Genomic DNA, 70,611 nt, shown 5'->3' on the forward strand with positions numbered 1-70,611 from the left:
AGCCCTACATATAGCCAATCACTGCTGCTCAGAGCCACTCACTCTTCAGAAGAGGCCTTGAGATTCTTACATATTCTTGGTGCTTATTAACTATCTTCCTGAATCCCTCCAGAGCTCATGGCAAATGTTGTTGTCTACAACAGGGCCTTTATGCCCATCTTTTATGAAATCATTCTCTTTTTAAGATCTTCTTTGCAGAAAGAGTAGTTACAGAAAAACACCAAATACAGAAAAACAGAGTCGGAGTAAAGTGCCAGTAAGAAGCAGCTGAGCAACACCCAAAGCTCTGGCTTCCTGGCAAGGAGTCTCTCCTGTTTGTCACCTCTTCTCATGAAAGGAACAGGAAAACTGTCCATCTCACAGAGCTCTGCAGAAGGAAGTTGGAGCTGTGCGTTGTGTGAGATGATACAAGGAGGATCAGCAGGTAGAGAAGACTTTTGTAGGGAAGGCTTTATGAGGGAGCACCCTGACTTCACCCAGGTAAAAAAGAGACCAAGTAGTCCGCTGACATGATGGTTAGAAGTGTCCTGGGATAAAAGAGTGTGGATGAAAGAAGGTGGGAGAGATTTGGTTTGCAGAGCTTTGAGGTAGTACTTTCCGTGTCTGAGCAGCCTGAGGTTTGGAACCAAGGAAAAATATCAAAGCTCTCAAGGACATTTTGGAATTAGTGGAACTATCACTACTACCATTAACAAGACAGTGCTGAAAGAGAACTCCTTTGAATTCTCAAAGATGAACTAAAACTTTATAATTTTCTTTTTACTTGACAAAATAGCTATAAGTTCTCAGTGATGAGCCTCTGGTATGCAACTGTGAGAACAAGTGTCCATGATGGCACCTCCTGGCAGCTGCTTCATGGCCCCTGTCAGCGCTCTGTCCCTGTATTGGACCAGCCCTGCTGCCCATACATGGTCCCACAGCCCCACTCTGCAGGCACAGCATGGGCAAGGGTAGAGTCAGGGGCAGGGAAAGTTCCCCCATTTGTGATCCCAATTGTTGAGGATTTCTTGGCTGGGCAAAGGCATGTGAGCAATCCAGCCTTTAGCTGGGAACGAAGCATAAGTTTACAAAGTGCTGAAGCAGACAAGGACGCTGTGCCCTTGTACACTGGGAAAAAGGAAGATAAGAAGAGCCTGACAAACAACACCTGGATGCTGAAGAATGAGATAAGTAACTGCTGGACACCTTGTGAAGAAGCTTGCACAGCCAATAGAGAATAAGGTAGTGTCACGTGAAATGGGGTATTGTACCAATTAGAGTATTGTATAAGGCGCGTGGACAAGTCAGTCTTGTCAAGACATCTGAACAGTAAACGAGCAAGATGTTAACTCATACTGAGTGTGATTCTTGACTCCCGCTGTTCTTCCCGACATTTGGCACCCGAACAGGGACCCTCAAATCTGTTATAACTGGGCCAAGATCAGACGGAGGGCTTCTCAAATCTTCTCACAAGACTCGGCGGAGCAGACGGAGGCGGGAGGAGTGGAGCAGGAGGCATCTGCGAGAATTTGGCCAGAAAGCTGGATCCAACTGCATGCACCAGTTTGGACCTGCATCGGTAAGACCGCTTTTATTTACTTTGGATCGAGAAGTGGCACTCACACTGTTAATGGAAATTCTCGCAAAGCGAGAGGCCAGTGTGAGCACACGAAAGCTCCAAGAGCTCTGTCATTGGGGAAAAGAGAGAGGATGTTTTAAGACTCCTGAGACTATGTTCAGTGTCACAGAGTGGCGTGAACTGGGAGATAAATTGTGGGATGAGACGATTAAGGGGAGTCGTACCACAAAAGCTTTCGGACAGACTTGGCGAGAAGTAATGAATCACCTTCTACAAATGGTAGCAGAAAAAAAAATGGCCTAGGCTGCCTCCACAATGTTGGGCACTGAGACTACTATTCCTGAGTCCACACGTATTTTCAACTTGGAAACCACGAAAACCGCTAGAGGGGTTGTTGTCCCTATGAAAGCGTCAGCTACTGAGCTTTTAAGTAATTCACCTGGCGACCCGGAAACAGGACAGTGCGATCCTAAACAAGGGAGTGCCAATTGCGGCCCGAGGGAATCTCAGCCCCGATCAGTATCGGCAATAGACACTGAGCCTTCCTCCTCTGAGTACGAGGGAAGCCCGGGAGACGATCAAGAACCGCCGCGTTTCTCCCCTCCCTCCTCCCCCCTCTTTCCGCCCCCCCGCCTCCTTGCAGCGGCGCATGTCAGCTGGCCATGGAATGGCCACCGCCAGCTGCGGCCACGGCCAGCCCTGGGCAGAACCACCTGCGCCCCCGCCACCGCCCTTTAATCCATCCTGCCTCTCGGAACCACAGATGGTGAAACCAACAGCACCAGCTGCGCAGAAGGATGACTCATACTCCTGACTTGCACGATCACTTCAGAAACTGCAGATATCTGACTCCGTCCCTGTGAGAGATGTACAAATCACGGCTGCTGGGGGGGTAACAATGCGACCCGCTGCTCCACAAAGCCGATGGCATGCACTTCTCCAAGATGATATCTTAGAAGGGGATTGGGAAGCTGCCTCTGCAGTAGCATGCCCCGTTGTGGTAACACGATTGCCAAATGGCCGGCCAGGGGCAGAATGGAAGCCATTTGATTGGAAACTCATGCAGCAAGTTTGGGCTACAGTTACTCAATATGGGTTATTCTCCGAAGCATCTAGACATTTGATAACATACGTGTTTGGGGCCAATGTAATGACCCCTAGCGATTGTATGTCTGTGGTGAGATTGATTTTATCCCCATCCCAGTATTTGTTGTGGGAAAAGGAGCGGGAACAACAATGCCAGCGAGTCGTGGCGATACTGCGAGCCGCCGGAGATCCCCTTCACGGGGTACAAATAGATATGCTTCTAGGCCAAGGGCCGTATGCGGACCCGAACATACAACTCACTTTTCTGACAGAAATGCATAACACTGCAGCAGATGCTGCCCGACAGGCATTGTTCCTCGTTCCCTATGAAAAGAGACCACCTTCTTTTACGAGCATTAAGCAAGGGGTGCAAGATCCCTATGGGAATTTTGTTAATTGTTTGGTGCAGGCATTAGAACGGGCTCCTGATTTAACCGATGAGATGAGGGCACAATTATTGCACATGTTAGCACATGAAAATGCCAACTCAAAGGCAAAATTTTTTTATCAACCTTACCTAAGGCTGCGCCGATAGAAGAGATGTTAGAGAGAGTATCCAATAGTGAGGTAGGGCAACAGGCTGCCTTTGCCACTGAAGCATTAAAGGAAACAGTGCAAGCACAAACCAAAAGCCTTGGCAGCCACATTAAAACCTGTTTTAGGGAGTTCAAAGCCCTGTAGTCGAAATGGGAATGCACGACCACCAAACAATAATTGGGGGGGGTGTTACCGATGCAGACAGTCAGGACACATGCGTCGTGCCTGTCGCGCATCCATATGGTGTAAACGTAGCCAATCTGGAACACACTCTAGTATTGTTTGTAAGCAGTCGGGAAACGGGAAAATGAGCGTGGAGGGGAGCTGCGTGCAGACAACAATGGCAGCCCCACAAAGCTTGAACAATCAGACACAAGGGGGAGCCTGGGTGTTGACTTGGCAACAGCAATAGACGTTACATTAGTTAATAATCGGCCAGTCAAGATCCCTACGACCACTCATGGTCCTTTACATAGCTCGCATTACAAGCTAGGAGCCCTGTTAGTAGGGCGCTCATCCTCGGGGCTAAAAGGTATCCTAGTACTCCCAGGTATTATTGATGCAGATTTTACAGGCATAGTACAAATAGTTGCCTATACCTTATATCCACCATTGTTTATCCCTAGTGGTAGTAAAATTGCACAGCTTGTACCCTTGGCTAATCTCACCCAACAAATTACAGGAGAGACACAGATATTCCAGCCACTCAGAAGTAACTCTGGCTTTGGCTCAACGGGAGATATTGTATGTCTTACATTAAACATGTCACAATGGCCTGTCACGACGGTTACCTTATCAAGCAGCTCAGACACTCTTAGATTAAAAGCCTTGCTAGACACAGGAGCCGATGTTACTATTGTTTCTATTAGAGTATGGCCTTCACACTGGCCAATGAAACCGAGCCTTAGCGGAGTGGATGGAATAGGAGGAACATCAACGGCAATGGTCAGTGCACAACCTGTCAAAATTAGTTCGGAAAAAAGGACAGCCACCCTGTCAGTAATGATTTTACCTCTTCCTGACGGCGTAAATATGTTGATTGGCAGAGAGTGTATGACCCAGTGGGGGGTGATACTTACTACCCCCGATACGGTTGTCTGGCAGCGGCCCCTGCACGGCAGCCCCCCACCCTGAAATTGGCCTGGATTACGGATGAGCCTGTATGGGTGGAGCAGTGGCCGCTAAGCCAGGAATGGCTGCTTATAGCACATCAATTAATACAAGAGCAGTTAGCTGCACATCATATCAAACCCTCTACCAGCCCCTGGAATACTCCCGTTTTTGTCATACCAAAAAAATCGGGCAAGTATCGGCTGTTACATGATTTGCGCAAGGTTAATGAAAAGATGCAAGCCATGGGTGCCTTGCAACCAGGTTTGCCGTCTCCCTCGACGTTACCGGAACATTGGCCACTGTTAATAGTAGATTTGAAAGACTGTTTTTTCACCATACTCCTGCACCCGTCTGACACACAACGCTTTGCTTTTACATTACCTGCCACCAATAAGGATAGACCAGCCAAGCGCTATGAATGGGTTGTGCTCCCCCAGGGCATGAAAAATAGTCCAACAATGTGTCAACTTTTTGTTGCCTCAGCACTACTACCGTTAAGACAATTATGGCCTGCTGCGATGATTTATCATTACATGGACTGTCGTGGTTTCAGCCCGGCCGGTAACAAAGGACCACGCAGCTGCTCGCTCACTCCTCCGCCCCCCTCCGGTGGGATGGGGAGGAGACGGAGGAGAGAAAAGGAAAAGAAACTGGAACCTCGAGGGTTGAGATAAAGGCAGTTTACTGGGACAAACACAAAAGAGATTACAACAACAACAACGGCACTAATGAAAAAAAGTATACAAAAAGAGTGATGCACAGTGCAACTGCTCACCACCCGGGACCCGACGCTCCGCCACTTCCCCCACCGAAAAAAAAAAACAGAGACCACCCCCCGGCCCGCTCCCCATTTATATACTGGGCAGGATGTCACATGGTATGGAATAGCTCCTTGGCTAGTTCAGGTCAGCTGCCCCGGCTATGCCCCCACCTCCCAGGTTCCTGTAAAAATTAACTCTATCCCAGCTGAACCCAGGACATTATCCACCCCTTATTCTATACCATCTACATCATGCCCAGATCTTACTTTTTAAATTTTTTTCCAATCAACCACTACAACTTTCCTTGTCTTATATATAAGTATATGGACTCCACCCCCTGACCTCGCACACACACACACGGTGTTCCTTTAGCCTATGGGCTATCCCTCTAATGTGTCCATCAATTTTGGGGCTCTATCTGTTGTAACAGTTCTTCAGGATAAGAGAGAGATGGTGTGAGATGTTGGGTTGTTGTACGCTGCCTCTGGAACTTGTGGCTAGTACATTTGGTGCAACTCATGCCCCTGGTCTGCAGGTCGAAGATGTTGATCTTGAGGAAGTTGGTGGGTGCCAGTTCAAGTTCTATCGCTGTTGTACTTGGCTCAGTTTCAAAAGTCCATCCTGTAGTCATTTGGATAATTCTCACAATAATACCCTTGATATGGCATATAGACACTATAGATACAATGACATGCATTGGCAGGTTATTTAGCAGTTAAATATCATACAGCCCAATTCACTGGCTATTCTCTCCCAAAATCAAATCTCCCTGAGGTACACATCGAACCTCCCCATCCTTCTGCATCACCCACCAGGTGTACCCAGGTCCTTGAGCAAAAACAACCCCTTGAATGGGTTTGCTTCTGCTTGAGGGAGGACTAACCCAGACTGTCTTTCCTAACATACTCCTCATGCGCACTACAGGGACTTTATCCCCTTCTACAGTATGTGGATCTCTTGGTTGGGCGGGGCCAGCCCGATTGGCGGATCCTCTAGTATTAACTAACCAGGTGGCTTTTGTTAAATGTGTATCCCAATGCTTGAAAGTTCCACCCCCCATCGCTCTCAATGTAGTTTTCAGCAGTCCATTGTACCGTTCAATTTTTCCGGAGGCTGGTGCGTGATAAGGGATGTGATACACCCACTCAATGCCATGTTCTTTGGCCCAGGTGTCTACGAGGTTGTTTCGGAAGTGAGTCCCGTTGTCCGACTCGATTCTTTCTGGGGTGCCGTGTTGCCATAAAATTTTCTCTTCAAGGCCCAGGATAGTGTTCTGGGCAGTGGCATGGGACACAGGGTATGTTTCCAGCCACCCAGTGGTTGCTTCCACCATTGTAAGCACATGGCACTTGCCTTGGCGTGTTCGTGGGAGTGTGATATAGTCAATCTGCCAGGCCTCCCACTGTTTATATTTCAGCCATCGTCCTCCATGCGACAGGGGTTTTTGCCGCTTGGCTTGCTTAATTGCAGCACATGTTTCACATTCATGGATGACCTGTGAGATAGTGTCCATGGTCAAGTCCACCCCTCGATCTCGAGCCCATCTATATGTTGCATCTCTTCCCTGATGGCCTGAGGTATCGTGGGCCCACTGAGCCATAAATAGCTCACCCCTACGTTGCCAGTCCAGGTCCACCTGAGACACTTCAATCTTGGCGGCCTGATCTGCCTGGTGGTTGTTTTGATGTTCTTCAGTGGCTCGACTCTTGGGTACGTGAGCATCTACGTGACGTACTTTTACCACTAGCTTCTCTATCCGAACAGCGATATCTTGCCACAGTGCGGCAGCCCAGATGGGTTTACCTCTGCGCTGCCAATTGCCCTTCTTCCATTGCTGTAGCCACCCCCATAGGGCATTTGCCACCATCCACGAGTCAGTATAGAGATAGAGCACTGGCCACTTTTCTCTTTCAGCAATGTCTAACGCTAGCTGGATGGCTTTCACCTCTGCAAACTGACTCGATTCACCTTCTCCTTCAGCAGTTTCTGCGACTAGTCGTGTAGGACTCCATACAGCAGCCTTCCACCTTCGATGTTTTCCCACAATGCGACAGGACCCATCAGTGAACAGGGCATATTGCCTCTCATTTTCTGGCAGTTTATTATACAGCGGGGCTTCTTCGGCCCGTGTCACCTCTTTCTCTGGCGACATTCCAAAATCTTTGCCTTCTGGCCAGTCCGTGATCACTTCTAACATTCCTGGGCGACCGGGGTTTCCTATGCGAGCTCGCTGTGTGATCAGTGCGATCCACTTACTCCACGTGGCGTCAGTCGCGTGATGCGTAGAGGAAACTTTCCCTTTGAACATCCAGCCCAGCACTGGCAGTCGAGGTGCTAAGAAGAGCTGTGTTTCAGTACCAACCACTTCTGAGGCGGCTCGAACTCCTTCATATGCTGCCAAGATCTCTTTTTCAGTTGGAGTATAGCGAGCCTCGGATCCTCGATATCCCCGACTCCAAAACCCCAGAGGTCGGCCACGGGTCTCCCCAGGTGCTTTCTGCCAAAGGCTCCAGGTAGGGCCATTCTCCCCAGCTGCAGTGTAGAGCATATTTTTAATATCTTGTCCTGTCCGGACTGGCCCAAGAGCTACTGCGTGAACAATCTCCTGCTTAATCTGTTCAAAGGCTTGTCGTTGCTCAGGCCCCCATTTAAAATCGTTCTTCTTCCGAGTAACTTGGTAGAGAGGGCTTACAATTTGACTGTAATTTGGAATATGCATTCTCCAAAAACCCACAACACCTAAGAAAGCCTGTGTTTCCTTTTTATTAGTCGGTGAGGACATAGCTGCTATTTTGTTGATGACGTCCACAGGGATCTGACGACGCCCATCTTGCCATTTTACTCCTAAGAACTGGATCTCCTGCGCAGGTCCCTTGACCTTACTTTCTTTTATGGCAAAACCAGCCTTCAAAAGGATTTGGATTATTTTCTTCCCTTTCTCAAAAACTTCTTCTGCCGTGTTGCCCCATACGATGATGTCATCAATATATTGCAGGTGCTCTGGAGCTTCACCTTTTTCTAGTGCAGCCTGGATCAGTCCATGGCAAATGGTGGGGCTGTGTTTCCACCCCTGGGGCAGTCGATTCCAGGTGTACTGGACGCCCCTCCAAGTGAAAGCAAACTGAGGCCTGCACTCCGCTGCCAAGGGAATGGAGAAAAATGCATTAGCAATGTCAATTGTGGCATACCACTTAGCTGCCTTTGATTCCAGTTCATATTGAAGCTCTAACATATCTGGCACAGCAGCGCTTAGCGGTGGCGTGACTTCATTCAGCCCACGATAATCTACTGTTAGTCGCCATTCCCCATTGGATTTCTGCACGGGCCATATGGGACTATTAAAGGGTGAGTGAGTCTTGCTGATCACTCCTTGGCTCTCCAGTTGGCAAATCAGCTTATGGATTGGGATCAGGGAGTCTCGGTTGGTGCGATATTGTCGCCGGTGCACCGTCGTGGTAGCAATTGGCACCTGTTGTTCTTCAACCTTCAGCAACCCCACAACCGAAGGGTCTTGGGAGAGACCCGGCAGGGTAGACAGCTGTTCAATCTCCTTCGTCTCCAATGCAGCTATACCAAAGGCCCAACGGTACCCTTTTGGGTCCTTGAAATACCCCCTCCTGAGATAATCTATACCAAGGATGCACGGGGCCTCTGGGCCAGTCGCAATGGGGTGTTTATGCCACTCATTCCCGGTTAGACTCATTTCAGCTTCCAATACAGTTAGCTCTTGGGATCCCCCTGTCACACCAGAGATACAGATGGGTTCTGCCCCTTTATAACTTGATGGCATTAGGGTGCATTGTGCACCAGTGTCCACTAGAGCCTTATATTCCTGTGGGTCTGATGTGCCAGGCCATCGAATCCACACTGTCCAGTAGACTCGGTTGTCCCTCTCCTCCATCTGGCTGGAGGCAGGGCCCCTCTAATCCTGGTTAGAATATCCATTACTCACTTTTTGCACACGTGAATCAGAAGTCCCTTCAAGGGGATCAGAAATGAGATCAGCCCATCTACTGCGTCTGGGGGACTGCTCACGGGAAACTGGAGCAGCAGTTTTCCAAGAAGAATTCTCTTTTCTGGTTGCTTTTTCTCGCAACTCCTCTACCCGTGCATCCAAGACTGAGGTAGGTTTTCCATCCCACTTCCTCATGTCCTCTCCATGGTCATGCAGGTAAAACCACAGGTTAGCCCGTCGTGTGTACTTTCTTTCTCCTCTGTCTTGGGCAGAGGAACGCTTACTCCCAATAACTGCGATGCGGGCCTGTACAGGTGAGGAGGAGGACAGATCTACTTTGAATTGCTGGAACTCTCGGGACAACTCCTCTACAGCTGAGACACAGGCCCGTAGGGAGGAAGAGAGACTTTCTTCATATTGCCGGAGTTGGACAGCCAATTCATCCACCGTTTGTCCATAGCCTTCTCTCCAGGACGTTACTGCCCATGAGTTGGCATAGGTTGGTGGTGCACTTCGTAGAAACGTCCACCACATGGGTTGTGTGCACTGGACCTCATCTGGATCTGTGGGTGACTGCGCATTTTCTGGATCATTATAAATCACCTCCAGCACGGCCAATTCTCTCAGGTACTGGATACCTCTCTCCATGGTGGTCCACTTGCCTTGGTGACATGTAACTTCATCCCTGAAGGGGTGTCTTTCCTTTACGCCTAACAGAAGTCGCCTCCAGAGGCTGAGGACTTGTGTTTTTCTCCCAATCACCTTGTCAATGCCCCCTTCCCTAGACAGAGATCCCAACTGCTTCGCTTCCTTACCCTCTAATTCCACACTACTAGCCCCACTATCCTAGCATCGGAGCAGCCAGGTAACAATGTGCTCACCTGGGTGGCGGCTAAAATCTTTTCGCTTGTCACGCAACTCAGTCATGGATAGGGATCGGGTAAATATTTCAGGTTCTGGCTCTTCCTCCTGTTCTCGCGATGACCCTGGTTCATCCTCATCTCTCACTAAGCGAACTGATTTCTTTGTGTGTTTCTTTTTCTGTACAGGGGCGATTGATACTGGCACAGGTTGGTTCTCTGGTTTAGCTGCAGTGTCTGTCACTGGGGTAGGGATAGTCATGGTACCTGTTGTCGTGGTAGGGGCAGCCACGGTGCATGTTGTCCTGTTTTCCATCTTTTCCCCCTTTTCCCTCTGAGGGTGCTGCATAATATCGAGCAGTGATTGGTAGATACTGGCCAGGGCCCAGCACAGTGCAGCGAGTTGTACATCTTTGGAATAACCACAGCATTTGTCTTTCAAATATTCTACCACTTCATGAGGGTTCTGTAGTTGTTTGGGAGTGAACTTCCAAGCCACTGGAGGTGAGAAGTTCTCTAGATACCTGCCCATATCGTCCCACATGCCGTGCCACCCATGAATATCCAGCTTTGGGGCAGATCTCTGGGTGGTCCTCTTCAAGAGCCTTTTTGTAGCCCTAAACAAGACCTGAAAAATATTCAGGAGGCATAGCACTAACAGCACACTGGCTTGCGCATCCCAAGGATATTCAAAATTCTCAAAAGCTGTTGTAATTAGTTGGAAGGAGGAAAGGGAGGTGAACGGACGGGGGGAAGTATCCCCCCCTAACTTCCCCATGGATGGGGTGTCATTACCAATAAAATCTGACAGAAGGTGCCCAAAGTATGGAAATGATATCACTGCCTCATACAGATACCAGCTTAACCTCATGACCAGTGATGTAATCATTTCACAAGTCGACATTGCCCAGTACAGCAAAATGATAATCCCAATCACTCTCCCAGAGATGAGATACGCAACTACAGGCAATACATAGAGCATATAAAAGCTTACAAAACGCCACCATGTAAACAAATGAAACAACATTGTGTCTAACATCTATTTATCCAAGAAATGAGTTTGACAAATTTGTTTCAACATGCTCTGGCCAGATCTATCGTTATCTCAACCCTTCTGCCCCACGTTGGGGACCAAAAAGGACTGTCGTGGTTTCAGCCCAGCCGGTAACAAAGGACCACGCAGCCGCTCGCTCACTCCTCCACCCCCCTCCGGTGGGATGGGGAGGAGACGGAGGAGAGAAAAGAAAAAGAAACTGGAACCTCGAGGGGTGAGATAAAGGCAGTTTACTGGGACAAACACAAAAGAGATTACAACAACAACAACGGCACTAATGAAAAGAAGTATACAAAAAGAGTGATGCACAGTGCAACTGCTCACCACCCGGGACCCGACGCTCCGCCACTTCCCCCACCGAAAACAGAGACCACCCCCCGGCCTGCTCCCCATTTATATACTGGGCAGGATGTCACATGGTATGGAAGAGCTCCTTGGCTAGTTCAGGTCAGCTGCCCCGGCTATGCCCCCACCTCCCAGGTTCCTGTAAAAATTAACTCTATCCCAGCTGAACCCAGGACAGTAGGGAAACAGGGGGAGGCAGCTAGATTCTACAGGGAAACTGGCACAGGCATAGGACAGTGTAGGACTCTCTGTGGTGCAAACAGGGCCTTTGTGCGCTGCCCCCCCTGCAGAAGTCCTTGTCATCAACAGAACTGAAGTCCTTGTCATCTCCACAGTGGCTGCTGTCTCTTCCACTGAAGCCCTTGCAAGGACACTGGTTCCTTACAGCCCTAGACCCTTGTTCCCTCATCACTGACCCCCAAAAGAGCCTGGGAGGTGTCCTACCACTGGCCTTCACTTGGCATCACACCCCTCCGCATCAAACTGCTCCCAGGAAGAGCTGTTAGCACCCCATGAAGGAAAGGATCCCCCTTCCCAGGGGGGTGGGCCTCAGGGCTTGGCCATCCTGCTTGGTGAAACACATTTAGGGCTTTCACAGCCACCTCCACAATTGATCTTCCACCTGTAACCAGTGTCTCTGACATCCTGTTTCACCAGCCCCCAGGTGAAACCTCCTTGTCTGGGCATTCCCTCCACGGTCTCTGCAGTGATGTTCCTCAGTGGAGCCCACTAACACCCTCAGAATCTTGGATGTCTGATGCTGACTTTTACTTCTTGGGAGGCTTGTTCAATCTTTCAGGATCTGCAGTTCAGGAACTTGGCACCAGAGGGCTCATTAACATGAAAACGCCCTAACGAGCCAAGGCTCTGTGCATTGTTTTCCTTTAGGTCTTCAATTCTTATGTGGTTAATTAGAGAGATTTCAGGAGTGAAGTCAAAGTGGAAAGATTTCAATACTAAACAATGAGAAAGAATTCTTTTTTTTCCCCCCCACTTTTCTTTATTTTTCTGCTCATGCACAATGTGGTATCAGAAATCCTCAATTCATGTTGATTCCTAATGGAGTTTGAATGATTGCAAAAAGCAAGACCCTTCCCGTCTGAACAATCTATGGACATTCTTCATCCCTACCCCCAGCCCCACCTTTTCTCTCAGCCACCTGGCACTTACAGCAGCCTTGTTCAAATCTGAGCTTTCTTCACTGAAGGCTGTAGCTGCGTGTTTCAGCCCATGGGCACCAACTCCCTCCTGCTTGGAGAACGAGCTGCACACAGGCATGCAGTGATGCAATACACTCAGCGGCTGTATATTAAGTCCACATTACCTCCTCTGAAGTCCACTTCCCACAGCGGATAGCCTTAGATGTACAAACCCCACATTTTTGTGTAAGCAGAGATCCCAGGCCCCCCCCAAACACTCCCTGCCCTGCACTCTGTCTGTCCATATCCGCTCTTTGCACACAGCAAGTCACGCATTGAAGTCATGAGCTCCCCTGATTCACAGAGGGGAACAAAGAGACAAAGTGCATGAAATGCTCTCTTTTGAGTAGCCAAACGGGCACTAAGCCCAATATATCTGGGACACAGTAGCATCTTCAAGCAGACTCTGCAATACCTAAACCCACGCATTTTTCATTCCCTGCAGGGTAAAGTACCTGTGACTCTGTTGTCAGTGAAGGCAGGAATGAGAGTGATCCCCTCTAATGTTGGGCACCTTGGGTGCTTTTGCCCAGTCTTCATTTTCTACCCATATTAGGTAGTCATTCATTACGATCCAAAAACCCCCATGGCACTATGTCTACTTGAGGCTTGACTATCTCCATTGTGGGCATCCTGGAGCCTTTCTGGGTGCATGTTCCCAGTGCCTGACAAACCTTATAGTGCAGATGCCTTTCTCTTAAGCCTATTCAGAATATCCCATGGCCCAAGTTTTCCCATGGCTGCTCATCTTTCCACTGTGCCCACCTGGGAAGACTCTAACTCGCTCTCCTCTGCACCATCCCATAAGCTAGCTGTGGACAATGACAGTATCTCCCCTAGGCCAGCCTTGAATTTCTGACATCCTTCTCTTTGGCCCAATGCTATCGACCGATCTTCAGCAGACTCCCCTTTTCCAGCAGTTGGTGGACGTTGGACATTGTGAGCCTAAACCTATGTCTATAACCGCCGTGCTGATCCCCACCAGCTCCCACTCCAGCTTCAGGAGATAACTAGGGATGTGAAGTCACGGGTCACCCACCCATCATTCGATGAGACGGACTCTGACCTTGTTATGGATGCACAACTAACCAAATCCAACAGGTGTTAAAACTCAGATTTATTCTTCAGCAAAAGTTCATCAAAAGTCCAGTAACATTTTATAAAACCCCAGGCTCAATGATGTAAAGAGAGTTAATACTACACGGCCAACTTCAGAAGCCCCAAGATTTAAAGTGTTGGCTAAAAACACGCGTATCACTTACCTAAAAGCTGAGGGCTCGCTCTCTCTCGGAGTTACATTGGGTGGTGCCATGACCAGAGGGGGAGTCGCCAACTGCAGACCGACTGCTGTGAGGAGGACTGACAACGTGTCCTCCAGCAGGACCCTTTTTATACCCCTGTCGAATCTGACCTGTGATCATTCAATTCTATTGGCTAGGAGGGTCACCTCGGTGTACCTGGCGCATCTCGACTAACCAGTTCAAATTTCAACCTGCAGCCTCCAGGGTTTCCTTCCCCTTCTCCCTTCCTGGAGAAGTTCTGTTTCCTGCTGGGAGGATGGGGATGGGGGTGGAATGTACTGCCACAAATCCCAACAGATTTGGCTTACAGGAAAGTCTTTGGTAGATTCTGTACCAGCTAGACCCATGTGACTTGACTGGCAAAGCCACCCGCAGCAGGGGGAAACCCCATCTCCCTGGCTGAGACATGTGGTCAAGATGCAAACATCTGCAGTGCCCACTTGTACTCGCCTCCAAGCAGTGTATGACCCATTTTTCATGACCCTCTGAGCCTGACTATCAATCCCAGCTCCTGCCCATCTCTATATCCATCCATCTATCCATCTGCCCAACCCTCCCTCCCTTCCTCCAAATGTCCTGGACACAACAATAAAGACATCCACTGATCTCTCCTCATACAGACATACAGCCCTTTCATCCTGGAAAGCAATGAGTTTGATCTACCATGATCCACCCTGGATAAATCTATGCTGGCCATACCCAGTTGCCTTCCTCTTCATCTTCCCAGAAATATGATCCAGGAGGACATGTTCAGGGGCACATTGCTCTCCAATAGGAGGTCAAACATCCTGTTGTTCCCCTGGTCATCCACTGGCCTGTGTTGGAAGAGAACTGTCAACTTCTTGGGAAGCCATCAGGGGCTTGTCCTGATCTCCAGGATCTGTCAAAAGTGATGCAGAGTGAGCCTCGCTACAAAACTGGCTTCCTCTCTCCCCAGCCTTGGATGATTCCCCTCTGCTCCCAGGGGCTGTTCAAGGCTCACGTTGCTCAAGTAATCCGTGACTTGGTCCGTACTCACTGCTGGTTGTATTCCTCCAGGGTGCTGTTGCCAGTCGCAAAGGCCTGGCAGAAGTCACAGCCAAAGAAGTCATTCAGTTCCTCAGCCTTACCTGCTCCTACACTTAGGAAGTTCAGCAGCAGGCCCACATGATCCCCGTCTGTTCTTTCACTGTTCATGAACTAGCATCAGCTCATCTTGCTGCCTCTATCCTGCCCTGCATCTCTCAGACAATGGAACCTTTACTTTGTCATCATCCCTACATCGCGGGACAAGGTTTGTACATTCCGTCTGCAGCTTTCCCTGCTTCCACCTCCTGCCTGCTGCCTTTTTGCCCTGGAGATCAGTCAGTTCACACAAGCAGCCTTCTGAGAAGGTTGCTTCTCTTCAAAGTTATTTGAGGAGATCATTCTTGTGCTTGGAAGAGGCTGTCCTGTAAGGCCTATCAGATTTCCCATGCTCCTTTACCCAACAGATCTGCTCCACATGGCACCGCTTGTCTCAGTCTCCTGAGTGTGTCAAGGTCTTCTCCTCTGGAGTCCAAGGTCTGTGCCCTGATGCTAGCCTTACTCACTACCCTTTGGTGTCTGATCCCCCACTAATTCATGACCATGACAGCCAAGACTCACACTGAATATCATCATATCTCTATTCCTTGTTGTGCAGGATCAGGTCTAGGTGAGAATCACCCTTGGTGGCCCACCTGGCAGCTGTCTGAAGAAGTTGTCCCAATAGCCAACTTCAGGCTGTTGGCACCCTGTTACTTTGCCTTGCCAGGGAATGCCAGGGCACTTGAACTTGTTCACCACAGGATCCTGCTTATGAACCTGGAGACTTCCTGGGGTTGCTGACAAAAGACCTGTTCTGTTTCCTCTTCCTGAGCAAGCAGTCTGTAACTGAAAACACAAGGTCACTCCTGCTGACTCCTGCTCTGATCCTAAATGACAAAAGCTAGTCCAACCCGTTGTCTGTCACATAAAGGACCTCCACAAATACAGGCTTCCCCTTCATACAGGGGGCATAGTCCTCGTCCTCCCTGCTGCTCCCTGCACAGAGCTTGTATCCCTCCATTGCAGCACCATATCTCAGCAAGCTATCTCACCACAAGTAATTTAATCCAAAACCATCACAGTTCTGTGACAAGCCATGGGTCTCCAGCTCCTCCTGGCAGTGCACATTTGGGCTACGACATGTCAGCTGTGGCAGCGTACTAGACCACAGACTTCTCACAGGGAATCACTGGTCCTGACCAGAAAAATATTGAACATCGAGTTCTTAGGGCTGTGCTGGGCTGCACCCTGCTGCACGTACAGCACAGCCATCAAACCTGTGTTACGCTGCACAGATCCCTTGCCCGCAGGACAACCTTAGAGGCATATTGTTGCACAAGAGCCTGCAGGCAGGTCCCACTCTGTACTGGACATCATGCCTCCTGCGTAGTCTTGCCTGTATCTAACAGTGCAGCAAAACATACTCAGGAAAGCATCATTTCTGTTTGACTGTTGAGACGACGAGTAAAGTTGTTCCTTGTAAGAAAATCCTACAGTAGTTTGAATGACCAGAACAGGAGACTGTCTTCTGTGGGTGGGGTCTGCATGGTTTGCTGAATTCAGGTAGAAGGCCCATTTAATGCTACACCACCTGGGGTTCCCACCATCTAAAGAGGCCTGAGATTATCTGCATGGTTCTCTATTTATACTGTTAGCACTAATGCACAGAATGATAAAAGGTACCTCCCAGGGTCCAAGTGTCTTTCTTACTGGGGTCATAACAGGTCAGCACCTCCTCGAGAAAAAAACACTCCCTCAGCACCCTTGGATGCAGCTCGCTCTCATTCCTATGGACTGGTAAGGGTGTAGTTTGCTTGAGTAACCCCGCGCTTGATCCCCATCCACTGCTGGTTGTTATTCTCCAGAGTCCTGCCTCACAGCTCAAAGGCCTGGGAGACAAGGCTGGTATTGACGGAGGCTGTGACGTAGAGTACCTCAGATCTATCTAGAGCTACTCTTCCTCATGTCAGCAGTGGTCCTACCTTACCACTTTTTCTTCTTTAACTGTTCCTGAAGTATCAAAAGTTCATCTTGGTGCCCTTGAAATCCTTTTTGATTTTACACTAAAATTTGATGTGGACCATTGCTGTGCTTGGAGTATGCTCTTCTTGAAGACATGATGTATCCAGGCACACTCTGAAAATTCTTGGTCTTTTCATTGATTGGATCATCAAGGGAGTGAGTAAAAACCCCTGTGTGGCATGCCTCCTGCTCATGCAATGCCTGCAGCTCTTGGGTGGAGAAGGAGCAGACCTTGCCTCTCTGTTGGCATCTGATGACTGATGCCTCTGACTGATGGCTTTAGTGTATGGAAAACAGGCACTAAATCGCACTCTATGTCATGCCATCTGGGACGTCTAGGACACACACTGTGAGTGGGAATTGCTTTCCTCTAGCTCCTGTGAGGTCCCTGCCAGCCTTGGCATCTCGTGTAGCTCTGTGGCCCTGCATTTGGACAGTAAATAGAAGACCTGCCCTTTATTCTATTAGGAAGTGTGGGGACGAAACTGGGACACATGCCATTACAGTCAGTGGAGGTATTGTAAATTCCGCTGATGGAAAAGAGAGAGACCCAGCTGTCGCTATGGTACATGACTGCAATCGTTCATATGAATACCTGTATCTAGTGCCATGAAGATAAGGAGTAGGAAAAGATTCTTTTGGCCTTCATTTGGGCATAAGCTGTCATGTCACTTGGCCAAAGGAATTTCCCACCAGGCTCATACAGGATTCCCAAGATGTTGCCCTGTCTCTATGAACTTTGCTGTTACCTAAGTATATATTGGACCACCTCTGGCAGTTCAAATGTCACAAGGGATTTGCATTTGAACACCTAACTCCTGCCTTCCATCTCCATTAATTCAGATGGAAGCTGAGAGACAAGGAGTTCACATGCTCACACCTATTTTGCTCACACCTGAACTGAGGCAAGAGGTATCCCACCTCTTCTGGTTTTGTGGTGTGCATGGGAGGGAGCTGAGCTTCCTTCAAATGCCCTGAGCAGAAATGTGGCATGTAGATGTAACTTTCTCTCCGAGACAAAAATGTTATTTCAGGAAAGAAGTTTTTCTCCTTAACTGAGGGAGGCAACACCAGTGTTTGCTTCAGCCTGTTTCCCGGCAGGTTCCCCTGGAGACCCAGGGACACCTGGAGGGAGCCCAGAGGGGGCAGAGAAAGGGCTGCCTTGAGCTGGTCCTCTGCTGCTGAGCTGGGCTGGGCTCCAGGGCTGGAGGGAAATCATAGTAAGCAGGCAGCACTGCAGAGAGACAGCTCTGCCCAGGAGCAGCTGCTCTGCAAAGCGCAGCAGGGCTGAGGGCACTGCCTGCAGGCACCGAGGGGAGAGAAGTGAGGCAGAGAGAGATGCTAAAGGCAGCCTGGGTGGGGGGGGGGGGGGGGGAGAGAGGAGAGCTGACCTGGAGAAAAATCTTCACATCCCTTAACAGGGTAAGTGTCTTGTTGCAGGGCAATGCAGCTATGGTTCCTGGAATGATCTCCTAAAGTTGGCACATCCCACAGTCTATGGGATCTCTCAGGAAAACTCTCACAGTTTCTCCAGTGTAGACAAAAAGGACGCTCTTTGGAGCACAGCTTCCCTGCTGCACCCTCAGAGGGACAGGGCATGTCAGCTGCCTTCACCCGGGGATGGCTGCAGAGTGTGAAGGTGGGTGTGCAGCCAGGGGTGCCCAGGGCTGTCCTTCTGAGCAGGGTCCATTCAGCCCAGGGGGCTGTGTGCCTGGGTAGGGACTCTGCCGCTGGTCAGGGTAAGTACTCAGCCTGCCTGGGGAACTCCAAAAGCAGAGTCGGGAGAAGCTGTGGGGGGGAGAAGCTGTGGGTGGAAGAAGCAAACCCCAGCAGGGCAGGGTCCTTCTGCTGACAAGAGGGTGCTGTGTGGATCGGGGCTGCTCACAGCTCCAGATCATCCCCAGGAGATTTCCAAGGGCACTTTCCAAGGGCAAGGTCAAAGCAGGGATTGCTATAAAGTTAAGGAGCTTTCCTGAGTTTGGTTTTCTGTTTCCTACTCTTGGAGAATTTTCAGGGGAAATGGAAAATGAGCTGTCGTGCTTGAACAAGTCAGAGACTCCTGAGGTGACACTCTGAGGGATCAGTAAGTCTGACAGGAGCCTCCTGAAGTAGAGCACAGGGACTGAGAAGAACTGCCTGGCTGTGTTGGTGCCTGGGAGGTGGCACGTACAGCTGGGTAAGGGTAACTCTTTCCTGACTGCCCAGCTGCCTCTGCATTTGCCTCTCTGAGCCAGTCAGTCACTGCATTTTTTCTTGATTCTCCACTAGTGTGTTATTGCTACTATTGCCTTATTCTGGCTGTTTCTCTTGGCTGGGAGTTTCAACTGCAGAGTGACAGGCTGATCTTTGGGTCCTCCCATGCAGGTGTGTCCATGGGAACAAGATTACAGGTGTCCAAGCTTTCCTCCAAGCTGTGGGGCTGTGGGCAATGCAGCCTGTGTCATTCCCTAGGAAATGAGCTGACTCTCCCTTCCTGAGATACCATCATCAGGACACTTGGCTATTTTCTTGGGGTGTCCTTCCTAGCTGTGAGCTGCCCTCCAGAATGCAGGTCTGTCCCATAGCATCTTGGTGTTACCTGAATGCCCCATGGAAAAGCACAGAGACTCCATGAGCGAGGAAATGCTGCTGGGTTTGTGAAATGAACCATGTGTGTCCTTGGCAAGAGGTGGGGTGCAGAGACATTCAGGAAGGGGGAGTCACTTGGTGCTGGGCAGTGGATCTCTCTGCGCTCAGTAGTGCCTGGAATCTCTTCAGGTTAACACAGGAGTGTTATTACCCTCCATCTCAGAAAGTTAAGAGCTAAGGGTAGCTAGAAAGAAGACAGAGTGACGGATCAGCTCTCCTCACACTGCACTATGCCACAGGCAGTACTTTTTCCCCGCAGGACCCACTTTGTTTTATCTGAATGCAGCAGAAATGATGAGGATTTCTGAAGTGCAAGAATATTACCCAGTAATGCAAGAATATTACCTCTCAGGGGGAGAGGTGTAACCCCCCCTATCTCTCAAACAATGCTTTGATTGTGTTTCTTAGCCCTGGCAGTGCAGATGTTGACAAACACTTTTACATTAGGAGTAGTTTCATCTGACCAATTCAAACACCAGAACTAACTGGCACCATTCCCAGAAAGCCACTGCTGCAGAGCAGGGCTGACTCTTTGGCAGCCAGTAGACAGAGGTCCTGCTAGTCATGGCACACTCAGCCAGCACCAACCAGAGCTCCATCCACACAGCTGAACAGAGATCTCGTTGAAATGGTAAAAATCTGGTGAACATGTATTATGAGAAATGGATTTGATTTTGGTCAGAGAATAATACCCTAACTTGTCACTGCCCTTGCCTCCTTGTTCAGTGCTCCACAGCCAGAGGCAGCAGATGTCCAACAGCAGCTCCATCACCCAGTTCCTCCTCCTGGCATTTGCAGACACACGGGAGCTGCAGCTCTTGCACTTCTGGCTCTTCCTGGGCATCTACCTGGCTGCCCTGTTGGCCAACACCCTCATCATCACCACCGTAGCCTGTGACCACCGCCTCCACACACCCATGAACTTCTTCCTCCTCAACCTCTCCCTCCTTGACTTGGGCTCCATCTCCACCACTGTCCCCAAAGCTATGGCCAACTCCCTCTGGGACACCAGGGCCATCTCCTATGCAGGATGCGCTGCACAGGTCTTTCTGTTCATCTTTTTGATCTCAGCAGAGTATTTTCTTCTCACTGTCATGGCCTATGACCGCTATGTTGCCATCTGCAAACCCCTGCACTACGGGACCCTCCTGGGCAGCAGAGCTTGTGTCCACATGGCAGCAGCTGCCTGGGGCAGTGGGTTCCTCTATGCTGTGCTGCACACTGCCAATACATTTTCAGTACCCCTCTGCCGAGGCAATGCGGTGGACCAGTTCTTCTGTGAAATCCCCCAGATCCTCAAGCTCGCCTGCTCAGATGCCTACCTCAGGGAAGCTGGGGTACTTGTAGTTGCTGTCTGTTTTGCATTTGGGTGTTTTGTTTTCATTGTGCTGTCCTATGGGCAGATCTTCAGGGCTGTGCTGAGGGTCCCCTCTGAGCAGGGACAGCACAAAGCCTTTTCCACCTGCCTCCCTCACCTCGCTGTGGTCTCCTTGTTTATCAGCACTGTCATGTTTGCCTACCTGAAGCCCCCCTCTATCTCCTCCCCATCCCTGGACCTGCTGGTGGCAGTTCTGTACTCAGTGGTGCCTCCAGCCTTGAACCCCCTCATCTACAGCATGAGAAACCATGAGATCAAGGATGCCCTGAGAAAACTAATCACTGGATGTTTTTCCAAATGAATAAACTGCCTCTTGTCTTCTGCATAGTACTTATCTCATTATAGGCCCAGCCGTTTTTCTGGTTTCTTTTACGGTGATTTGGGGGTTTGAATGTAATTTTTCTTTGCTCTTCTTGCTTTCCTTAATTCATTTGCATGCTTTCCACAAAGAAATGTCTGTCTTTCTCTGGATTCTAATTCACGATATATCCAGGCTTTCTGTGACCTGGAAGATGTGCAAATGAAGAGCTGTACTCTCTGTGAGTTTAAGCAAAATAAAGGGCCCTGCAGAGACTTGTTTTTCTGAGATCCTCCCTCCAAGACCTGCTCTGCAGCTGCAGGGAGCAGTGCCTGTGTGCAGAGGGGAAGAAGAAAAGAGTCCTGGCACAGCAGCACTGCCAGGGAGCACCAGCGCTTGGTCTTTCCCGAGCTGCTCTCTTCCCACTTCCATGCTTTCCTTCTGAACCCTTTGGTTGGTGGAAGGCCTGAGTGCTCTTCAAGCATGGTTAGAGTCCTGCTGTGTGGCAGGCCTGTGGTCGCAGGCAAGGACAGGCAGCGGGCACTTGTGTGACACAGAGCTGGCGTCCATTGCAGCATTTCCATCATAGATGGGGGTCTTCTCAGGCTTTGTGCCTCGGATGCCCCTACATCCTGAGCTCACCCCTCTCCACTCCCGAGGAGCTGCTGTGCCCTTCAGTGGATCTGGGGCTGTGGGGTGAGTGCCCAGAGCTCTGCCGCACCCTGTGGTGGGCACTGCTGTGGGGCCATGCCAGACTGGGCCACATTGGGAAAAGGGCAGGGGAGGTGCAGCAAAGTCAAGGGAGGTGTTAAGAGTTTAGGGGGAGCTGTGCTGGGCTGGAAAATGACCAGTAGAGAAAAATACCACTGTATAACTAGCAGTGTGTGACCATGCAGGGCAAGGACTCACACTGAAGATTTGTGGTGCAGAGGCAGAGCTTGTGGAAAGCATGGAAGACATGCAGGTGCAGGTGAGAAGAGGAGGCCAGTTTTTGCCCTTGGTGGTGTGGAGAGACAGGGGAGGTGGCTCAGGGTCTTTGTCACTCCCAGTGTCTCTCACTGGCCAGTTCCAGCACCTGCTGGTCACCCCAAATTTACAGGTGAGTTTTGCTGTGAGGCCATCTCCATCTTCCTGCTGGTCCAAGGGCTGGTTTAGGAGAATGGGCAGCCCTGTCCAGCCTCTCTACTTTCACAGACCCTGGAGCAGAACTATCCGCAAAGTGCCATCTGGTACAAGACTGCAGCAGGGGTCAGAACAGGTAGAAAGCATGAATTTCTATTGTCTTTGTTGTGGAGGTACGTGTGTAGGAAAAGAAAAGCTTACCTGGACATGGTGCTTGCAAGGGAATTCAGAAGCAAACAGAAGACCTTTGGTCACTTCTGAGAGACCAAGGCTGAACAAGAGAAATGCAGGGCTGCTGCTGAATGGGGAAGGTGATTTAAGAACAGCAGACACAGCTGGGGCTGAAGGAATGAATGCCTGCTGTGCCTGAGTCTTTCCTGAAATGGTCTCCAGGCCCCTGTGCTCAGGGAAAGGCTTCAGGGGAGAGGAGAGCATGCATTGGCATGAAAGTCAGGAATTCCCGCAAGGACTGATGCCAGTTTCTGCCCCTGCAGGGGATGAACCCTGGCAATGACACAGGCTGGGGGCTGCCTGGCTGGGAGGAGGCCTTTTGGAAAGGTCTTGGTGGGCAGCGAGATGGACAGGAAGCAGCCTTGTGCCTTGGAAGAAAGGAAGGACAGGAGCACCCTGGGCTTTATGAACAGGACCATGGGCAGGTGATGGAGGGAAGGGATTATAGAAAACACTGTGTCCAGATTTCAGATTCCAATATAGGAACGAAACACTTTAGCGAAGGGCCCCAATAATGGTCCGAGGCAGGAAGACTTTGCCTGTGAGGAAAGGCTGAATGAGCTGGGCTTGTCCAGCCTGGAGAAAAGAAGATCTTGGGCAAAACATGTAGCAGCATTGCAGTGTTCCCTGGAAGACTGAGTCAGGCTCGTGTCCATGGTACAAGACACAAGGACAAGAGGCAACGGGCTGAACGAAGGGGGTTAGTGCACATATTTTTCCAACGTGAGGATGGCCAAATGCTGGAAGCTGTTTCCCAGGGAGTTTGTGCCAGCTCTATCCCAGAAAGTGAGTAAGGTGCCTTTGGATAAAGCCCTGAGTAATTTGGTCTGGCCCTGGTTTGAGCAGGAGGTTTTTCAAAAAACTCCTGAGGTCCCTTCCAGCCTGAATGATGCTGCCCTTCTTTCCCCTTCATGCATTCAAATGAGGGAGAGCTCTAAGCATCTCCCTGACCATAGAAATAATTCACATCAGGTGCAGAGATGATTTATATGTGCCCCCATACATACAGCCCTGACCGTATCTGGTATCCATCAATATGTGTTTTTGAGATTTCCCCAGGTCTATCAGTATCTATTAAAAAAAAAAAAAAAAGGAAAAAAAAAGAAGCATTGACTCTTCCAAGACATAAATATATGCAACACAGCAGTCCACATCTTTGGTAGCAGACTGGAAGTGGTGGCAGGGGTAGCGGGGCATCCTGCTGAAGTGAAATAAGTTGAGTTTTGATTTTGAGGTGGCAAAAGGAGGACAGGTATTTTAGTGCTTGCATACAGAGAGAAATAGAAGATTCAAGCAAGTGTGGGGTTGTAATAGTTTGGGTGCAGGAGGAGCATGATCAGTGTATTGGAAGAAGGCAGACAGGTTGTGGGCAACTCACAGGCCTTGACCAATCCTTGCTTAACCACAGCTTTGTGTTTGAAGCAACAGCCAGTAAGGACAGAAGGGCATCAGTATGGCTTGGGAGTTCCCAAGGTCCAAGTGTGGTGGGGAAAAGGGGATGCAGCTAAAGTCTGCCGGGAAACCAGCACAGGCATAGGACAGTGTAGGACAGCCTGCAATGGGGATGATCAAGGACATTGCTGAGCTCTGGTGCTGCAATGGAGGATACAGGGTCTGCCCAGGGAGCAGCCGGGAGGATGAGGACTATGTCCCCTGTATGAAGGGGAAGCTTGGATTTGTTGGGGTCCTCTATGTGACAGACAACAGGTTGGACTAGCTTTTGTCATTTAGGATCAGAGGAGTCAGCAAGAGCTGTGACCTTGTGTTGGAAGTTGTAAACTGCTTGCTCAGGGAGAGGAAACAGAAAAAGTCTTTTGTCAGCAACCCCAGGAAGTCTCCAGGTTCATGAGCAGGCTCTGTGGAGGGTGGGTGAGGAGGCAACGAGGCACTGGAGGTGTAAGGACCTCATGTCCTTTTGCATGTACAGAGTGTTTACTGCTGGTGACCACATCCTATGATCAGTACTGGGCTGTGTGCCACCTCCTGCCCTCTACAAGACTCAGGAACTGACAGCTCTATCTCCTTTGCTAGGGGGATTTCTGTCAGCTACAGTAATCATTTCAGTCATGACCCAGATACTGTTCTGTGGCCCCAGTGGAGTGGACCATTTCTTCTGTGATTTCACCCCATTGCTGGAGCTTTCACACGCTGGCAATATGACACTCATGCTCTTTGTTATCATGACCTGCTTTTTAGATCCCATTTTCCCCTTCCTGTTCACATGGTCATCCTGTGTGCATCAGAGCTGCCACCCTGAGGAACGTCTCCCATCCAGCACGGGCAGGCAGAAAGACTTCTCCACCTGCTCCTGCCACCTCACTAGTGCCACGCTTTTCTACGACACCCTCATCCTTGGGTGTGTGATGCCCAGAAGAACCCTCCTGAGAGAGGCTGACAAAGCCCCTTATCTACACCATCCTCACATCCCTGTTCAATCCTCTCATCTACAGCCTGTGGACTAGAAAGTTTGGGGGAGGGGGACACTGAGAAAAATGCTCAGGGAAGCTGTGAGCTGCACGGAGAGCCCATGGGAGTTGCTGGCCTGCAGGAAGAGATCACTTCTGGTTCTCTTTTGAACCAGCCCAGAGGACCTGGCCTGGCATGTGTGGTGTCCTGGGCACTCCCCTGCAAGTGTGGGATATAAAGACAGCTTTTGGTGTGCGATGCAGCAGAGAGGTGCTGGTGGAGCTGGCTGGTGTCATCCTGAGGCCTCTCTCAAACATCTTGGAAGGGGCAGAGAGAGCAGGGTGTTTCCAAGATCCTCAGAAAAGGCAAATCTCAAGCCCATCTTCAAGAAGGGCAAAAAGGAGGATTGGGAGTGTTACAGGTTGGCCAACTTCATCTCAGTCCCTGGCAAGGTGACAGGGAAAATGCTCTTGTAGCCATCTCCATTGCTTGAAGAACAAGAAAAGGATTGCTGAATCCATGTCGGAGGGGAAAGGAGGGCATGCTGTGTATGTGGACTTTTGCAAGTCCTTGGTTTCCTATAGTCTCCTTAGAGCAGATTGTTGACATCTTGACTGAAGACTTTGACGATGCAGTGCATGGGAAGTTGGCTGGACGATCAGGAATGAATTCCATCAGTGGTACAAAGTCCTCTGAGAAGCCAGCAGCATCCCTCCGTGATGAGCAAAATTTCATAAAAGATCTTTAAAAGCTGGAAATCAAGACTTTTTCTGCTATTACATAGATTTCTTTTTGTGCATAGGCTTCCACATTGTTTTAAAATTTACATTCTGCTATTGATTCAGTTGTCTGCACAGAGGTGGCCATGGCATCCAAGCTGTCCTGTGGTAACTAAAGCAGCCATTTGGGAAAAGTGATGCAGGAATCCTTCGGATGTATAAGTGGGTTTGCAGGCAGGGAACCTCGAGGGTGGTGCAGGGCATCACCTTCCTCCAGTGCTGCTGGGTAGGCTGTGAAGAGGTCTCTCAAGCACGGCAGACAGTATATCCCCTTGGATGGTGGCTGTGAGGTCACTTCTGACTGGTCAGCAGCAACAGGGAGAGAGATACTCTGAGGTCATGAAGGTCATCAGGAAGCTGCCCTCAACAAGATGACTCATTTGGGGAGGGCAGGAGGAGCCTGGGCAAAAGAAATGGGAGATTTGGGGCAGGGAAGAGGACCTTGACCAACAGACATGAAAGATTTTGAAGAGGTAAAATGGGTTAAGGACGTTGCTGTGAAAACACTGACTGTGAAAAAGTTCCTGCTAAGCCTTTACGCTATCTCTACCTAGTAGCCTTAAGCCCTAACCCTACGCCTAAACACAACTTCTTCCCATGACAGTAATCCACTGTTACTAACCTAACTGAGCTTAGGCTATCCCTAACCTCAAAGCTGACATCTAAGCCAAATCCCCAACCCAAAAACCCTTACGCTTACACCTACCAGGTTGCTCAGCCTAGTCCCTAGCCTCTACCCCTAGTCTTAACATGTTGGCCTTAATCCTAGCCCTCACCCCAGACCTAAACAAAACCCTAACCCACCATGCTAGCCCGCACCTTAAACACTAGCCAGGGAACCTCAGCAGAACACCAAACTCTCTGCCTAAACTTTTGCCTAATCCCCAACCCTGAAAGGTAAGCTCTAATCCCTAAGCTCCAGCCTGAACACTGAATCCCTGAAGCTCACTTTCCCATGCTCTACTGCCCTCATCTTGGTCACCTCTCCTCAACCTTACTTAAGCTGTTTGGACCCGTGGGACCGGGAAAGGGATTGTGAGGTCCCAGAAGAGTTGCATGGCATTGGGAGAGGAATGTGAGGTGACCTGTATCTGATGAGCTCGTAGGCCACAAGGAGGAGATGGGTGGGAATGGCTTTGGTGAGGTCAGCTGTGCCTCAGGATCTCATGGGACAGCAGGAGGCACAAGGCTGGGAAGGTGGCTGGGAGGTCCCTTCTGTCCTTGGAGTTGATAGGCCAGCAGCAGGAACAAGGCTGGGAAAGGGACTGTGAGGTCACTTCTTTCTGAAGGAGCTGATAGGTCAGCCCTTGACTCATGGCTGGGATATGTGCTTTTATGCTCACATCTGCCAGTGCCTCTGGCAGACCAGCAGAAGCATGTTGATTGTGAGAATCCCTTTCCGTAAGTACCTGGTAGGCCCGTCCAGGACAAGGCCTCGGATATGGGTTCTCACACCTCTTCTGCCTGAGTACATGACGGGACAGCAGCAGGCACGTGGCTTGGTGGTTGTTCTGTACCTGGAGGTTCTGGTTTCTTACATCCCCAGTAAGAAAGGCACGCAGCCTCTGTGCAGTATCATTTGAAATGCCGTTTGATAGAGCAAACACTACAAACAGTGAATAAGGCCAACTGCATACAGGGCTGTATTAGTAGGAGTGTGGCCACCCAGGCAAGGGTGTTCTCATCCCTCTGGCCTCAGCACTGGTGTGGCCACATCTGGAGTAGTGTGTCTGGGTGTGGAGTTCTTACCCAGTCTGTAGGAGCGGGGAAGAACTGGAGTGGTCCCAGAGCACATCTGCCAGGATGGGGCCTCTTTGGAGAGGCTGAGGGACTTGGGCTTCTTTCGCCTGGTGAAGCGGAGGCTCAGGACACTATAGTAGTAGAGTGCACCTGCTTGAAGGGTGGCTTCAGAGATGATGGAGCTTTTCTTGGTAGTGGGAAGAGAAAGAAACTTGCGCAAAATGCAGCTTGGAAGGTTCAGACTGCATGTGTTGAGAAAGAAATGGCACTCAAAGGGTAGCCTTGTGGTGCAAGAGGCCACCCAGAGAGAGCCCAGATCAGCCCATGGCCTTGTGTTTCAAGGAAAATCCAGCCAGGCTGGAGAAACATCCGTGAAGGAACAGAAATGCTGGGGTGAGAGCTAGGTGGGAAAGCAAGATGGACATCAACAGCCTGAAGGGAAGGAGGTAAGGCATGGGGCAGGTTATGACAGCCTGCAGGAGAGATGGCCAAGTGCTCTGGCAAGGCTGAGAGGCCAAACAGGTCCAAGGGATTTGTCACCTTGGATTTGACAGTAGCTTCTGCCATGGAGGCCTACCAGGTAAAACTTGTTTTGAGGCTCTGGACTTAGTTTCTTCCTCACCACTGCTTGGGGAAACCAGGATACACTGTGCAGTTTTCCTACACTTGGCATTGCTCACCCTCACATCCTGCTGCCCCCAGGAAGAGCCCTGACACACCTGTGAGGGACAGGATCTGTCTTCCCAAGGCCTGGAGATCAGGGTTGGCCTTTCTGCTTCATAAAACAAACCAAATATTTTCTCAGCATTATAGCCACCTTCACAGTGCTTTTGCCTACCTGCAACCACAGCCTCCAAGTATCTGCTCTGAGTCTCTGGGGAGGCTTTGTCAGTAATGGCCCTCAGTGGGGTCCATTAATTCTTCAAGGTACTTTTCTTCTGACTTTGACTTCTTGAGAAGATTCTTTCAGTCTGCTCTCAGTAGCTGAGGTTCATGGACTCAGCCTCAAACACACCATGGGGCTCATTATGATACAGAAAGTTTTAACGAGCCTTGTTTCTTCCTGAAATTTTCTCCTAGTCTGCAAGACTTGTACAGCTAATTAGAAAAATTTCATAGTGTAGTTAAGGAGGAAGATTTCAAATTGCACCTATACCCATGATTTTGTTTTTTACTTTTAAAGGAGAGTTTTTGTTACTCTTCAGTTTAGAGAAGAGGTGATAGAAGCATTCTCCAAGTGATAATGATCCAAAGTGTCTCCTCAGGAGGTCTGGACAGCTACAAAAAGCAGTCCCTTGAGGTCTGACACTGTATGGACACCCTTGCTCCTCACCTCTCAAACCTCACCACTTCTGACATTGGCCACCTGGGGCTTACATCTCTGTTCCTTGCCTCAGACTTCTCCACTGATCTCTACAGCTGAAGGTTACAGCTCCATTGCACCATCTCCCGCCTGCTCTACTTAGAGAACCAGCTGCACACAGGCCCAGAAGAATTTTTCCTATTTGCAAGCAAAGCAAAGAAAATCATGAAGAAATTTCATAAACAATAAGTAGCACTCCTCAACAACTTGCGAAGTACAAGGTGCCCGTGATGAGGCTGTCTTTCTACACGGGATAATCTTATGAGAAATGTTTGTGTTGGAGATGAAAAAGTTAGATATAAACACAATTAAAGAATTGGCTAAACAGACTATTAGACTACTGGAAGACAGGCAAGCGTTTAACTCCCTGAAGCTCAAAGCAGCTGCATAGGGGAGAGGTATCTTGATGAACAAAGAGCAAGGGAAGGAGAGAAGTGGAGCATAACGGAAAGGGCCTTTGCCTAGGCAGTCTGCATCTGAAAAGATGACTTTCACTAATGCTCATTTTATCAGGACAGGTGCAACTACATGAAAGACTAGAGAAACTAACTACACCATAGAGCAGGCAGAAGAGAGGTAACAAAGTTACAGGGAAAGACTGATATTCCTTTGGAATGTCCTCTGTAAAGGGTCATGGAATTGGTAAGGGTCTCTCAAGAGTGAAGACAAACCAATGTTGCGCCCATCTTCTAAAGAGGCCAGAAATGCAACCCAGGGAACCGCAGGCTGTACAAGGTCACTTTGATGAGGAGTGTGCCATTGAATGACTCCTCATGGGTGACATTTCTGGGCACCTAAAAAAGGAGAACATTGGCATGGACTTCCCAAGGGTAAATAAGACCTTGCCAACCTGACTGCCATCATGATGAAGGAAATGCATTTGTGCACGAGAGGAGCACAGTAGATGTCATTTACCTCCACTTCAGCAAGACTTTTGGCAGAGTCTCCCTCAATATTTTTCTGCTCAAGTTAGGACATTACGGTCTGGATGGATAGACAAAGAGATGGGCAAAACACCAGTTGGATGATGAGGCTGAGAGCACAGTGGTGAAGGGGCCATACCCTACCTGCAGGCCAGTGGGACATATTGGGGTATTGTGGGGCTGCACAGGGGACTCTCCTGGGTGCTGTGCAGTTTAACACCTGTACCCATGACCCAGAGGAGGCAACTCACACCATGTTTGTTTATGGTGCTATATTGGGAGGACCATTCCTGTGCCTTGGGATGCCATTCATGGGAAACCTAACAGGCAGAAGGACTGTCCCGTCAGGAATGTTGTGAGATACAAGAAAGACAAAGGCCAGATCCTGTGCCTGGGATAGACTAACAGCCTGCAGTGGCAGGGGAAGGGGACTGCCTGGCCAGAGAGCATCTCTGAGGAAACAGCCCTGGTGGTGGAGAGAAGACAAAACACAATCCAGCAGTGATCCACATGATGCAAGGCTACCTTGTAGCAAAGGTGGCCAACAGTGTCCTGGAGAGTAGAAAGAGGAGCCTCGCCAAAAGAGTGAGGGAAAATATTGTCTCCCCTGCCCATCACTTGTCAAACCACCTGTACACCACTGTGTCCATTTTTGGGACTCTGGTTCAAGTGTCCCGGGTCTGCCCGGGGTGGGGCTAACTTTCTTTGTAGCAGCCCCTATGGTGTTATGTTTTGCATTGGTGCCTCAAACAGTGCTGATCACACACCAGTGTTTTAGCTGTTGCTGTACAGTGTTTGCACAGTGTCAACGTCTTCTCTGAATACAGCTCCCTGAACACAGCTATGGGTATGCCACACCTCCTGAGATTCCTGGGAACATCCACCTTGTTGTCCACAGGAGTGGGTTCCTGATGCAAGTTTCCTGCCATATCTGTAGACCAATGCGGTGCTTTAGGCTGCAAAGAGAAATGAAAGCAAGCCTGTGACTGGGGCACTATCAGCTTAATTGCTACAAGAGAGGGAGATGGAGGGATCCCAGAGCTGCCAGGTTCCTGCTGAAGATTTAAGGCCTCTGAGACAGCAGCAGAAGACAACGGTTTTGAACTGGCCTAGCCTTTAGATCATGTCACATGTGATGGCTCTGCTCCCCCAGTTCAATCATTGGCACCTGGAAACCACCCCTGCTTTTCCCTCCTCTCCTCCCAAAACCTGACCAAGTGATGACAAGAAAGAAGGAAGCAGAAAGGCCCCAGGCCTCCATGAATCAGCTGGGTTCTGGCACTTGGAGGGCCCACAGAGTCCTTCCCTTGTGCAACCCATAGAGTCAAGGTGGGAAGTGAGCCTGCAAGTCTGAATCAACAAGGTCCATGGACAGGCAAGGCTGTGTCTATGGCTGTGTCTGGAGACCAGTAGCCCTTCAGCATAGATCAAGCTGGGGCTGAAACTCAGGCCAAGGCTTCAATCGTCACCTGGTCCCATGGACACAGGTGTGGGTGGAGGTCGCAGGTGATGCTGCTCAGGGCCTTGACACTGCCATCTTAGACCCCACCTGCCAGTGCCCTCAACTGGCCAAATTCTCATTCCTTGATGTGCAGGGTCTGCTCTCTGCTGCTCTTCTTCTTCCCATCCCTGGGGATCTGGGAGACCACAATTTCATGGTCACTATGGCCGAGGCTGACTCCAGCCTTCACATCCCTGACCAGCTCTTCCTCTTCTGGGAGTTGCAGGTCCAGGTGAGCATCAGACTGGATGGTCTATTCGGAAGCTGACTCACACAGAAGCTCCCATCTAAATCAGTTGCCTGTCCCATAGAGAGTGTCCACACTTATCTGAGCTGCCCTGACATCACAGGAGGAATCCCCCACTTCTCATCTCCTCTGTCAGTGTCTCCTGAGCATGTTGTGTCTCCATTCACCAAATAACCCATGGGAGCTGTCCTTCCTCACCTCAGCTCTTATTCCACTCATCTCACAGCTCTGCCATGGTATGCAGAGCTCCCCCTGTCCACACCCAAGGTGGTGGGCATTGACACCCATTAAGACAGCCGCACCTCGGATGTGGCACCAGGGCCAAGGGCAGACTGAGACAAGGGGGTTCAAAAGAATCTCAGTAAATATAATAAAGGGGGATGAAAGATGATGTTTAGCACTTACATAGTTGAAATTAGCTGAGGCAGAGACAGTTCCTGATAAGAAGCAGGAGATGTCCCCAAGAGCCAGCCAATACTAGTCTTGCGGCTTGGCTGAACACCAAGAAACCACTGAGCCTGTGCAAGAAAAGGGGTTACTAGCGGTGATGAAGAGGAGTTGTCTATCTTCATCTCTGCAAACACCAGACGACCACCATAAAGAGGCCCTGCACAAGTGCCGTTGGGAGGAAACTATGGAAATGACCTCTCGGAACTCATTTTAATACGAAGCGGGGACAGGTCATGCATATGTATAGGTGTATTGTGAATATGTAACACTTGATTGTATAAATTTGAAGCAAACTGCCAAGTCAGGCATGCACGACTTTGGTGGGACTACCCCCCCGTGCTGCCCAGCACTGAATGAACATACCTACATTACAATCTCACTGATTCCCCAGTGAATTTGAGCCCGGGAAGAAGAGAGGGGTGGGGGGAAGGTGTTTTAAGATTTGGTTTTATTCCTTGTTACCCTACTCTGATTTGATTGGTAATAGACTGACTTCCTCCAGTCAAGCCTGTTTCACCTGTGAAGGTAATTGCTGAGTGATGTCCCTCTCCTTTTCTCAACTCACGAGCCTCTTGTCATATTTTTCTCTCTCCATCCAGCTGAGGAGGGGGAGCGATAGAGCAGCGGGAGGGATAGAGCAGCTTGGTCGGCATCTGGCATCTAACAAGGGTCAACCCACCACACAAGTAAAACATTTCCTTCCCTTTAAATTGTTTCCTAAATTTTTTTGTTGCTTCTTGTTATTTTTTTGACATTTTCCTGCACCTTTCTGTCAGAATCAGGCCTATAACATTAAATACAATAGGTTTGTGTCTCACATGGAGTTCGGTGCCCTAACACACTCCCTGCCCAGGACTGTCCTTGCCACTGCTCACCCTTTCACACAGCCAGTCGCACTCTGAGGTGTTCATCTCTCTCAACTGTTACAGAGAAGATGGGTGGCCATCTTCAGTGAAACGCTCTGTTTCTGCATGGCCAGCATCTTTGTGTTACCAGTGCTTCTGGAAGGAGTCCCTAAATCAGCAAGACACACTCCCTTCACATTCCCTCAGGGGCACATGAATTGTCCCTGTCTTTTAGGTGAAGAAAAGGACAAGATTGCCCTTACCCAACACCAGACACCTCAGTGCCTATGTCTACATCTAATGGAGTTGTCTAGACTTCCCTTTGGAATAAACGGAGAGATTGTCTCCACCAAGAAGCCTGGAGAGCTCCTGGTGACCAGCTAAATGCTCCCGAAGGGCACCTTGGGTCACATTTCCAAGTACCTTCTAGGTACATCTGTAACCCCGGGGCAGCTCAGACAGCAACAGCCTCTGTATGTGGGCAAATGAATCCAGACCTGAACGTAGGTCTTTTAGTCTTGAGCTGAAACCGACTGAAACGTTATTCTAGGCAATAACTGAAACCAATCTTCATTTTCAGAGTGTCAGATATTTTGGCTTAGTTGTTATAATTATTTTTTTCTTTTTATGTTTTCATTTGGGAGGACCACATGAGTCCACTACAGTAATTTCCCTCTGCCAACATATTCAGATGGAGTTGTTCATCAAAATGCTTTTCCTACCACTGCTCGGAGTGGAAAAATTTTGTTCTGAAAAAAATACTATATCCTTATTGATGTGTTTCCCACCTCTTCTTCAGCCTCTCCTTATATTGTCTTTACAGAGAACTCCAGAGAACTCCGGGTAAAGATTTATTGAGTAATTAAATGTGGGAGATATTTCTGGGCATCACCTAGTTCCCCTCCCTGCCCCTACTCAATGAAGGGCTCCCCTCAGTTATGTCTCATCCACAAACATGCTGAGAGTGAACTCTGTCCTATTGTCCAGGCCATCACTTAAGATGTCAGACAACATTGCCCCAAGCACTTCTCTGTGAGGGATACCTCTAGAAACTGGCCACCGGCTGGACTTTCTAACAACGATCATTATGTTCCCTGCATTTGCTGTGACATTTCAAAGACAAAGGACAGCAGCCTTGCAATGACACCAGTCATTTTCCCCAGCACCCTTGGGTGCATCCCCTCTGGACCCATGCACTTGCCTGTGTCCAACTGGCACTAGTGCTCCCCAGCTGCATCTTGCTCTCCCATGGGTGAAGCTTTGCTACCACAGAGGCTGCTAGGAGTCTCAAGGACCAGGGAGACTTGGGGGAAGATCTTACCAGGAAAGGAGTAAGGAAGTGAGGCCATGAGATCCTCAGCCTCTTCCATGTCTGTGCAAGGCCTTTTTGGACAGCACTGCAGGTTAAAGTAATTGAATCTTGCTTGGATTGATGTGTACCTCACTGTCAGGAGGGGACCTTGGGCCAAATTAGCCTCAGATCCCTCAGCCTCTCCTCACAGGCAAAGCGCTCCAGCCCTTGGCTGTCCTGAGGGCCCTTTGCTAAACCCACCCCAGCTTGCCAGTATTATTCCTGATCTAAGGATCTGAAAGCTGGAAGGAGTATTCCAGAGAATTCCTTTCCCTTGACCTCCTGGTCGTACAGTCCAGGATGCTGGTGGCTTCCCTTGCTGCCAGGGTAGATGGCTGCCTCCTGTTCAGCTCCCTGCCCACCAAGACCTTTCCCACAGGGCTGCTCCCAGAAAGGCATCCCCCAGCCTGTGCCATTGCCAGGATGAGTCTCCTGCAGGGGCAGAAACTGCCATTTGTCCTTGTGGCATTTCATGAGGTTCCTGCCGATACGTGCTCTCCTCCTCCTTGAACCCCTTTCCCTGAGCAGAGAGGCCTGGGAGACCTTTTCAGTAAAGACTCAGGCAAAGAAGGCATTGAGCACCTCAGGCCCATTAGTCTCTGCTGTTTCTTAGATCACCATGCTCTTTCAGAAGCAGCCGTGCATTTTCCTTGTCCAGCCTTGGTCTCTAACACAGCAACTGAAGCTCTTGCCTTTGCTCTTGACTTTTCTTGCAGCCACCAATTCCAGGTGGTCATCCCCTGGCAGCTGCTCTGTGGCCCCTGTCAGTGCCCTGTCCTGTGTTGGGCCAGCCCCGCTGCCTCACACGTCCCCCCACAGACCCACTGTGGAGGCACAGCATGGCAAAGGGTGTATTCGGTGTGAGGAACAGTTTCTCTTGCATGAGCCCCATTATATCCTTTTGTGCCCTGTCCCCCTTCTGTTCTTCTTCCTTGAGATAGCCTCTTCCAGGTCCTGGAACCTATCCAGCCCCATCCGCATCCCATGTGGGGTTTTGCTGACAACCGTGCTCAAGGGTCTGTCAGGCTCTGCAGAAAGAGAGAGGTTGAGCAGGGCTGGCCATTCCCCCAGTGAGCCCAGCAGGAGGAGGGAAACGGCTGTGCACCAAAACTCACCCATAAACCCGTGCTGAGTGGCCAGTGCTGGAAGTGGCCAATTAGTGAGGCCACCAGTGAAAGCTCACTCCAGCCTCACTCTCTAAATCATCACCCTATGCTCACCTCCCCTCAGCCCCCAGAGAACCCCAACACAGCAGCTCAGCCTCGTAGGGGGCAAATTTCTTCAGCCTGTTCCTGACCTCAGCTTTTGGAAGAAGAGACCAACCTCCAGACACCAGAACTGAGAAAATCCCCTTTTCTTACAGAGACGTGACAGGGGAGGACAGCTGTGCCATTGTGCCAGACACATGTGCAAAGACTTCTGGGTCAGACAGGCTGGATTCCTGCCTCTGGGCAAGTGGAGCAGATGCAGACATCACTGGGCAAATATGTTTATCACAGATAAAATACCCAAAGTACAGGAGGCTCCCCAGATACATTGGAAATCACTTGTGAAGAAGCACAGGTAGCTTATTGCTTCTGAAAGATTACTGATTGAATCAGCTTCTTCAGTGCATGTTGGAGCTCCTTGTTCCTAATGCTGTAGAGGAAGGGATTCACTGCTGGAGGCACCACTGAGTACAGAACTGCTACCAGCAGGTCCAGGGATGGGGAGGAGATGGAGGGGGGCTTCAGGTAGGCAGTCATGACAGTGCTCATAAACAAGGAGACCACAGCGAGATGAGGGAGACACATGGAAAAGGCTTTGTGCCGTCCCTGCTTAGAGGGGATCCTCAGCACAGCCCTGAAGATCTGCACATAGGACAGCACAATGAAAACAAAACACCCAAATCCAAAACAGACACCAACTACAAGTACCCCAACTTCCCTGAGGTAGGCATCTGAGCAGGCGAGCTTGAGGATCCGGGGGATTTCGCAGAAGAACTGGTCCACAGCATTGCCTTGGCAGAGGGGTAGTGAAAATGTATTGGCAGTCTGCAGCACAGCATCAAGAAACCCACTGCCCCAGGCAGCTGCTGCCATGTGGACACAAGCTCTGCTGCCCAGGAGGGTCCCGTAGTGCAGGGGTGTGCAGATGGCAACGTAGCGGTCATAGGCCATGACTGTGAGAAGAAAATACTCTGCACCAAACAAGAAGAATACAAAGAAGACCTGTGCAGCACATCCTGCATAGGAGATGGCCCTGGTGTCCCAGAGGGAGTTGGCCATGGCTTTGGGGACAGTGATGGAGATGGAGCCCAGGTCAAGGAGGGAGAGGTTGAGGAGGAAGAAGTACATGGGTGCATGAAGGCGGTGGTCACAGGCTACAGCGGTGATGATGAGGCTGTTGGCCAGGAGGGCAGCCAGGTAGATACCCAGGAAGAGCCAGAAGTGCAAGAGCTGCAGCTCCCGTGTGTCTGCAAATGCCAGGAGAAGGAACTCAGTGATGGAGCTGTGGTTGGACATTTGCTTCCTCCGTGTGTGGTTATCTGTTGAGGAGCAAAATGCACTAGTGAGTTAGGCCAGACTTCTCTGAGCAAAACATATTGCATGTGTCATTACAACCCCACATTCAGACTCCCTCATTTTAGGAAGACTTCTCTGTAGCTCTCTTACTTGAGCACCAGGTTTTGCTGGCTGAGGGGGCTTTGGAAGCAGGGACTCTGTCGTGGGCTCTTGAGCAGCCCTTCCTGCTCTGCAGTGAGAGGGAACTAGGAACACAGGCTGATCTCAAATTGAATGCACTCGTGACGTATCAAAGAGCTTTTCAGCATTGCAGTTTTCCACTTGCCCAACTGCAGAACAGAGCTGAGGGGATTCTGTTTTGTTCATTTCGCTCTAGTTGCACTTGCCACTTTTAGGAGTGGGTTTGGATGACTGAAATCCCTGACATTTCTAATGCACTCCGAGTGAAATCTTGTGGATCTTGCGAGGCAAAGGGACAGTCCCTTAGTGCAGAGTGAGGAGAGCTGCTCTGCCTATCAGTCCTGGTCTCAGCTGCCCTGTGCTGGCAGCCTGGAGCTGGAGGAGGGTCCCTCTCAGGTGTTCCCCTAAAAAGAAACTGGATGCTGCTGAGAGCAGAGGATTCCAGGTTCAAAGAGCAGATGCCGGACTCCTTGGCTTTTCTCAGGTCCTCTTGAGGAGGACCTCATCTCTCCCCTCCCAGACTAGGACACAGAGGGACTGTTGCAGCTGCCCACATACAGCTGCCCCACAGCATTTCCACAGCCTTAGCACTGAGGTGTCTTCTCCATGGGGATCCTAGCACTATGGGATACTATGGGAGAGCTGTGCCCTTCTGGAGGGCACCCTGCAGCCCAGCAGGACACCCCAGGGAAATAGCTGAATGTCCTGAAGCTGCCCGGAGGAGACTTGGGCACTTTGCTGCCATAGACACATCTGCAAAGCAGGACCCAAAGGGCCGGCATCTGAACAGGAGAGGAACCTGCCACCCCTGACCCCCGCCTCCCACACTGACTCAGCAAATCCAACGGTGAGAACCAGGGCAGCACAGGCAGGAACGGATGACAGTGGAAGGCCACAGTCTCCTGCCAAGGGAGGAGGGACACACAAAGATAGACACAGGGATTTGTCCTTTTCTGGGCTCTGGTTGCTGCAGGGGCAATGCATGCCTCAGACCTCAGGAGTTGGAGGGCAGAGGCTCTGCTTAGGCTGGGAAAGGAGACCAGGGAGGAGTTGCACAGGTGAAGGTGTCTGCACCACAGGGATGGCAGGGAGGTGCCCACATCCACCTCCCCAGCGTTTCTGGCAGCAGCTCCCTCTCACTGCCTGCCTGTGTCTCTGCTGCCTGGAGCTGTTCCTGCCGGGAGCCATCTCCCTGGCCCCAGCACAGCTCCCTGTCAGTGCTCACAAACCCCATCCCACTTGCTCTGTGTTCACCTCTGCCTGCAAACGCCTTGCAGGGGCAGGGCACCACCCGGGGGCATCTCTGCCTGTGCAGGGGCTAAAGGCCAGATCACAGAGAACCTCATAAGGCTGGATAGGGGAAGTTGTTGCTGAGCTGATGTGCTTTTGAGAAACACCCCCCCTTAACAATGTCAGGAGGTAGAGCTGAAGCTGTGAGAAGCCCTGAGCCATGCAACACTTTCTTGAGAGCAGGACCGTGGCCTGCTCTGCCCTGCCCTAGCCTGCTGGGGGTCATGCCTTCCACCTACAACTTCTCCCTGCATGGTCATGGGGAGTTTCTTGGGCAGGCCGAGAGCTGACACTGGCAGACAGCAGAGTCCCTGCCCCAGCACACATCGCCCTGGGCTCCAGGGCACCCGCTTGGAAGGACAGCTGTGGGCACCCCTGGGTGCACAACCCACCTTCACACAGCTGTAGCCATTGCCGGGAGAAGGAAGCTGTCTTGCAATGTCCCTCTGAGGGTGAAGCAGGGAAGCCCTGCTCTGGAGCAGGTCCTCCTCCTCCACACCAGAGAAAAGCAAGGAGAAACATCCTGACCGGTCCTATCAGCCCTGGCACGTGCCATGTCTAGGAGACACTTCCAAGAATTCATCGGCATTGCCCTGCAGCCCTAGACTTACCCTGTCAAGGTCTGTGACGATTTCTGCCGCAGTGAGCTCTCACCTGTCCTCCCACCTCAGACTGCCTTCAACCTCTCTGACACTTCTCTTGCCTGCTCGCAGTGCCTGCAGACAGTGCCCTCATCCCTGCTGTGCTTTGCAGAGGAGCTGCCCTGGACAGAGCTGTCTCTCTGCGGCACTGTCTCCTTGTAATGAGCTCCCTCCAGCCCAGAAGCCCAGCCCAGCTCAGCAGCAGAGGACCAGTCCAAGGCAGCACTTTCTCTGCCCCCTCTGGGCTCCCTCCAGGTGTCCCTGGGGCTCCAGGGGAACCTGCTGGGAAACAGGCTGAAATAATCACTGATGTTCCCTCCCTCAGCTGGGGAGACACACTTCTTTCCAGCAGTGTTATTTCCCCTTTCACAGGCAGAGTGTCCTGGTTTCACTTGGGATAGAGTTAATTGTCTTCCTAGTAGCTGGTATAGTGCTATGTTTTTGAGTTAGGTATGAGAAGAATGTTGATAACACACGGAAGTTTTCAGTTGTTGCTAAGTAGTGTTTAGTGTAAAGTCAAGGATTTTTCAGCTTCTGATGCCCAGCCAGCAAGAAGGCTGGAGGGGCGTAAGAAATTGGGAGGGGACACAGCCAGGGCAGCTGACCCACAGTGGCCAACAGGGTATTCCATACCATGTGACATCATGTGTAGTATATAAACTGGGGGGAGTGGGGTTGGGGGGATGGCTGCTCAGGGTTGAACTGGGTGTCGATTGGTAGGTGGTTGGTTGGTTGGTTGGTTTTTTATGCTTGTGATCTATGCATAAACTGCTGCTGATCTGTCTTGTTAAAATGTCTCATGCATGCCTCAGTGTCACTGGATTCACTGGCAGATAGCAGCTTGGTTTACTTCTGATGGGATTCACCCTTCACCATGTAGAAATTAATGCTTCAGATCTGAGATAGTCTCCCAGATCTTTGTGTGTGGACACAGCATCAGGGGGTGAGCTCTTACATGTGAGAGGAGAGCTGGGACTGATCTCTCTCACTAAGGTCTAAGAATCAAGTCATGTCTTGCCTCGCTCTGTCTTCCCCTTTTCCTCCCTTTCCTCCTTTGCACCCTATTTCTTCTTAATTGTCTTACAGTAAAAGCGGCTCTTACAAGATCCGGACAAGCAGTGTAAGCAAGACTGTTGCTGAAGTGGCTAGTATTTATCCCTTTTCTGCCTTTTTTCTCATCTGTCACCAGGTAATCTATTCTCTAAAAAAGAAAGTCAAGTTTCTTTTCTGCAGATGACAAAACCCAGTCATTCAGGGTCAAGGATTCTGTTCTCTCCTCTCTTTACAAACCTCCCTGCAGCGAGCAACCCATGTTAGGTTTGCAAACATTCATGCCAATCTTGGTCAAGCTCGCCTAACCCTGCAATCACCTGTATGTGGATGTTTGTAGTCTTTCTCTAGGCTTGACAGTATGTGTGATGGTGGACAGGCCATCAGCATCCTCTAAGAGCCTGTTGTTTGAATTGCTCTGTATAGGGAAAATGTCCCAAAGAAAAGGCTTGGAGAATCACACTGTTGGATCTGGATTCATTCTTCTGGGATTTTCTGGCCACTCCAGCTTGCAGGGCCTGTGCTTTGCAGTATTCCTGGTCATCTACCTTGTGGTCCTCACAGGGAACAGCCTGATTGCTCTCATCACAGTGGTGGACTCAAGCCTCCACAGCCCCATGTATTTCTTCCTGAGGAACTTGTCCTTCCTGGAGGTCTGCTACACGTCAGTCACTCTGCCAAAAATGCTGGTGGGTTTCCTGATGGAAGATGGCCGGATCTCCTTCCTTGGCTGTGCTGCCCAGCTGTATTTCCTGGTTTTGTTGGGCAGCATCGAATGCCTTCTCCTGGCTGCCATGGCCTACGACCGCTACACAGCCATATGTGACCCCCTGCACTATACCCTCATCATGAGCAGGGGTCTCTGCATCAGACTGGTGGTGGGGTCATGGATAGCTGTCATTCCGGTGCAAGTCGGACAGACCTACCAGGTATTCACTTTGCCCTTCTGTGCGTCCCATGACCTTCACCACTTTTTCTGTGATGTTCCCCCTCTGCTGGAACTGGCCTGTGCTGACACTTTCTGGCACCAAGTGATGCTGTACACCATCATCCTGGTATTTGCCATCCTTCCCTTCTCCTTAATAGTTATTTCTTACATTCAAATTATCAGGGCAATTCTGAAAATACCTTCAGCTCTGGCCAGGCACAAAACCTTCTCCACCTGCTCTTCGCACCTCGGGGTGGTGATGCTCTTCTACGGCTCAGCCACAGTCACCTATTTAAAGCGACGGTCAAGGGATTCTGTAGATGCTGACAAATACCTGGCCCTGCTTTACACAATTGTGACCCCCACATTTAACCCTCTCATCTATAGCCTGAGGAATAAGGAAGTGAGGATTGCCTTGAAGAGACTCTTACGGACAAAGTGATACTACAGAGTATGTGAAATATAGTCCCAGATGTTCCACTGGGGTACCTGGTTGCCTGAACAAAGGCATCCCATATTTGCTCAAAGAAAACTACATGTCCAGCCTGCCTTTAATCCTCCTCAAGAAGGGGAAAGGTGTCCTGAGGCATTCCTGTTAGATCCTGCCCCACTATGATATCTTTGTACTCTAGAGCATCTTCAGTGCCCCTAAGTATTTCAATGCAAGTAGCTACTTCAAGCTGTGTCTGACCTATGTAATATTAAAGGGAAACAGTCAAAGCATGGTCTGTAGTCAATGAAGCCCAGAGGGTGACACAACCGATGAAGAGATGACTACCTTCAGGTTTGAGAAATCACTTGCTAGACCCCATGGACTATCTACAGTGTCCCTGCGTGCAATCAGCTAAAAAAAGTTAAAAGACATGAAGGTCTTCTTCTCCTGCTATGATGTCTTGCACTGAGTTTTGTAATGCTTGACTATCTTGACATAAAGAATAATAATAAAAAATCTCCAGGGGGACAGTCCAGCACTGGAATAGTGTCCCAGAGAGCTGTGGAGTATCTGTTTGTCATGGTTTAACACCAACAAGCAACTAAGCACTGCTGAGTTACTCGCTCAGTCCCCAGCAGTGAGGTGGGGGAGAGAATTGGAAGAGGAAAAGTAGGAAAACTGGTGGGTTGAGTTAAAGGCAGTTAAATAGATAAAGAAAAAGCTGGGCACACAATCAAAGTAAAAGAAGGAATTCATTCACTCCTTCCTATTAGCAGGCAGGTGTTCACCCATCTCCAGGAAAGCAGAGCTCCATCACACAGAACAGTTACTTAGGAAGACAAACGCCATCACTCCAACACTCTGCCCACCCCTTACTTCCTCTGCCAGTTTGTTTTGCTGAGCATGATGTCATACGGTCTGGGATATCTCCTAGTGAGTTGGGGTCAGCTGTGCCAGCTGTGTCCCCTCCCAATGTCTTGTGCATCCCCAGCCTACTGGCTGGCAGAGCAGTGTGAGAAGCAGAAAAGGCCTTGACATTGTGCAAGCCCTGCTCAGCAGTAACTAAACCATCCCTGTGTTATCAACACTGTTTTCAGCACAAATCCAAAACACAGTCCCACACAAGCGTCCATGGAGAAAATGAACTCTCTCCCAGCCAAAACCAGCACAAGCATTTATGTACAAAATCAGCTTTGCCACTCTGAAACGGTCTCTTTGAAAAACTAGCCCGGTGGGGGTTTTTAGCCCAAATGCCTATGCAGCACTGAAGTGTGTTTCCACATATGGAGCAGCTTTGCACAATGTCTGCTCCAAGAGGGGAAATATCTCAGCCTGCAATTGGAAATGGCTGATGCTGGGAGGGGATAAATGTGTCTCCTGAGACAATATTTGATATGCATACAATACAAAAAGATTGTGAAGGTGAATGGGTATGACAGAAAGAGGAAAACTGCCCACCCAATGGAGCTTTGCAGAAGGAGGAAGGAGCGGTACACAGCATGAGGCGACACCAGTGGGATTAGCACGTAGGAAAGACTTTTGAAGGGAAGGCTTTGCAAGGGCATACCCTGACTTCACCCAGCTGCAAAATAGAGACTGGGCAGTGTATTGAAGTGATGGTGAGAAGTGTCCTGGGGTAAAAGAGTGTGGATGAGAGAAGGTTGGAGATTTGGGCTGCAGAGATTTGAGGGAGTCCTTGGCTGTTCAGAGTAGGTTGAGCTTTGGAAACGAGAAAAATTAAGCTCTCAAGGATGTTGTGGAATTGGTAGTACTATCACTAAGAACAGAACATTACTGTAAGGGAATTCCTTCTTATTCTTCATTATGATTAATTAAAGCACTTTCATTTCCCCCAACATTCATCTTGACATGACAAAAGAGCCATAAGTTCTCGGTAGTTAGCCTCTGGCATGAGTTCTTAAAGCAATGTTTTTTCTGTCATGGCTAGCTCTTTGTTGTCATTTACATGTTACACTTCTTAGACAGCATTGCCCTTTAAATCATCCCTGCTTCATATCTTTTCTCCCTGTTTTGTGGAGGAGGGGGAGATGGAAGAGGGGAGGTGTTTCTTTTTTAGCCAAAGGCAGCAGAAGGAGACATCCCAGATTAGTGCAAAGGCACAAAGGAAGCCAACATTACCCCGTTACTGACATTTCCAGTCTCTGAAGTCTGAGTTGTGCAGCAGGGACCCTGGAAGCTCTGAGCTCCTTTCATCTGTCCTGCATCTCAACATGTAGAATGAAACTAACCTAGTCAAAAAGATTCTTTGGATTCTCCTCACAGCCTGAAGCACCGCATTTGCCAGGAGACTGCCCAGGAGACCAAAAGAGGACTCACGCTCCTCTGCACAGAAAGCATAGCTGTTCCCAGGAATCTCAGGAGGCACGGCATACCGATTCCTGGGTTCAAGGAGCTGGTCAAATTACTTGTCTCCACTTCCGTAATGGTGGCTGCGATGCCTGGCCCATGTGCAGACTCTGTACAGGGATGCTGACGTTCATGGAGCAATCTGCTTGGACCTGAGAGCCGGCTGGCCCTGCTTGGAATCCAAGGTAGAACTTGAGACCTCCTGAGTACAGGACCATTCCACCCTGAGTTCTCCTATGCCCCTCTGCTGTAGAGACCCCCACCTCCAGCTGAATTCTTTCTCCTGGGGCACACTGCAAGGCACAGGCTTATGGAAAGTTTATTGGGAAAGGGAGTGCTGGGATTCTGGTCCAGCCTCCCAGCAAAAGGTGGGGTATCACCAGTTCCAGGGTCAGGTTGGCTGAAACATCATGGGGTTTATTCCGCTCCCAGTGCAGACCTTGCCCCCTTCCCCTTGAAAAACTTCAGGAGGTCTCTGTTGGCCAAAGCCACAAGGGTGTGAAAGTGCCTCTGGACAGAAATTCCAATGTGTCAACATTTAAGATTTGTGGGCCAATGCCTCTGGCAAGATAGCGATATGGGGAACTGCAGGACACTACGGGTAAAGAAAGAGAATGACGTGGTTAACTGAGCGGCACCCATGGTCATAAACATTACAGCAACCATCTCAGAAGTACCATAAGAGCGTACAAAACAAGAGATGCAGGGCCAATGGGGAAAGGATTAACATGGCAGGCTACTCTTTTGGAGGGTAGGAGAGAACAGCTTGGGCAGAGGGAAATGAAAAGGGAAGCAAAGGATGTGGTCAGGGCTGTTTGGGGACACCTGTGAAGCAGCCCTGCACCTGATGTGAAGTACTTCTGTGGTGAGGGAGAACCTGAGAGTTTTCTCACATTTGAAGACATGAAGGGGAAGGAAGGACAGCATCATTCAGGCTGGAAACGACCTTGGGAGGTTTCTCGACCAACCTCCTGCCCAAGACAGCGTCAGACCAGATTCCTCAGGGCTTCATCCAAACACGGCTTGGTCACTTTCTGGATAGAGCTGGCAAACGCCCTCTGGGTAATGCCTTCCAGCACTTGACTACTGTCATGTTGAAAAAGTTTCTTCCTGTATGTACCCTGACCTTCTCTTGTTTCAGCCCATTGCTTCTTGTCCTTGTGTCTTGTACCATGGACATGAGCCTGACTCAGTCTTCCCGGGAACAGTGCAATACTGCTGCATGTTCCCCCAAGGTCTTCTTTCCTCCTGGCCAAACAAGCCCAGCTCTTTTAGCTTCTTTTCACATTCCAAGTGCTCCTGCCCTGACCACCATGGTGCCATTCCACTGAACAGGCTCCAGTTTACCAATGTCTCTCGGGTATTGTGGGGTCAAAACCTTGGCAAATATTCTGGATCTGTTCTAAAATGTGCTGAGCAGAGGGGGATAATCACTTCCACTGTCTGTGCTCCTTCTCATACACCCAGGATGCCGTTGGCCACCTTTGCTGATGGGTCATCTTTTGCCTAATGAAACCCAAAGACCACTAGAGCCTTTCCCACAGAGCTGCTACCTAGGCATGCAGCCCCTGGCCTCTGTCATTGCCGGGGCTTAGTTCCCCTTGGGGTATGGACTTTGGATTTGTCTTTATTGGATATCATGAGGTTCCTTTTGGCCCATCCCTCCAGCCTGTCTATGTCCTTCTGAGATGGCAGCCCTGCCCTCCAGTGTAGTGTCTGCTCTCCTCAGTGTGGTGTTGTCCTGGTTTTGGCTGGGATAGAGTTAATTTTCTTTCGAGTAGCCGGTATAGTGTTATGTGTTGCATTTAGTATGTGAAGAATGTTGATAACACTGATGTTTTCAGTTGTTGCCAAGTAGTGTTTAGACTAAAGTCAAGGATTTTTCAGCTTCTCAAGCCCAGCCAGCGAGAAAGCTGGAGGGGCACAAGAAGTTGGCAAAGGACACAGCCAGGGCAGCTGACCCAAAGTGGCCAACGTTGTATTCCACACCATGTGACGTCACATCTAATATACAAACTGGGGGGAGTGGGGGCGGGGGGAATCACCTCTCGGGGACTAACTGGGTGTCAATCGGTGAGTGGTGAGCAATTGCACTGTGCATCATTTGTACATTCCAATCCTTTTATTATTACTGTTGTCATTTTATTAGTGTTATCATTATCATTATTGGTTTCTTCTTTTCTGTTCCATTAAACCATTCTTATCTCAACCCATGAGTTTTACTTCTTTTCCCGATTTTCTCCCCCATCCCACTGGGTGAGAGGGCAGTGAGTAACTGGCTGCGTGGTACTTAGTTGCTGGCTGGGGTTAAACCACGACATCATCCCAACTCCAAAAGGAGCATGGGGGATGGTGAAGAGGGGGTTAACAGATAGTACAGAACCATTCTGTTGCTCCTTCCTCCTCACACTTGTCCCCTTTTCCAGCATGGATCTTCTCCATGGGATACCACCATATTTGCAGTCAAGGCTATGTGGTGTTCATTCCTTTCTGTCTTACTTTTCTCCCTTATACTCAGAGAATCACAGACATGTTGAGATTGGAAGGGACCTCTGGAGATCATCTGGTTCAACCCCTCAGCTGAGGAAGGCTCAGCTAGGGTATATTGCTCAGCACCTTATTTAGGTGAGTATGGAATAACTCCATGGATGGGGACTCTCAAACTCTCCGGGCAGCCTGTTCCAGTGTTAAACCACCCACACAGTCAAATAGTTTTTTCTTGGGTTCAGATGGAATTTTATACACATCAATAAGATCCTCCTCAACCTTTTCTTCTCCAGGCTGAACACTCCCACATCTCTCAGCCTTTCCTCCTAGGAAAGATGCTTCAGTCCCGTAAACCAGCTCTGTGGCCCTTTGCTGGACTTGCTTGAGTAGGTCAACAAGTATGATGCACTGGGCAGCCCAGCACTTGACACAGCACTCCAGCAGTGGCCTCAGCAGTGCTGAGTAGAGAGGAAGGATCACTTCCATCCATCTGCCAGCAATGCTTCTCCTAATGCAGCCCAGGACGCTGTTGGCCTTTGCCATGAGGGTGCATTGCTCGCTCATGCTCAGCTGCTTGTCCTCTGGGTCCTCAAGGTCCTCCTCTGTGGAGCTGCTATCTAGGTGGTCGACCCCAGCATGATGTCCACATTGTAGTTGGATCACAAGCTGTCCTCCCCGAGGGACTTGTCCTTCTTGAAGATGACCTTCACCTCTGGCACAAGTCCCATGGTGCTGCAGAGTTGCCTGGGACTGCAAACCCCTCTCCTGCCAGGGCTGCTCAGCCCAGGCCTGTTTCTCTCTGGGATTGGGGACTGCAGCTTTAGCTCTTTGTGGGAACCTCATTCATCATGATGTTGCCACCTGCCATCTACTCCAGCATGCCTCTGTTGAGCAGCAAAGCCTTTCTAGACAAGGGCTGCCAGCACTTGGGGGAAGGCTTCCTTGTTACAAGTCTGCCCTTGGCCCTGGTGCCACATCTGAGGTGCTGCAGTCCTAATGAGCATCAATGCCCACCACCTGGGGTGTGGATAGCAGGAGCGCTGCACACCATGGCAGAGCTGTGAGATGAGTGGAATAAGAGCTGAGGTGAGGAAGGACAGCTCCCATAGGTTATTTGGTAAATGGAGACACAACATGCTCAGGAGACGCTGACAGAGGAGATGAGAAGTGGGGGATTCCTTCTGTGATGTCAGGGCAGCTCAGATAAGTGTGGAGACTCTCTATGGGACAGGCAACTGATTTAGGTGGGAGCTTCTGTGTGAGCCAGCTTCTAAATTGGCCATCCAGTCTGATGCTCACCTGGACCTGCAACTCCCAGAAGAGGAAGAGCTGGTCAGGGATGTGAAGGCCAGTGTCATCCTTGGCCATAGTGACCATGAAATTGTGGTCTCCCAGATCCCCAGGGATGGGAAGAAGGAGAATAGCAGAGAGCAGACCCTGCACATCAGGGAATGAGAATTTGGCCTATTGAGGGCACTGGCAGGTGGGGTCTAAGATGGCAGTGTCAGGGCCCTGAGCAGCATCACCTGCGGCCTCCACCCACACCTGTGTGCATGGGCCCAGGAGACGATTGAAGCCTAGGCCTGAGTTTCAGCCCCAGCTTGATCTATGCTGTAGGGCTACTGGTCTCCAGACACAGCCATAGACACAGCCTTGCCTGTCCATGGACCTTGTTGATTCAGACTTGCAGGCTCACTTCCCACCTTGACTCTATGGGTTGCACAAGGGAAGGACTCTGGCCCTCCAAGTGCCAGAACCCAGCTGATTCATGGAGGCCTGGGGCCTTTCTGCTTCCTTCTTTCTTGTCATCACTTGGTCAGGTTTTTGGGGAAGAGGAGGGAAAAGCAAGGGTGGTTTTCAGGTGCCAGTTATTGAACTGGTGGAGCAGAACCATCACATGTGAAATGATCTATGATCAGGGAGCTGTGTTCGGAGAAGACGTTGGCACTGTGCAAACACTATACAGCAACAGCTAAAACACTGGTGTGTGATCAGCAGTTTGAGGCACCAATGCAAAACATAACACCATAGGGGCTGCTACGAAGAAAGTGAAACCCACCCCAGCCAGACACGGGACACTTGAACCAGAGTCCCCAAAATGGACACAGTGGTGTACAGGTGGTTTGACAAGTGATGGGCAGGGGAGACAATATTTTCCCTCACTCTTTTGGTGATGCTCCTCTTTCTACTCTCCAGGACACTGCTGGCCACTTTGGTACCAGGTAGCCCTGGATCATGTGGATCACTGCTGGATTGTGTTTTGTCTTCTGTACACCACCAGGGCTGTTTCCTCAGAGATGCTCTCTGGCCAGGCAGTCCCCTTCCCCTGCCACTGCAGGCTGTTAGTCTATCCCAGGTGCAGGATCTGGCCTTTGTCTTTCTTGTATCTCACAACGTTCCTGACAGGACAGTCCTTCTGCCTCTTAGGTTCCCGTGAATGGCAACCCAAGGTACAGGAATGGTCCTTCCAATATAGTGCCATCAACAAATGTGGTGAGAGTTGCCTCCTCTGGGTCATGGACACAGGAGTTAAACTGCACAGCACCCAGGAGAGTCCCCTGTGCAGCCCCACAATACCCCAATATGTCCCTCTGTCCTCCAGGTAGGGTATGGCCCCTTCACCACTGTGCTCTCAGCCTCATCATCCAACTGGTGTTTTGCCCATCTCTTTGTCTATCCATCCAGACCTTAATGTCCTAACTTGAGCAGAAAAATATTGAGGGAGACTGTGCCAAAAGTCTTGATGAAGTGGAGGTAAATGACATCCACCGAGCTCCCCTCGTGCACAAATGCACTTCCTTCATCATGACGGCAATCAGCTTGGCAAGGCCTGATTTACCCTTGGGAAGTCCATGCTGATGTTCTCCTTTTTTAGGTGCCCAGAAATGTCACCCATGAGGAGTCATTCAATGGCACACTCCTCGTCAAAGTGACCTTGTACAGCCTGTGGTTCCCTGGGTTGCACTTCTGGCTGCTTTAGGAGATGGGCGCAACATTGGTTTGTCTTCCATCTCAAGACACCCCTACCAATTCCATGACCCTTTACAGAGGACATTCCAAAGAAATATCAGTCTTTCCCTGTAACTTCGTTAACACTATTCTGCCTGTCCTACGGACTACTTATTTTCTCTAGTCTTTCATGTAGTTGCACCTGTCCTGACAAAACGACCATTTGTGAAAGTCATCTTTTCAGATGCAGACTGCCTAGGCAAAGGCCCTTTCCATGATGCTCCACTTCTCTCCTTCCCTTCCTCTTTGTTCATTCAGATACCTCTCCCCTATGAAGCTGCTTTGAGCTTCAAGGAGTTAAAAGCTTGCCTGTCTTCCAGTGGTCTAATTGTCTCTTTAGCCAATTCTTTAATTGTGTTTATCTCTAACATTTTCGTATGCATCACAAACATTTCTCATAAGAGTATCCCTTGTAGAAAGGCAGCCTCATAGGGGCAACTTGTACTTCCCAAGTTGTTGAGGAGTGCGACTTATTGTTTTTGAAACTTCATCATGATCTTTTCTTTGCTTGCAAATAGGAAAAATTCTTCTGGGCCTGTGTGCAGCCGGTTCTTTAAGGAGAGCAGGGGGGAGATGGTGCAAAGGAGCTGTAACCTCCAGCTGTAGAGACCAGTGGAGGAGTCTGAGGCAAGGAACAGAGATGTAAGCCCCAGGTGGCCAATGTCAGAAGTGCTGAGGTTTGAGAGGTGAGGAGCAAGGGTGTCCATACAGTGTCAGACCTCAAGGGACTGCTTTTTGTAGCTGTCCAGACCTCCTGAGGAGACACTCTGGATCATTATCACTTGGAGGATGCTTCTATCACCTCTTCTCTAAAACGAAAATAATAAAAGCTTTTCTTAAAAAAAAAATAAAATAAATCATAAGTATAGGTGCACTTTGAAATCTTCCTCCTTAACTACACTATGAAATTTTTCTAATTAGCTGTACAAGTCTTGCAGACTTGGAGATAATTGCAGGAAGACACAAGGCTCGTTAGGGCTTTCTGTATTTTAATGAGCCCCATGGTGTGTTTGAGGCTGAGTCCATGAACCTCAGCTACTGAGAGTAGACTGAAAGAAACTTCTCAAGAAGTCAAAGTCAGAAGCAAAGTACCTTGAAGCATTAATGGACCCCACTGAGGGCCATTCCTGACAAAGCCTCCCCAGGGACTCGTTAGAGCAGATACTTGGAGGCTGTGATTTCAGGTAGGCAAAAGCACTGTGAAGGTGACTACAATGCTGAGAAAAGATTTGCTTTGTTTTACGAAGCAGAAAGGCCAATCCCTGATCTGCAGGCCTTGGGAAGACAGATTCTGTCCCTCACAGGTGAGTCAGCGCTCTTCCTGGGGGCAGCAGGATGTGAGGGTGAGCAATACCAAGTGTAGGAAAACTGTACAGTGCATCCTGGATTACCCAAGCAGGGGTGAGGAAGAAACTAAGTCCAGAGCCTCAAAACAAGTTTTGCCTGGTAGGCCTCCATGGCAGAAGCTACTGTCAAATCCAAGGTGACAAATCCCTTGGACCTGTTTGGCCTCTCAGCCTTGCCAGAGCACTTGGCCATCTCTCCTGCAGGCTGTCATAACCTGCCCCATGCCTTACCTCCTTCCCTTCAGGCTGTTGATGTCCATCTTGCTTTCCCACCTAGCTCTCACCCCAGCCTTTCTGTTTCTTCACAGATGTCTCTCCAGCCTGGCTGGATTTTCCTTGAAACACAATGCCATGGGCTGATCTGGGCTCCCTCTGGGTGACCTCTTGCACCACAAGGCTACCCTTTGAGTGGCATTTCTTTCTCACCACATCCAGTCTGAACCTTCCAAGCTGCACTTTGCGTAGGTTTCCTTCTCTTCCCACTACCAAGAAAAGCTCCATCGTCTCTGAAGCTACCCTTCAAGCCGGTGCACTCTACCACTATAGTGCCCTGAGCCTCCGCTTCACCAGGCGAAAGAAGCCCAAGTCCCTCAGCCTCTCCAAAGAGGCCCCACCCTGGCAGATGTCCTCTGGGACCACTCCACTTCTTCCCCGCTCCTCCAGACTGGGGAAGAACCCTCCACTCGGACAGACTAGTCCAGATGTGGCCACATCTCATTGAGGAATGAGAACACCCTTGCCTGGGTGGCCACCCCTCTCCTAATACAGCCCTGTATGCAGTTGGCCTTATTCACTGTTTGTAGTGTTTGCTGTATTAAATGGCATTTCAAATGATACTGCACAGAGGCTGCGTGCCTTTCTTACTGGGGACATAAGCAACCAGAACCTCCGGGTACAGAACAACCACCGAGTCCTGTGCCTGCTGCTGGCTATCAGATTCTCAGGCAGAAGTGATGTCATAGTCAACATGCCAGCCATGTGCCTGCTGATGGCCAATGACCCCAAGAGATTGGAGATTCCAATGACCTCACACTCGCCTTCATGGCCATGTGCCTCCTACTGGCCTATGAGCTTCTCTGACATAATTGGTGTCGGAGTGATAGCCCAACCCATCAGCCTTCTTGTGGCATGTCAACTGAGCAGCCAGAAGTAACCTCACCGTGATCTTCCAAGCCACATGCCTGCTGCTCTCCCGTCATGTACTCAGGCAGAAGAGGTGTGAGAACCCATATCCGAGGCCTTGTCCTAGATGGGCCTACCAGGTACTGGGGGAAAGGGATTCTCCCAATCAACACGCTTCTGTTGGCCTGCCAGAGACACTGGCAGATGTAAGCGTAAAAGCACATATCCCAGCCATGAGTCAAGGGCTGACCTATCAGCTCCTTCAGAAAGAAGTGACCTCACAGTCCCTTTCCCAGCCACGTTCCTGCTGCTGGCCTATCAACTCCAAGGACAGAAGGGACCTCCCAGCCACCTTCCCAGCCTTGTGCCTCCTGCTGTCCCATGAGATCCTGAGGCACAGCTGACCTCACCATAGCATTCCCACCCATCTCCTCCTTGTGGCCTATGAGCTCATCAGACAAAGGTGTCCCGATCCAATATCGGGGAGGGTTCTTAAATGATCCCAAGAGCGAGATTAAGACACAAACGAGGTCAGATGCTGTACAACCTTCCAAGTTTTATTTCCTATAACAACTGATAACTGTGATAGGACAGAGGGAAGAAGAAAGGAAAAAGAGGCAGATTTAAGCGAGAAAACGGAAGAGAGCTAGCAAGACTAGTTACTACCAGCAAGAAGCCAGCAACGTCCCGCTGAGTCGGTCCCAATGAAGGTGATAAAGGGTTCAGTTCTGCTGCTGCTGCCAGCCAGGTGTCTTTCCCTCATGTTCAGGTGTTACAGTCCTTCAGATGTCTTCTAGGTGCGGGTCTTCAGCTCTCCCCACTTTTCTGCTTTTTGAGGGGGGAATATGCAGTTCTTTTATTGTCCCAGTCCCCATGATTTCTCTGATAAGTCCACCCGTTTCCACAGGACTCATTACCATATGTGCCTCCCAGAGACCCTCCATGGGCACATGCCCAGGTGCTCATAGTGGTTTCTTCACCTTGCTCATGGGCAAGCACAGCTCGGTAGGCGTGGATATGGCGGATTCTTCAGAGACATCTTGTGCGTACTCCCCCACAACAACAGGATGTTGAGGCAGCAGCAATGTCGAGACAACCAGCCAAAACAGTCTCTCACACCCTGCTGCAGCCTTGTCCCATATGGGGCTTTGCAGATAGCTCTGCTCCAATGTCTTCAGAAGGAGAGAGGCTGTACAGGGCTGTCCGTTCCCCCAAACCAGCCCTTGGACCAGCAGGAAGATGGAGATGGCCTCGCAGCAAAGCTCACCTGTCAAGTTGGGGTGACCAGCAAGTGCTGGAAATGGCCAATGAGAGACACTGGGAGTGACAAAGACCCTGAGCCACCCTTCCTGTCTGTCCACACCACCAAGGCCACAGACCGACCTTCTCTCTCCTGCACCTGCATGTCTTCCATGCTTTCTACAAGCCCTGCCTCTGCACCACAAACCCCCGGTGTGAGTCCTTGCCCTGCATGGTCACACACTACGAGTTATACACTGGTATTTTTCTCTCCTGGGCTCTTTCCAGCACAGCACAGCTCCCCCTAAACTCTTCCAACTGCCTCTGACCTCCCTCCACCTCCCCTGCCCTCTGCCCAGTGCAGCCCAGTCTGGCATGGCCCCACAGCTGTGCCCATCACAGGATGCGGCAGAGCTCTGGGCACTGACCCCACAGCCCCAGACCCTCTGAAGGGCACAGCAGCTCCTCGGGCGTGGAGAGGGGTGAGCCCCAGGGGTGGGGGGCATGCATGGCACAAGGCCTGAGGAGATCCCCTTGTGTGATGGAAATGCTGCAATGGAAGGCAACTCTGACACAGAAGTGCCTACTGCCTGTCCTTGCCTGCGACCACAGGGCTGCCACACAGCAAGACTCTAACCATGCTTGAAGAGCACTCGGGCCTTCCACCAACCAAAGGGTTCAGAAGGAAAGCATGGAAGTGGGAAAAGAGCAGCTCGGGAAAGAGGAAGCGCTGGTGCTCCCAGGCAGTGCTGCTGTGCCGGGACTCTTCTTCCCTTCTGCAGACAGGCACTGCTCCCTGCAGCTGCAGAGCAGGTCTTGGAGGGAGGATCTCAGAAAAACAAGTCACTGCAGGGCCCTTTATTTTGGTTAAACTCACAGAGAGTACAGCTCTTCGTTTGCACAGCCTCCAGGTCACAGAAAGCCTGGATATATTGTGAATTAGAAACCAGAGAAAGACAGACATTTCTTTGTGGAAAGCATGCAAATAAGTAAAACAAAGCAAAAAGAGCAAACAAAAATGAGATTCAAACCCTGAAATCACCGTAAAAGAAACCAGAAGAAAGGCTGGGCCTATAATGAGATAAGTGTTATGCAGAAGACAAGAGGCAGTTTATTTCTTTGGAAAAACATGCAGTGATTAGTTTTCTCAGGGCATCCTTGATCTCATGGTTTCTCATGCTGTAGATGAGGGGGTTCAATGTTGGAGGCACCACTGAGTACAGAACTGCCACCGCCAGGTCCAGGGATGGGGAGGAGATGGAGGGGGGCTTCAGGTAGGCAATTATTCCAGTGCTTACAAACAATGAGACCACAGAGAGGTGAGGGAGGCAGGTGGAAAAGGCTTTGTGCCGTCCCTGCTCAGAGGGGATCCTCAGCACAGCCCTGAAGATCTGCACATAGGACAGCACAATGAAAACAAAACACCCAACAGCTAAACAGACAGAAACTACAAGTACCCCAGCTTCCCTGAGGTAGGCATCTGAGCAGGCGAGCTTGAGGATCCGGGGGATTTCACAGAAAAACTGGTCCACCGCATTGCCTCGGCAGAGGGGTAGTGATAATGTATTGGCAGTGTGCAGCACAGCATAGAGGAACCCACTGCCCCAGGCAGCTGCTGCCATGTGGACACAAGCTCTGCTGCCCAGGAGGGTCCCGTAGTGCAGGGGTTTGCAGATGGCGATGTAGCGGTCATAGGCCATGACAGTGAGAAGAAAATGCTCTGCTGACATCAAAAAGACAAACAGAAAGACCTGTGCAGCACATCCTGCATAGGAGATGGCCCTGGTGTCCCAGAGGGAGTTGGCCATAGCTTTGGGGACAGTGATGGAGATGGAGCCCAGGTCAAGGAGGGAGAGATTGAGGAGGAAGAAGTTCATGGGTGTGTGGAGGCGGTGGTCACAGGCTACGGTGGTGATGATGAGGGTGTTGGCCAACAGGGCAGCCAGGTAGAGTCCCAGGAAGAGCCAGAAGTGCAAGAGCTGCAGCTCCCGTGTGTCTGCAAATGCCAGGAGGAGGAACTGGGTGATGGAGCTGCTGTTGGACATCTGCTGCCTCTGGCTGTGGAGCACTGAACAAGGAGGCAAGGGCAGTGACAAGTTAGGGTATTATTCTCTGACCAAAATCAAATCCATTTCTCATAATACATGTTCACTAGATTTTTACCATTTCAACGAGATCTCTGTTCAGCTGTGTGGATGGAGCTCTGGTTGGTGCTGGCTGGGTGTGCCATGACTAGCAGGACCTCTGTCTACTGGCTGCCAAAGAGTCAGCCCTGCTCTGCAGCAGTGGCTTTCTGGGAATGGTGCCAGTTAGTTCTGGTGTTTGAATTGGTCAGATGAAACTACTCCTAATGTAAAAGTGTTTGTCAACATCTGCACTGCCAGGGCTAAGAAACACAATCAAAGCATTGTTTGAGAGATAGGGGGGGTTACACCTCTCCCCCTGAGAGGTAATATTCTTGCATTACTGGGTAATATTCTTGCACTTCAGAAATCCTCATCATTTCTGCTGCATTCAGATAAAACAAAGTGGGTCCTGCGGGGAAAAAGTACTGCCTGTGGCATAGTGCAGTGTGAGGAGAGCTGATCCGTCACTCTGTCTTCTTTCTAGCTACCCTTAGCTCTTAACTTTCTGAGATGGAGGGTAATAACACTCCTGTGTTAACCTGAAGAGACTCCAGGCACTACTGAGCGCAGAGAGATCCACTGCCCAGCACCAAGTGACTCCCCCTTCCTGAATGTCTCTGCACCCCACCTCTTGCCAAGGACACACATGGTTCATTTCACAAACCCAGCAGCATTTCCTCGCTCATGGAGTCTCTGTGCTTTTCCATGGGGCATTCAGGTAACACCAAGATGCTATGGGACAGACCTGCATTCTGGAGGGCAGCTCACAGCTAGGAAGGACACCCCAAGAAAATAGCCAAGTGTCCTGATGATGGTATCTCAGGAAGGGAGAGTCAGCTCATTTCCTAGGGAATGACACAGGCTGCATTGCCCACAGCCCCACAGCTTGGAGGAAAGCTTGGACACCTGTAACCTTGTTCCCATGGACACAGCTGCATGGGAGGACCCAAAGATCAGCCTGTGACTCTGCAGTTGAAACTCCCAGCCAAGAGAAACAGCCAGAATAAGGCAATAGTAGCAATAACACACTAGTGGAGAATCAAGAAAAAATGCAGTGACTGACTGGCTCAGAGAGGCAAATGCAGAGGCAGCTGGGCAGTCAGGAAATAGTTAAGCCTTACCCAGCTGTACATGCCACCTCCCAGGCACCAACACAGCCAGGCAGTTCTTCTCAGTCCCTGTGCTCTACTTCAGGAGGCTCCTGTCAGACTTACTGATCCCTCAGAGTGTCACCTCAGGAGTCTCTGACTTGTTCAAGCACGACAGCTCATTTTCCATTTCCCCTGAAAATTCTCCAAGAGTAGGAAACAGAAAACCAAACTCAGGAAAGCTCCTTAACTTTATAGCAATCCCTGCTTTGACCTTGCCCTTGGAAAGTGCCCTTGTGTGATGGGTTAACCCTGGCTGAACACCAGGTGCCCACCAAAGCCGTTCTATCACTCCCCCATCCTCAGCTGGACAGGGGAGAGAAAAATATAACAAAAGGCTCGCGGGTCGAGATAAGGACAGGAGAGATCATTCACTATTACCGTCACGGGCAAAACAGACTCAATTTATTACAAATCAACCAGAGCAAGGTAATGAGAAGTAAAATGAAATCTCAGAACACCTTCCCACCACCCCTCCGTTCTTCCCGGGCACAACTACCCTCCCGGATTTCACCACCAAGCCCCCCCAGCGGCACAGGGGGACAGGGATGGGGTTTATGGTCATCACACGTTATTTTCTGCCGCTTCACCTCCTCAGGACGAGGGCTGATCACACTCTTCCCCTGCTCCAGCGTGGGGTCCCACCCACGGGAGACAGTCCTCCACGAACTCCTCCAACGTGGGCCATTCCCACGGGCTGCAGTTCTTCACGAACTGCTCCAGCATGGGTCCATTCCACGGTGTGCAGTCCTTCAGGAGCACACTGCTCCAGCGCGGGTCCCCCACGGGGTCACAAGTCCTGCCAGAAGGCCTGCTCCGTGGGCTCCTCTCTCCACAGATCCGCAGGTCCTGCCAGGAACCTGCTCCAGCGCGGGGTTCCCACGGGGTCACAGCCTCCTTCGGGAACCCACCTGCTCCGGCGTGGGGTCCTCCACGGGCTACAGGTGGAGATCTGCTCCACCGTGGACCTCCCTGGACTGCAGGGGGACAGCCTGCCTCACCAGGGTCTTCACCACGGGCTGCAGGGGAATCTTCGCTCCGGCGCCTGGAGCATCTCCTCCCCCTCCTTCTTCACTGACCTTGGTGTCCGCAGGCTTGTTTCTCTTACATGTTCTCACTCCTCACTCCGGCGGCAGTTTTCTCTCCGTCCCAACTTTTTCCTTCTTAAAAATGTTATCACAGAGGCGTTACCACTATCACTGATTGGCTCGGCCTTGGCCGGCGGCGGGTCCGTCTCAGAGCCGGCTAATATGGGCTCGCTCTCTCTTGAACACAGGGGAAGCTTCCAGCAGTTTCTTACAGAAGCCACCCCTGTAACCCCCCCCCGCTACCAAAACCTTGCCAAACAAAACCAATACATTCCACCCCTCGCCTCTGTGCATCACATTTTTAAGAACTATCATTAAAATCCACATTCATCACACAAAGTCTTCACTCACATCACAAAAATAATTCCCCACACCAAAATCAAAATAATATCATCACAAAACTGACAAAAGTGGACAATTTACACACACAATCCACCCCTCATCCCTTCACCACAATTACAACAATAAAGATTCCCCACTCATCAAGCAGCTCTTAACTCTCTAGCTGCGTTCAGTCCATGTTTTGCCCGTTACCTCTCTCAGTTACTATCCTTATCTCAAATTCCTCACATTGCCCGCATTCTCCACCAAAAAGACTGTGATGGGTTGACCCTGGCTGAACACCAGGTGCCCACCAAAGCCATTCTATCACTCCCCCATCCTCAGCTGGACAGGGGAGAGAAAATATAACAAAAGGCTCGCGGGTCGAGATAAGGACAGGAGAGATCATTCACTATTACCGTCACGGGCAAAACAGACTCAATTTGCAAAACATACTCAATTTATTACAAATCAACCAGAGCAAGGTAATGAGAAGTAAAACGAAATCTCAGAACACCTTCCCACCACCCCTCCGTTCTTCCCGGGCACAACTACCCTCCCGGATTTCACCACCAAGCCCCCCCAGCGGCACAGGGGGACAGGGATGGGGTTTATGGTCATCACACGTTATTTTCTGCCGCTTCACCTCCTCAGGACGAGGGCTGATCACACTCTTCCCCTGCTCCAGCGTGGGGTCCCACCCACGGGAGACAGTCCTCCACGAACTCCTCCAACGTGGGCCATTCCCACGGGCTGCAGTTCTTCACGAACTGCTCCAGCATGGGTCCATTCCACGGTGTGCAGTCCTTCAGGAGCACACTGCTCCAGCGCGGGTCCCCCACGGGGTCACAAGTCCTGCCAGAAAGCCTGCTCCGTGGGCTCCTCTCTCCACAGATCCGCAGGTCCTGCCAGGAACCTGCTCCAGCGCGGGGTTCCCACGGGGTCACAGCCTCCTTCGGGAACCCACCTGCTCCGGCGTGGGGTCCTCCACGGGCTACAGGTGGAGATCTGCTCCACCGTGGACCTCCCTGGACTGCAGGGGGACAGCCTGCCTCACCAGGGTCTTCACCACGGGCTGCAGGGGAATCTTCGCTCCGGCGCCTGGAGCATCTCCTCCCCCTCCTTCTTCACTGACCTTGGTGTCCGCAGGCTTGTTTCTCTTACATGTTCTCACTCCTCACTCCGGCGGCAGTTTTCTCTCCGTCCCAACTTTTTCCTTCTTAAAAATGTTATCACAGAGGCGTTACCACTATCACTGATTGGCTCGGCCTTGGCCGGCGGCGGGTCCGTCTCAGAGCCGGCTAATATGGGCTCGCTCTCTCTTGAACACAGGGGAAGCTTCCAGCAGTTTCTTACAGAAGCCACCCCTGTAACCCCCCCCCGCTACCAAAACCTTGCCAAACAAAACCAATACACCTTGGAAATCTCCTGGGGATGATCTGGAGCTGTGAGCAGCCCCGATCCACACAGCACCCTCTTGTCAGCAGAAGGACCCTCCCCTACTGCAAGTTGGTTTTCCACCCACAGCTTCTCCCCACTCTGCTGCTGGAGTTCCCCAGGAAGGCAGAGTACTTTGACCAGCAGCAGAGTCCCTGTCCCAGCACACAGCCCCCTGGCCGCAAGGACCCTGCTCAGAAGGACAGCCCTGGGCACCCCTGGCTGCACACCCACCTTCACACTCTGCAGCCATCCCCGGGTGAAGGCAGCTGACATGCCCTGTCCCTCTGAGGGTGCAGCAGGGAAGCTGTGCTCCAAAGAGCGTCCTTTTTGTCTACACAGCATAAACTGTGAGAGTTTTCCTGAGAGATCCCATAGACTGTGGGATGTGCCAACTTTAGGAGATCATTCCAGGAACCATAGCTGCATTGCCCTGCAACAAGACACTTACCCTGTTAAGGGATGTGAAGATTTTTCTCCAGGTCAGCTCTCCTCTCTCCTCCCCCCCCAGGCTGCCTTTAGCATCTCTCTCTGCCTCACTTCTGTCACCTCGGTGCCTGCAGGCAGTGCCCTCAGCCCTGCTGCGCTTTGCAGAGCAGCTGCTCCTGGGCAGAGCTGTCTCTCTGCAGTGCTGCCTGCTTGCTATGATTTCCCTCCAGCCCTGGAGCCCAGCCCAGCCCAGCAGCAGAGGACCAGCTCAAGGCAGCCCTTTCTCTGCCCCCTCTGGGCTCCCTCCAGGTGTCCCTGGGTCTCCAGGGGAACCTGCCGGGAAACAGGCTGAAGCAAACACTGGTGTTGCCTCCCTCAGTTAAGGAGAAAAACTTCTTTCCTGAAATAACATTTTTGTCTCGGAGAGAAAGTTACATCTACATGCCACATTTCTGCTCAGGGCATTTGAAGGAAGCTCAGCTCCCTCCCATGCACACCACAAAACCAGAAGAGGTGGGATACCTCTTGCCTCAGTTCAGGTGTGAGCAAAATAGGTGTGAGCATGTGAACTCCTTGTCTCAGCTTCCATCTGAATTAATGGAGATGGAAGGCAGGAGTTAGGTGTTCAAATGCAAATCCCTTGTGACATTTGAACTGCCAGAGGTGGTCCAATATATACTTAGGTAACAGCAAAGTTCATAGAGACAGGGCAACATCTTGGGAATCCTGTATGAGCCTGGTGGGAAATTCCTTTGGCCAAGTGACATGACAGCTTATGCCCAAATGAAGGCCAAAAGAATCTTTTCCTACTCCTTATCTTCATGGCACTAGATACAGGTATTCATATGAACGACTGCAGTCATGTACCATAGCGACAGCTGGGTCTCTCTCTTTTCCATCAGCGGAATTTACAATACCTCCACTGACTGTAATGGCATGTGTCCCAGTTTCGTCCCCACACTTCCTAATAGAATAAAGGGCAGGTCTTCTATTTACTGTCCAAATGCAGGGCCACAGAGCTACACGAGATGCCAAGGCTGGCAGGGACCTCACAGGAGCTAGAGGAAAGCAATTCCCACTCACAGTGTGTGTCCTAGACGTCCCAGATAGCATCACATAGAGTGCGATTTAGTGCCTGTTTTCCATACACTAAAGCCATCAGTCAGAGGCATCAGTCATCAGATGCCAACAGAGAGGCAAGGTCTGCTCCTTCTCCACCCAAGAGCTGCAGGCATTGCATGAGCAGGAGGCATGCCACACAGGGGTTTTTACTCACTCCCTTGATGATCCAATCAATGAAAAGACCAAGAATTTTCAGAGTGTGCCTGGATACATCTTGTCTTCAAGAAGAGCATACTCCAAGCACAGCAATGGTCCACATCAAATTTTAGTGTAAAATCAAAAAGGATTTCAAGGGCACCAAGATGAACTTTTGATACTTCAGGAACAGTTAAAGAAGAAAAAGTGGTAAGGTAGGACCACTGCTGACATGAGGAAGAGTAGCTCTAGATAGATATGAGGTACTCTACGTCACAGCCTCCGTCAATACCAGCCTTGTCTCCCAGGCCTTTGAGCTGTGAGGCAGGACTCTGGAGAATAACAACCAGCAGTGGATGGGGATCAAGCGCGGGGTTACTCAAGCAAACTACACCCTTACCAGTCCATAGGAATGAGAGCGAGCTGCATCCAAGGGTGCTGAGGGAGTGTTCTTTTCTCGAGGAGGTGCTGGCCTGTTATGACCCCAGTAAGAAAGACACTTGGACCCTGGGAGGTACCTTTTATCATTCTGTGCATTAGTGCTAACAGTATAAATAGAGAACCATGCAGATAATCTCAGGCCTCTTTAGATGGTGGGAACCCCAGGTGGTGTAGCATTAAATGGGCCTTCTACCTGAATTCAGCAAACCATGCAGACCCCACCCACAGAAGACAGTCTCCTGTTCTGGTCATTCAAACTACTGTAGGATTTTCTTACAAGGAACAACTTTACTCGTCGTCTCAACAGTCAAACAGAAATGATGCTTTCCTGAGTATGTTTTGCTGCACTGTTAGATACAGGCAAGACTACGCAGGAGGCATGATGTCCAGTACAGAGTGGGACCTGCCTGCAGGCTCTTGTGCAACAATATGCCTCTAAGGTTGTCCTGCGGGCAAGGGATCTGTGCAGCGTAACACAGGTTTGATGGCTGTGCTGTACGTGCAGCAGGGTGCAGCCCAGCACAGCCCTAAGAACTCGATGTTCAATATTTTTCTAGTCAGGACCAGTGATTCCCTGTGAGAAGTCTGTGGTCCAGTACACTGCCACAGCTGACATGTCGTGGCCCAAATGTGCACTGCCAGGAGGAGCTGGAGACCCATGGCTTGTCACAGAACTGTGATGGTTTTGGATTAAATTACTTGTGGTGAGATAGCTTGCTGAATTATGGTGCTGCAATGGAGGGATACAAGCTCTGCGCAGGGAGCAGCAGGGAGGACGAGGACTATGCCCCCTGTATGAAGGGGAAGCCTGTATTTGTGGAGGTCCTTTATGTGACAGACAACGGGTTGGACTAGCTTTTGTCATTTAGGATCAGAGCAGGAGTCAGCAGGAGTGACCTTGTGTTTTCAGTTACAGACTGCTTGCTCAGGAAGAGGAAACAGAACAGGTCTTTTGTCAGCAACCCCAGGAAGTCTCCAGGTTCATAAGCAGGATCCTGTGGTGAACAACTTCAAGTGCCCTGGCATTCCCTGGCAAGGCAAAGTAACAGGGTGCCAACAGCCTTGTCGATGGGGTATCATGCCTTTATAGTGCAAGCACCTATATAATTGGCACTGCCCAGAATGGCCACCACTGATGTGGACTCCTTTGTTGCAGATATTTATATTTAGGCAGATTAAACATTTTTTTTTTTTTTTAAATACTGATACCCTTAGGCAACTCATGCAAATACTTGAAGGATTATTGATGCATTTTAACATGATTATCAACAGAAGGTCCACCAGCTTTACATCTCAGGAAATGGGACACCAGTGGCCAAGGGGAGGATGGTCTGGGGACTGTCCTGGCATCTGGGAAACTGAAGCTCCCATCTCCCCAACACCCTGCCCTCCTCGGTGAGGGGTGTGAGAAACTCTGCCAACGAGGTCAGAACTCACAGTCATGACAAGTATCTGATGTCTAACTGCAGCCAGTGTTGGCTTGCCAGCTCAGGATTTCAGCTTCCATTTGAGTCAGAACCACTTCACACTACATCCAGCTTCCCTCTGAGGCTGGCTGCTGTGTGGCACAACTGTCCTGGCTCTCCAGGCAGGTTGGGCAATGGTTTGATGCCTGAATTGGAAGTTTTCCCCATTCTGGGGTAAAAGACCTTCAAGGAGAGAAGGTTGTAGAGATCTGGGTTGCAGAGTTTTGAAGTAGTCTTTCTAAAATTTGAGCAGGCTGAGCTTTGGAGCCAAGGAAAAACAGAGACGCTCTCAAGGATGCTTTTGAATTAGTGGTACTATCACTGATAACAGTAACATGACAGTGCTATAAGGGAATTCCTTCTCATTCTCGATGATGATGATGATGATGAATTAAAGCTCTTTAATTTCATCCCCAACGGTCATTCTTACTTGGCAAAAGGGCTACTACACTTCAGTAGTTAGCCTCTTCCATGAAGTTTTAGAACAGTGTTTTTTCTCTCACTTCTACCTCTTTGCTGTCATTTAAAGATTACACCTCTTAGACAGAATTGCCCCCAAATCACCCCTCTTCCATATATTTTCTCCCTTTTCTCAGGGGCGAGGGGGACGTGGCATAGGGGAGTTGTTTCTTTTTTGGCCAGAGAAGGCCAAGGGACACATCCCAGGTTAGGAACAAAGGAAGCCAGGGTTTTTATGCGGTGTACACGGACACAGCACCGTTACCTGCATTTCCAGTGTCCAAAGTCCTAACTGTTCAGCAAAGAGCCCGGAGTTGTGAGCTCCCTTCATGTGCCCTGTATGTCAGCACGTAAAATGAAACGAACCTAGTCAAAAAGTGTGTTTTGATTCTCTTCAGAGCCAGAAGTACCACATGGGCCAGGAGACAGGTGAGGACACCTAAGAGGGAATCCCACTTCTCTGGACAAAAGCTTAGGTGTTCCCAGGAATCTCAGGGTGCACGGCATACAGATTCCTGAGTTCAAGGAGCTGGTCAAATGCCTCATCTCTGCTTCTGCAATGAAACAGAGCTCTGGTTCATGTGCAGACTCCGTACAAAGAAGGTGACAGTAATTGAGCACCCTGCTCTGAAAGGATTAACAAGGTAGGCTGTTCTTTTTGGAAAGGTATTAAGATAGGAAGAAAGACCTTGGGTTGTGGCAAATGAAAAGAGAAGCAGAGGATGTGGTCAGGGCTGTTTGGGAATACTTGTAAATACTTGTAAATTCACCTGATGTGAATTATTTTTGTGTTCAGGGAGAGCCTGAGAGCTTTCCCTAATTTGAAAACATGAAGGGGAAGGAAGGACAGGATTGTTCAGGCTGGAAGGGGCCTTGGGAAGTGTCTCAAGCAACCTCCTGCACAAAGCAGGATCAGACCAGCTCACTCAGGGCTTTATCCAAACATGCCTTGGTCACTTTCTGGGATAGAGCTGGTGGATGCTCCCTGGTAAACAGCTTCCAGTGCGCTACTGTGCTCATGATTGAAAAGTTTCTCCCTTTATCTAGCATCCTTCCAAGCCCAACCATGCAGCTTGTTTTTTACCCATCTACTTAAACACACATGAAGACTATATTAGCCTATCTTGGACACAAGAATATTGTGGGGGATATTGCTGAATACATGACTTCCAGGTAAAAAGCCACCACTGCTCTCCCTAAGTCCAGCAATTCTGTCCTTACATCAGAGAAAAGAAAAAGGTTGGCCAGGCACAATCAACCCTGGTGCTGTTTATAATCTTTGCCGGTGACATGGGCTGTGGGACTGAGTGCACCCTCAGCCAGTTTGCCAACGACACCAAGCTGTGTGGTACGGTGGACATGCTGGAGGGAAGAGATGTCATCCAGAGGGACCGTGACAGGCTTGAGAAGTGATGTTGTGCAAATCTCATGAAGTTCGACAAGACCACGTGTTGAACATTGGTGCAGGACCGGGGTCAGGGAATCCCTGGTATCAATACAGGCTGGGGGATGAAGGGACTGAGAGCAGCCCTGTGGAGAAGGACTTGGGGATACTGCTGGGTGAAAAGCTGGACATGGGCCAGCAATGTGTGCTCACAGCCCAGAAAGCCAATCGCATCCTGGACTGCATCAAAGGAAGTGTGGCCAGCAGGTCCAGGGAGGGGATTCTCCCCCTCTACTCTGCTCTGCTGTGATCCCACCTGGAGTACTGCTTTCAGCTCTGGACCCCCAACAGAAGCAAGACATAGACCTGTTGGAAGGGTTCCAGAGGAGGGCCACAAAGATGACTGGGTGGCTAGAGCACCTCTCCTATGAGGACAGGCTGTGAGAGGAGAGGTTGTTTAGCCTGGAGAAGAGCAGGCTCCAGGGACACCTTATAGCAGCCTTCCAGTACTTAAAGGGGGCCTACAGAAAAGGGAGGGAGGGACTCTTTAACAGGGAATGTAGTGATAGGATGGAGGGTATTGGTTTTATACTGAAAGAGGGTAGGTTTAGATGAGCTATTAGGAAAAAATCTTTACTGTGTGGGTGGTGAGACACTGGAACAGGTTGCCTAGAGAAGTTATGGCTGCCCCCCTCCCTGGAAGTGTTCAAGGCTAGGTTGGATGGGGCTTTGAGCAACCTGCTCTAGTGGAAGGTGTCCCTGCCCATTGCAAGGGGGTTGGAACTAGATGAACTTTATGGTCCCTTCCAACCCAAACCATTCTATGATTCTGTGATTTCATGATTCTAGCTTGGATATTAGGAAAAATTTCTTCTGTGGAAGGGTTATCAAATATGAGAACAGGCTGCCCAGGGAAGTGGTTAAGTCACCATCCCTGGAGTTACTTAAAAGATGTGTGGATGTGGCACTTAGAGATATGGTTCATTGGTGAACACAGCACTGTTAGTTTGTCATTGTTTAACCCAATGTGGTAGTACATTCCCCCCACCCCCATCCTGCCAGCAGGAAACAGAACTTCTCCAGGAAGGGAGAAGGGAAAGGAAACCCTGGAAGCTGCATGTTGAAATTTGAACTGGCCAATCGAGATGTGCCAGGTACACCGAGGTGGCCCTCCTAGCCAATAGAATTGAATGACCACAGGTCAGATTCAACAGGGGTATAAACAGGGTCCTGCTGGAGGACATGTTGGAAACATTCCTCCTCGGAGCAGTGGGTCTGCAGTCAGGGACTCCCCATCGGGTCGGGGCACCACCCAAGGTAACTCCTCGAGGGAGAGAGCCCTCCGCTTTTGGGTGAGTGTGATACCGAAAAAGCCAGTCAAAGAAACTCTCTAAGACTCAATTTTGGAGTTTTAGAAAGCAGGCATTCTTTATTGCAGCACTGGGTGCACGGGGGATTGCTCCACCTTTCATGCACACTGTCAGGCCTAATTGTGCAGGTTAAGTACATGTTCTACATATATATTCACTAGATTTCTGAGAAATGTTATACATATTCATTAGTTTTCTGGGGAAAATATTAGCATATGCAAATGTCCATTATGCAGGCATATTGAAGGTCTCTGGTGGTCTTCAAGAGTCCTCTGGTGGTCTTCCATAGTCTTCCTCTCTTGTCTGCTACTTGACCCTTCTCAGATGATTCTGTGCAGTGTGATCTTCTGCATGTTTGATACATCTTATCCTAAAGAATGCTTGTTAGTGCTTCTATTATCTATGCTTGCATTTTGACATAATCCATATGGATACTTCTAAGCTCAGTTACCTAAGAGGGCTAAAGTACTTATCTTCTTCAGAAACTGCAAGGCCATCCAAAAGCAATTTGTCACATATTTTGCAACATACAGAACCCCCATCCACCACTGATCAGCAAACAATCGGTCAAAGAAACAGCAAGGCCATTGTACTCAGAAAAACATCCTGCAACCTCAGCGCTGCCCGAGGTAACTCCTTGAGGGAGAGAGCCCTCAGTTTTTCGGTGAGTGATATGCACATTTTGAGCCATCGCTTTAAATCTTGGGGATTCTTAAGTCGGCCATGTAGTATTAATTCTCTTTACATCGAGCCTGTGGTTTTATAAAATGTTACCGGACTTCTGACTTTTGCTGAAGAATAAATCTGAGCTTTAACACCTATTGGATATGGTTAGTTGCGCATCCCTAACAGTGGGAAGAGTTTAGGGGGGCTGTGCTGGGCTGGAAAGCCCCCAGGAGAGAAAAATATCAGTGTATAGCTTGTAGTGTGTGACCATGCAGGGCAAGGACTGACTCCGGGGGTTTGTGGTGCAGAGCCAGGGCTTGTGGCAAACATGGAAGACATGCAGGTGCAGGAGAGAGGAGGAGGCTGGTCTGTGCCCTTGGTGGTGTGGACAGATGAGGAAGGTGGCTCGGGGCCTTCGTCACCCCAATTTTTGTCCATTTCCAGCACTTGCTGGTCGTCCCAGGTTTGCAAGTGAGTTTTGCTGTTAGGCCATCTCCACCTTCCTCCTGGGCCAAGGGCTGGTTTGGGGGAACAGACAGCCCTCCCCAGCTTCCTTCCTTCCCCAGACTCTGGCAGACCCTGGAGCAGAGCTTTCTGCAAAGCCCCACCTGGGACAAGGCTGGGGCAGGGGAGGGTTCAGGTGCTGGGGCAGCTGCAAAGTAGGAGGGCCATGGGGGAACTGTGATCTGAAGGCCATCATTGGTGTCGGGAAGAACGGCCAGAGTCAAGAATCACACTCAATATGAGTTAACATCTTGCTCGTTTACTGTTCAGGCGTCTTGACAAGACTCAAGACTGACTTGTCCACACGCCTTATACAATACTCTGATTGGTACAATACCCCGTTTCACGTGACACTACCTTATTCTCTATTGGCTGTGCAAGCTTCTTCACAAGGTGTCCAGCAGTTATCTCATTCTTCAGCATCCAGGTGTTGTCAGGCTCTTCTTATCTTCCTTTTTCCCAGTGTACAGGGACACAGCATCCTTGTCTGCTTCAGCACTTTGTAAACTTATGCTTCGTTCCCAGCTAAAGGCTGGATTGCTCACATGCCTTCGCCCAGCCAAGAAATCCTCAACAATTCCCCCTTTTTGTTTTTGAGTAGTCCAGGCTTGCTTAATAACTTGGGATGCCATTTTCCTTAATAAGCTGAACAAGGTAAAATTATTACAATAGCTAAAATCACAATATCTACAACAATGCCCATAATTCTTTGAGCCAACCCGTTACCCCTAATGACCCAGACCATGAGGACTATGAGGAAGATGAACCATCCATACATTCTTGTGCCATCTTGCTCCGCAAACTCAGCCCAGCAATCGGGCCTCAGCAATCGGGAATATCCAGGTATTTATACATTTGCAGAGGAACAGGTTTTAGCACACGTGGCCAGCGGGTGCCAAAAGTCCGCCTCGGTTGCAATCTATGACGCATGCGCTCGCTGGCCAGGCGCGCTGCACGAGTCATAGCCATCTTGTCTATTGGTTCATGGGCTTTGTGATGCGGTTGCAATGCACAGAGAATCTTGACCTGTTATGTTAGCCAAGGTGACCTATACGTTAGTTTTTGACTGACGTGGTATTCATATTGCCACACCATCTATGATGTTCCAGATGATGATGGTCGTACAGATCGAACGGAAGTCCATTGTGGGCCTGCATCTGTGGAAACACAAGCATAATCTCGCCCCCAGGTTGTTAATGAAAATGGATTTTCTTAATGCCAAGTTTCTTGTTTTACTTATGTCAGGGAGAGCTCAAGGACACTCTTATTCTATTTCCAAACCTGTGTTATGTGTTCCCATGGGAAGTCCATGTCCTCTTTCTATCAACCAACTCTCCACAACTCCCCCTTTTTGTTTTGGCACTAACCAAGCCTGGCTGGTGAGGCGGAATATCAATTGCTTAATACAAGACATCACACATCCCACTAAACAAAGCCAAATTAATACCATGAAAATAATGATAAGGCCAGATTGTAGCAGCCCTTTAAACCAACCTGATAATCCTAACCAATTTGTCAAAGCTTCCAACCCAAAAAATCCGACATCTTGCTGGATCTTTTTTGTGTGTTCTATCAAACCTTGTATTTCCTTATGAATAGAACGTGAGTGGTCTGTTATGGTTATACAACAGAGTCCATCAAAATCTTCACAACCATGACCGTGTGCTAATAAGAGAAAGCCGATAGCAGCCTGATTCTGCAATACCACATGTTGCGTTGCCGAAAGATCTTCTGTGAGCGCAGACAGCACTTGACTGGTCCCATTCGCTTGCTTTATCACCCAACAGACAAGTCGAGCCAGGGTACTGTGTGCTTTCGCTGCTGCAACTCCTGGTGTGAAGAAGGAGGCAGCCCAGACCTCATATTGACCCCACAGGCTTACTGTATCATTACAGTTATTAGACAACGTCTGGGCAACATCGCGCTTCCAGCGAATTTGATGCGAACTATTCAGGCGATGGTGAGGGAGAGCCAAGCTTAATTTCCCAATGGTACAAGGACCACCTACAGGGACAGAGGGTATTCCAGACCATGCCCGATTACCTGAGGGCAATTGTCGGGGATATCTTGTACCTGGGGCAGGATTAGAGCTATTTCTAGACTTGACTGAACACCAAGCATTTTGCCAAAAACTATCGCTACCTCTCGGACTAACCCGTGTAGCTACTGTGATGTTATCTACACATCCCTTTTGCGAGCCTTCTTGACAGTTGGGCGATGATGCATTTATAAAGAGGCAAAAACTGGCATTTAGCGAGTCCCATAATTCTATTTCTTGTGGCTCTGGTCCAATAGGAAGTCTACCATCCCACTTATCATAATCCTCCATGGCCTTGCTCATGGTGGGTTTGAGAGCAAGCTGGGCAATGTTTGCGGCATCTACAAAATTCCCCCATGCCTCACTAGTCAATGGCACACCCACCAAACATGTCAAAAAAGGGGTACTAGGAGTGGCTAAGCTTGCACAAAAGGTGGTTGTATTAAGAGCTCGTGCCAAGGATACCCACACATTTTCTCTAGGACCATGTAATTTGCGTGAAAACAAGTCTAAAACTTTCCCGCTTGTTATACTACGCAGCCCTAACCATCCAATCAACCACCATAGACCTTTATCTTTCTCCATCTTTGGTTGCTGGTCCTGCCCCGCCAGATGGACTCACGCCGTCCACTTGCTAGGCACCCACAGTGGTCCTGTTGGAGTAGAGACACACATATAACCATGGCCATTAAACATTACTGGTGCAGGACCCTCCCATATGCCCGTTTTAGGATTACGATAGTATACTGACATATCCAATTTGGGAAGGTCTGTGTTTGCACAAGTGTTGTGTACAATTGCTGGTGGCTCATTACTATCCCCCAGAACACATAAGTGATTCATTACAAATAATGCCTTATGTAAACACTCTTTAGGGCCAGTATAACTCATATATTTGTGCAGATAGTCCTTCAATGTTCTCTTCGTTCTTTCTACAATCACCTGCCCTGTTGGAGAGTTGGGGAGACCTGTTTCATGCTCAACTCCCCAGGTTGTCATAAATTGTCGAAAGCTGTTGCTGCTATACGCTGGGCCATTGTCTGGTTTTATTGCCTCTGGTACACCCATCACCGCAAAACAAGCAATTAAATGTCGACACACATGTATAGCTCGTTCTCCTGGTTGAGCTGTGGCCCATACAAACTTTGAAAAGGTATCCACTGAAACATATTTTAACCGTCCAAACTCAAGCACATGAATAACATCCATCTGCCATAATTCCAAGGCCTTTAGTCCCCTAGGGTTTACTCTGATTCCAAGACCTGGCCCGTGGTGGCTACACTGGGGACAGCTACACACTATACCCTGTGCTTCATTCACGGAAATGTTAAATTGGTGGTGCAGGCCTTTTGAATTCTGGTAGAATTGTTCTAGCAGCTTCAAACTGATTCAAAGGAGCACGTAGTCGAGACACACTGACTAGTTGGTCTGCTCGATGGTTGCCTTCACCAAGGCCCTCCTGCCATTTGTGGCTACGAATATGGATGACACCATATGGTGCTGTTCTTTGCATAAGGGCTCTTTGAAGGTGTTGAAAAAGCTTAAAAAGTCGTTGGTTTTGTATTTCCCGCAAAAAGGCATCCTCGATCCGCTGAACCACCCTGGCTACATGTAAAGAGTCTGTCACTATGTTTAGTGGCATGGCCATCCAGTTTGTCAATGTCCAACATACAGCTGCTAATTCTAATGTTTGAAGGGTGTCACTTGACTGGGCAACGATCATATGTTCATGCCACTGTCCACCTTTGTACCATGTTGCCGCGGCTTGTTGAGAGGCCCGC

At 49.9% G+C, this 70,611-nt stretch overlaps 3 protein-coding genes and 1 pseudogene across 3 annotated transcripts in view; 2 read left to right on the forward strand and 2 right to left on the reverse strand.

The window, feature by feature from the left end:
- LOC126036882 (olfactory receptor 14C36-like) overlaps window positions 1-2,372 on the forward strand; it is a gene marked incomplete at its 5' end in the record, with an annotated part of 8,993 nt that extends 6,621 nt beyond the window's left edge. Inside the window, 2 exons of the mRNA XM_049797096.1 lie at window positions 1,454-1,558; window positions 2,202-2,372. Of these exons, the coding sequence (XP_049653053.1) occupies window positions 1,454-1,558; window positions 2,202-2,372 (276 nt within the window). The remainder of the gene's footprint in view (window positions 1-1,453; window positions 1,559-2,201) is intronic.
- Window positions 2,373-20,215: 17,843 nt separating this feature from the next.
- LOC126036883 (uncharacterized) lies at window positions 20,216-41,135 on the forward strand. Its single transcript, XM_049797098.1, has 7 exons — window positions 20,216-21,131; window positions 22,039-22,112; window positions 22,209-22,241; window positions 31,302-31,439; window positions 38,746-38,873; window positions 39,802-39,863; window positions 40,192-41,135. The coding sequence occupies exons 1-7, from the start codon at window positions 20,216-20,218 to the stop codon at window positions 41,133-41,135; spliced, it is 2,295 nt and encodes a 764-aa protein (XP_049653055.1).
- LOC126036826 (olfactory receptor 14C36-like) lies at window positions 35,669-39,065 on the reverse strand. The gene is made up of 2 exons (XM_049797035.1): window positions 38,877-39,065; window positions 35,669-36,628 (listed from the first exon to the last, which is right to left on the reverse strand). Exon 2 carries the CDS (start codon window positions 36,602-36,604, stop codon window positions 35,669-35,671), a length of 936 nt encoding a protein of 311 aa, XP_049652992.1. The 5' UTR covers window positions 36,605-36,628; window positions 38,877-39,065.
- A 12,708-nt stretch (window positions 41,136-53,843) lies between the features above and the next one.
- LOC126036815 (olfactory receptor 14C36-like) lies at window positions 53,844-54,741 on the reverse strand (annotated as a pseudogene).
- Window positions 54,742-70,611: the final 15,870 nt, after the last annotated feature.

Source organism: Accipiter gentilis, unplaced genomic scaffold, assembly GCF_929443795.1.
Source record: "Accipiter gentilis unplaced genomic scaffold, bAccGen1.1, whole genome shotgun sequence".
NCBI lineage: Eukaryota > Metazoa > Chordata > Aves > Accipitriformes > Accipitridae > Astur > Astur gentilis.

What these genes read in the sequence shown, in the direction of transcription:
- LOC126036883 (XM_049797098.1), top strand. Translation starts at nt 20,216, where the DNA reads ATGTCCAACAGCAGCTCCATCACCCAGTTCCTCCTCCTGGCATTTGCA. An exon ending in GAGAAAACTAATCACTGGAT is followed by an intron (nt 21,132 to 22,038) that starts GTTTTTCCAAAT and finishes GTGACCATGCAG; the next exon opens with GGCAAGGACTCACACTGAAG. An exon ending in TGGTCACCCCAAATTTACAG is followed by an intron (nt 22,242 to 31,301) that starts GTGAGTTTTGCT and finishes CTTGATGTGCAG; the next exon opens with GGTCTGCTCTCTGCTGCTCT.
- LOC126036826 (XM_049797035.1), bottom strand. Translation starts at nt 36,604, where the DNA reads ATGTCCAACCACAGCTCCATCACTGAGTTCCTTCTCCTGGCATTTGCA.